Source organism: Myodes glareolus, chromosome 13 (genome assembly GCF_982192425.1).
Source record: "Myodes glareolus chromosome 13, mMyoGla1.1, whole genome shotgun sequence".
Taxonomy (NCBI): Eukaryota; Metazoa; Chordata; class Mammalia; order Rodentia; family Cricetidae; genus Myodes; species Myodes glareolus.
In genome coordinates, this window is record NC_142038.1 from 35,532,308 (window position 1) to 35,604,396 (window position 72,089).

Genomic DNA, 72,089 nt, shown 5'->3' on the forward strand with positions numbered 1-72,089 from the left:
TAGCAAATATTTTCAGTATTATTGATTGATAAGCTCTCTAAACTTCATGCCAATAGGAGAGTAACTGAAAACCTGTTCATTATCCTGTGTGGATACTGCTCAATTCGAGGACAATTATTTTTATTTACCTGTTTGAATCTATTATTATGTGTACTTCAGGTATGACAATAAAATGTTAAACCGTCAAGACATTCAACCCAGATCTGCTGACACTTCTAACATCTTCAGCTCCAATTAGTGTGGTTGAGATCTAACAATTAAGACTTTGGTATCATTATATTCTACTAATGAATATAATTAAGCTCATAAATCATGTTGTTGAAGATGAAACATGTACTGAGAAATCTCTTGTGGGAAAGCATTTTATTTAGTTCTTTAGATGAAGAACTTAACATGGATTTGATCTCAAATCCTTCCATAGAAAGCAGAGATACAGAATAGAATCTCTAGAACCTGAAAGTGAAATCCCAGGGTATTAGTTTGGCTTAAAATCTTACTAACAATGTGAATTCTGGGTCTAAGTTTATTAGAAAGATGAAATAACAGCTAGATGATAGAGTCATGAGAGATAGATGTTAACGTGTATAAGGGAATTTCATACATTTCCTAGTACAAAGCTATCAGAAATTATTACTACTCATTAAATTTTAAACACGAACATTGCCCCTATTTCTCATTGTAATTCACAGTGAATTATTTTCTCTGGTACTGCCATGTTAACTTTAAGATGACTACCTAAACTGGGGAAGGCCTGGTAAAGATCAGAAATCAGTCATTAGAGTGAGACCAGGGTGTCCAAATTGCTGGGCCACGTTAGATGAAGAATTGTTGTGTATCATACATTAAATACATCAACAGTGGCAAACTGTGATGAGCAGTTATTAGGTCAATGCATAATTTTCATACCTACTGCCAAAGGTTAACAAAAGTCTTCCCATTTAAAAAAAATCCCAGTTTTGTGGTGTTCCACTCAGAGTTTCCTTGAAAATTGTTTAGCATATCCCATAATCCAATCAGTAATAAATAACACTTTTAAATAATAAATCTTCATGAGTTTTTTTAATGTAAAGGAAAAGAAGAAAGGATAACAGCAGTGGGATACTTGAAGATGTATTTGAAGAGCTGATGGAATATCTGCTTTGATAGATGTAGTTAAGTTCTCAGTGAGTTCTCAAGGTTCTCGTCAGTTCTTTTGGTTCTAAATTTATTTTTTTTTTCTGTGATGAAATGTAGGTGTTGCCTAGAAGAAATGCCACAAATAGGGTTTGTTTATGAAGTGAGGGAGAGTTGTCTCTGTGAAGACAGGCCTGCAAAATGCAGTGAAGAGATACAATCAAGTTTTTCTTTAAGCTGAATGTCAGATTTCAATTCTATTCAGTCTTTTGGGGAAATTGGCAGGTAAGATGCTGGTGCTGACTAAAGGTGGAGTCACAGATACAGAAAAATATGATTTTCCCAGAAATGTTGAAATCTATTTTCAAATCGCTCTGTCAGCTCAGAAAGCAAAGTTACATATTTTGTGGGGTTTACAGGTCCAGGTTTAGTGCATGTGGTGAAATGCATAAAAGTGTGTTGAGTTGGCCATGGATTCAGTTTCATTTAGGAAGCTGTTATGATCTGAAATACTTTATTGATAAGCTGCTTTTTGCCTTGAAGACGCATGTTTAGCTTATTTAAACGAGCAGTTAGAAAACACAAGAAACAAAGAAATAAAAAACGAGCTGTTAGGTCCACTAAATAATGCTGTTTCTGCAAACAAGGTCTCATTGTCAAGTACTGGCACAAATACTGCTTTTGATACCATAAATGACTTTATGCCATATCACAAACTCCTCCTAATATTTGGCCTTGATTCAGGTAGCCTACTACCAAAGAACAAATGATGTCACTACAGCCAGCACCAACACTTTCAAGACATTCTTGGAGTTGGTGAGGATTCAGAACCTTTGCCCATATGAAGTTCATATTCTGATGGCCATTTGAATGAATTCATGCACTTTAATGCTTTTGTGCATATTTTTGATGAAATATTTCGTTAAACATAAACAAGAGTTTTGGAGTATAATCACATCATTTTCTATTGTTTTTCCAAGTCCCTCTTTTTAACTACCATAACAGGGCATCATGAGTAACTATAGCAGTAAGTTGACAGTGATTGAAGGACCCACTTTAACACTTTTTAAAAATGCTTTGTATGAATTTCTTGGTTTAGTTGTGTCTTGTAATGGCACGGAAGAAGCCATTTATTCAGCGATACCATATTTATCATCAACACCTCTTATGAAAATGGCAAGTTGAGTACTTTTCACACCAGTGCTATCTGTCATCACCACCAAAGTATAAACGCCAACAGCTCTCCTCTCCCGATCTCTTGGGATAAGCTTTTCCAGTGTCTTCCGTTTGCCTGGAAACAGTGTGTAGAGATAAACTATTTTAAAAATATTCCCACCCCCCTTTAAGAGCAGATCTTATCTGCCACACTCTTCACACATTACTTAATACGTTCATCACTGATGAAGGATTTTGAAATCTTTGCTATTCAAAAGTAACTGCATAATGAGCTCGTATAGCCGATTCCGTGTAAGTTGTAACTCTTTGGAAAGTATTTTGTCGTGAAGACAAAGTTTTTCACAGTTCTACTGTTTTGTCCTTACAACACAACCCTTGCCAACATAATCCTTGATATCCACTGAGTTTAACAGCTTTTTTTTGTTTGTACATATAGTGCCTCTTCAGCTCATACTATTTGAAATCTTAAACTCTCTATAAATTAAGCAGATTGTCTTATTATTTGCCTTAAGAAAAAGGTAGCTATCTGTCCACTTTTCTTTAAATAATCTTCCTTTGTCTATAATTTTGGCATCATGGTGCCTTGCTTTAGCAGGTAGCTGGTCCTGTATCGTGATCTGTCTTCGGTTTCATTATCTCTTCCCAATTTATCTGAAGATCTTAACAAAAGGCCTACTTTTGAGAGCAGTTTCTCGTACCATTAAGAAAGTATAAAAATGCTACAATATCAACAGCACTGAACAAAATATAGAAATGCATTTACATTTGATTAATGGCCACTAGTAGATCATCAATGAACGCGGAATGGAAAATGACAAAAATAGAATGTATTGTGAAGTTAAAAAGATTATGTGGGAGAAATGGTAAATGAATGCAATTTTCAAAAAGCAGGAAAAACTCTCCAAACAAAATTAAATGTAAGAAGGACATTTTAAAACATAACACAAAAGCCCTTTAAAGAAGAACCAAGATACCATGTATTGTATCATAAAAGGGAAAGGGAGCATATGGGGTACAAGGTACACAAATCAGAAGTGTTGTATTAGCTTCTTCCCAGATCTTTCAAAATTGTAGTCAACCACATGGTTGTAGGGTTGGTAGGTTGGTCTGAGGGTTAAGGGAACATGAGTCCTTGTCTTTCTAGGTTCTCAACCTTCATAATGCTGCAGCCCTGTGATACAGCTCCTTACGTTGTGGTGATTCTGAACCATAAAATTATTTTGTTGCTACTTCATAACCATAATTTTGCTACTGTTATGTATCACAATGTAAATATTTGGTATGCAGGATATCTAATATTGTGACCCCCATGGGGGTCGCGACCTACAGGTTGAGAACCACTGTATCTATGGCTTTAGCTTGCTGCTGAGTTCTCCACTGTCAAATATCCAGCAGAGCTGTCTTTATTCCCTTGTTTTCACTCCCGTGCCTCTCTGCGGTCAGTGATGCATAGGATTCCCCGCCTTGAGGAGACTCCTTAGTTCATATAGCTAGACAGGGTTATCTTGTAGTGCCACCTTGTCTCACAAACACATTGTGAGTGGGTGAAGTGAACATAGCTGTTGTAAAATATTACTTTAAGGTGTGCTACATTTGTTTATGCTCTGGAACATTTTTTTAATGATGTAAATATGTATTGTCTTTGTTTATGCTGCATTTGTTTAACTCTCTGAAGCTGTGATTATTTGCCAGTCTAAATCACCTGATGGTCTAATAAAGAGCTGAACAGCCAATAGTGAGGCAGAAGAAAGGATAGGCAGGACTGCTAGGCAGATAGAATAAGTAGGAGGAAAAATCTGAGGGAGGGAGCATCAAAGAGGAGGAGCAAGAGAACAAGGAGAGGAAGATGTCAGGGGCCAGCCACCCAGCCACCCAGCCACCCAGCCAGCTATGGAGTAAAAATGAAAGTGAGATTTACAGAAAAGGAAAGGAAAAAGTCAGAGGCAAAAGTTGGTTGGGATAATCTAGGAAAAGCTGGCAAGAAACAAGCTAAGATCAGCCATTCACAGTAAGAAAAAGTCTCCGCGAGTGATTTATTTGGGAGCTGGGTGGTGGGCCCCCAGAAAGAGTAAAGAGTAAGAAAACAATCAACTCCACACAGCAGTGAGCCCTCTACTGGAAACTAGGATGTAAAGTTTTCACAGTACAGTAAGTATCAAAACCTCTATCAGAGGGATTGGGCTGCGAAATGTCTGGTAACATACTGGAACTTCAGAGCTCTCAGATTCCATGGCAGTGAGTCTTCTGACTTCGGTGGCTTATCGACTATAACCCAGGTTCCGGGCAATTGCAGTTATCATTTGTCAACGGGGTCAGTTACTAGCTACTGAGGGCAGAGCTTCTGCCTCCTTTATTCTTCACTGCCCGAGCCAAGCTTATTGTTCCAGAACACAATGAGTCATCAATGTTTGGTCCTTTCTCTCCCACCGCCTTTGCAGCCGTCTCTAAGGGCTTGCCGTTGTGGCTGGCTGACTCCAGGACTTCTGACTTTTGTTGTTGTTCTCAGGCTGTCACAGAAATTCAGCCTTAAATAATAAGTTCCCTTTCCAGACCGTGTCTAGTCACCGTTCTTCAGCTCACAAAGGGTGACAAGATGGAACTCTTCTCTACCCCAGATCCACGGCGCCAGAGGAGTCACTCTTCCAACCAAGCCCACAAACTGCATCAAGGTTGTCAAGGACTGTGACTTTGTCCTACTGGTGGGACTTCCAGTCTCTTCTCCCTTACCTAGCTTGCCTCTTGGATAAATAAGGTTTTCACTAGCACTCTTTCTGCAAGCAGCCAGGTCACTGCAATCATGGGCTACTTACTTCTATTCAATGAGCAGCCTTTCTGTTTGTCGGTACCTTCAGCCATCCCACCATCTCTCTGTGTCCCTGATACAGCTCTCATCCTCCTCTCAGGAAAAATAATCTCTTTTCTGTTTATTTTATTTTGTTTTTTGTCATCCTGAGTTTTCCATTCATTACATTGCATAGAGAAAGTTTGCAATCCACCATTTTATTGTGGCGCAGGTGCAGTATTTTACATTTTGAAAGACCCAGGTTGTGTTTTTAAATATTAGAGAAAGGGTAAAGACTTGATATTGTAAAATAATTTCTTTTTGCTTACAATTTGTAGTAATATCTGTGAATAGGGTTAATTGAAGTATTTCGACATAGATCGTCAGGTCTCCATAAGTGATCTCATTTGTTAGTTTAGTTAGAAAATTAAGCCCTGGTAAGATAATCACCCTCAATTTGCCTTCTCATAGGGAACTGTATGCCCTGCTTTCCCTCTTCAGTGTTTGCTGGTTTGTGAGGATAGATCCTTCCAGGTCATGCCTGAGCTCTGATCTTGGATACCTCTCTCCCTGGAAACAGCTCTATTCCTTTTCTTCTCAAGTCTATCCTTACTGCTGTCTTATTTTCTAAGAACATTTGCAGTCATCTTCTTCTTGTGCTTTTGATTAGAGAGAGAAAAAAAATCTTTGAAAAAGAGTTCTATATTTTCCACCTTGTTTCCCTTAATCTGATTTGACATTCTGCCTCCGCCACTCTGAAAGGCATTACTCTGAAATAGTTATTGACTTTCCGATCACCAGCTCTGATGGCCTCTCAGTCCACAGGCACAGTAAACTCGACACAACTGGAGGAACTCTTTTCATGGCTCCAAGATCCGTGCTGCATTTTAAGATTACTGTTTGCTTTCATATTTTTATGTTCTGTTTCCTAATCTTCTCAAGGATTTAAAACTCAAATCTACCTTAATACTTACCCAGTTCTGTGTCTGGGCCTGTCTCCTGTTTTTCTCTCTCTTTTGGGTAGTAATAGCAATATTGCTAATTAATGATAACTCCCTGAGAAGCTTTCAGATCCCCTTCTCCAATAATATTATTTTCCACTAATTTTCTTTTTTTAAAAAAATGTTATGGGGATTTCATACTTGAGTTCTAATCCCGATTAATCTGATCCTAATTCCTAAACGTTCAGATTAGCACTTTTAACTAGTTTTTTTTTTTTGTTGTTGTTGTTTTAACTAGTTTCAGGACAGTTCACTCACTCGTTGTCATTATGGACCTACTTGCAGGCAGGTAGGTCTGTAGAGTGATGTTAACAAAACAAAGGGTCTGCCCAGTAGAACTTGACTCCTAGTAAGGGAAGAAATCCTAAGCAAATCACAAGTGTGTCAGGTGGTGATAAATGCCATTGAGAAAAGAAAATCAAAGGAGAGGGGCGGAGTGGTGGAAGAGATAGCAGCTAAATTAGAATGGATGACCATGAAGTCTCTATACATTGGCATTCAGAGACACGAAGGGAGTGAGAGTGTAAGTTACAGTTGCTTTCAAGGGTAAAGTGTTCATCCAGAGGGAACAGGTTTAGTGTACAGAGGGCAATGGGGACAAGTACATTTGGGGTACTAACAAAAAGGAATTCTCTTGCCTCCTAATCTCCTCCCCTTCCTTCTCCTCCTCTCCCCATTTCTTATCCATCTTGCTCGTTTTTATTAAAGAGAGACAAAATTGATGATCTTAGCATTCAGGGTTAGTGATAGCTCTTGAAAGTTAGCACACACACACATAGTGATAACTCTTGAAAGTCAGCACACACACACACACACACACACACACACACAATCTCTCAAATCTTAACACTTATTAGAAACATTTACAAATTACACAAAGTGTTTCTGGTCCAAGAACTTTCTATGTTCAAATCACACAGGGCTGTGAGGCATGGTATACAACATGACTTTGACTTTTTTCTAAGTTGTGGGAATCATTAAAGAGGTTCAAGAAGTAAAGGAGAAGTGTTAAGGATGGACTTAATAAAAAGAAACTGTCATTAACTGCTTTGTGGAGAAACAAGTCCATCCACACAAGTATGGATATAGTCAGACCAGTTAAGAGTGTGATGTAAAATATAATGATACAGGAAATGATGAGAACTGACAGAAAAATGAAAGCTTTAGGAAGTTGCATTGAAAAAATTCGCTGACGTTCTGAGCTATAATATGAAAAGAAAGAACAAAGTCATGTGTGGATGGATCATAGAAAGTAGTAGACTGGAATTGTACTTATAGCAAGAAAAGGATGGGGATATAAAAATTTTGGAGGCCAAGAGAATCAAGAATGTGGCTTTACAAGAGTCAATTATGAGATGTCTGATATATGTCTGACGAAAATTGTCCAGTATTTGGTATGCGATCCCAGAGTCCAAAGGGAAGAATTACTGCATTATATAAATATGTGATTTACAATCAAAATGCATTTGGTTTGTTGAGATCCAAATAAATGCAGATACATGTGAGAAATCTAGGTACAAGATTAGTACACCAGCATGGTCCAAGGTTTAAAAGTCAAGAGGGTAAGAGGGAGTTAGAAAGGGTGGCTGAGATTTGTAACAGTGAGTGATATCAGGCACTGCTAGTCTTGAAAAGGGGGCTGGAGAATAAATTAATAAACACAGAACCCACATGACTTTGACAAGGGAAATAACATTTGTGTGAAGTTGAATTTAAGAATGATCAGTTGAGAGCAGAATAAAAAGTGGAAATGGAGAGAAGTAGTAAATCTTGTAAGAAATGTCATCAAGGGGTGGATATAGGATGGCAGTTTTCTGTTTTCCAGAAGCATTACAAATCTAAGGGTAGTGTTATTTGTTAAGGAAAAATGAAGACATTTGTACATTCTCATGGGAATCAACTAATGAAGATGGGAAACCTCTGAGATAGAGGGTTACTCTAAGTATCCTGTATCTTTGGGTTCTGTGGAAAGCCTGGGGTTACTTGTTTCAACCATTGTAGCATAACTGAAAGTGTAACACATGCATGCAAATGTAATAGCATGATTAATTTACTGCAGGAGTGGCGTGAAAATCTCCTGCAATCACTTCTAATTTCTCAGTGAGTAAAAGGATTATCATTGGCAGTAGGGAAAGGGGATTGGGAGATTTGAGGAGCTGAAAGATTGTAAAACAATCATCCAAAAAGCTGTTGAATACTCATAACAGCAACAGAATAAGAAATGCCACCCTCTACGATGTCAGTACATGAGAATACTCATGCACACACCTGAAGCAAGTATCTTTGGACAATTCCCTTACTTCACCGACGTTTATTTCAATTTTGTTCACAGAAAGCAGGTAGTGACTCAGCAGCCAATCTCTTGACGCACTAATGGGTTACAGGGTGCTGTCTGAAAAACACTCATCCAGAAAAACTGAATAGGAAATTTGCTAAGGACGTATAATAGGATGTCTGTGCAGCAAAACAGACTACTTCAGAATAAAATGGAAAATGAGAGCAATCATCAGGAGCGAACCCGGAACTGTCACACATTCCCCACCTCTGCTTTGCTCTCTTGCTGAGAGCACTGTTTATTTTTAAGGTCCACAGTTGCCAGTAATGGACTTGCAATACTTCACTTTTCTTTCCATATCCTGTTTTTGTCACCTTTTTCATTGAATGGATCATGATCACAAAATTTAAGTGATTTCACCTCTGAATTCTTACTAGCATCTATTTGTTTCTATTCTGTTCCTATAATTTTAACCATAGTTCAAGCCCCCTTTTGCCTTTTTCCTACATCTTATAGCTTGCTTTTTATTATGACAGTAATGGATAACCACAAGAAAGTTGTCTTAAAATGCAAATTATCTTTAAATATGAGAACTAAAATGTCACTTTTAAAGAGATTTTTAACTTAACTTCTTGATATATATATATATATATACATATATATTTTCCAGTCCTTATGTTATTCAATATTTTTCTCTAATTCTTCCTATATATTTGGACTCATGTAATATAACCCTGCTGTATACTATAACTTGCTTTTAAAATAATGCACTACACATTTATGAACACATCAGAATGTCTTCAGCCAACTTGATGCTAATGGCAGCTGCCATGGTATCCCACCTATGGTGTTTCCCTGGAAACATTGTGTAGACTCTGTATAGCCACAGGCATGTACTCTTCTGTACTCTTCAGATTAGGGACTACAGGGAACCTAATTTTCCAAAGCCTCCAAGTTGCTGTTTTAAAAGTCCTCATTTCTTACACGTCGATCACCGAGTATACTCACTCGAAATTCCATCAATCCCTGAATATTCTAGAAAGGAACTTAGTTAGACCAATGCTTGTAATACTGAGTTTCTTCTAATGGCCTTTGGTTAAAGGTCTCTTGTAAAAATTTCCATGGAATTATGAATTTCCATGATACAACTCACAAACACTTTTCATTCTCTCCCTGAGAACCAGACTTGACAGAAGGCTAATATAAGACGATCTTATAGGTTTTAAGACTTCTCTCTAAGAGTCAGTACACAACTCTTTCTCCCATGTTTTTTTGAAGACCTTCCAGCTTTCCCAAGCTTCTTGTCCACTAATTTCTTGTTAGCCGTGTCTCAGATGACTCAAATTAACCACAGAGCTTCATGTGGTTTTCAGGTTAATCTGTTGATTTTTCAATGTGTTGAGCATTTCTCTATTGGAGCCCTGGGAGTCATTTCCTTTTCCCATGTCCATAGTGACTTAAGCTGTCCAACCCCTTGTCCCTTATATCTACACACTGCTATTTCCTGGTATTTTCCTAGCCTAGAGAAATAGTTCTCTAGTTGATTCCAATATCTGTTCACCAAATCTCTCCCCTTCCCTCCAACAATAAAAACCAACTAACCAGCTAACCAACCTGCCAACAACAAAGGAAAAAAAAAACAAAAACAAAAACAAAACCCAATCGAAAACAAACCAAAACCAAAACAAACAACCAAACCCTTTACTCAGTAGGCAGGGTCCATTGCTCCGGATTCTTTCCTGACTGTTTCTACTCCACTGTTCTTCCTTTCCGAATTCTAAACATCGTAAAAATGCATTTGATGAGAGCTTTTCCTTCTTGGTTATGTTGACAGGAAGGTTATTCAACCCTGTGTTTACAGTCTGGTATAGAGTTTAAAGCCAAACCAACCTGCTTTGTTATATTGTAATAAATCTTTTAAAGGCATAATAATAATAATAAGAATAACAACAACAACAAAATAAACCCAAATCACCCAACTTTAGATAGTATATGACTGGGAAACACTGAAACAGAAAAAAAAAACCAATTGCAATTAAAATTTTTTGTGTGTTTAATTAAAAGACTTCTCAGAACCCTTAAAATGTGAATCCACTGAGCTGCCCAACACCACCATTGATACTTGATGTAGCTAATACTGAATTTGACAAGAAAGCTTTTTTTAAAAAAACTAGGTCATGGTCATACAATGTCATTTTTGGAGCACACTGGGAAAATAGAATAGCCAAAAAGTTTGCATGTGTGATTTGCATAGTATTCTACATCTTCTCTGTCTTGCGATTATTTATATATTTTTTGACTGAACATTACATGTAAGATCTTGAAGACAGTACAGATTGTTGAAAATTATAGAATTTCAGTTGAAGTTCATGGTTAGGAACAACATTTGATAATATTTTAAAAGCATGATCTTGTTTCTAATTTCAGGGTTTTGTTTTCCATTCTTTTCATTCCATAGTATTCTGTGTGCTATCTTTTAGGCTGGGAAAATATTAGTATTTTGGTGTTGGCAGAAAGCTGAGTTAACACCGGACTAACATATTATCTCTACAAAACACTGGCAGAACAGTCCAAAAAGGAGAATGTAAAGACGGAGTTGAATTTTAAGGGCAAGAAAACCGGCATCTGCTCACTCCAGGTTTTGGGAGCCACTAGGGTACTGGAAAGGCAGTCTGCCTTAGTGCTTCCTCTCACTTCCAAGGGTGTGCTTGTCAAAAAGATACTCCGCTAGGCCAGCAGCTGGAGCCCCCATGGTGATTAAGTTGTGCACATGGTCACCTAATTCTTTAATAGACTTCACCTGCTCATTCAGGTAGTGCGTTTCCAGAAAGTCGCACAAATGAGGATCTCCTTTTTCGGATGCAAGGGTATGCAAGTCCAGCAGTGACTGGTTCACACTCTTCTCCAGGAGCAGAGCACATTCCATGGCCCGCAGTCCACTCTCCCAGTCATCTCGGTCTGGCTTCTTGATATCCTGGAGGGAGATTCGGCCTCCACGCTGGTTCTGAAGCCTCATTAGCTTCTCCGCGTGTTCCCTCTCCTCCAAGGACTGGTGAAGGAAATACTTGGAGAAGTTGTACAAGGCCACATCATCTCTGGAGAAATAGTAGGCCATGGACAGGTACACGTAGGATGCATAGAGCTCCATGTTGATTTGGCGGTTGATGGCGGTCTCGCAGTCTGGGTGAAAGTTTTGGCGCACCCTGGCAGGTCCAGTGGAGTTCTTGGAGGAGGCCAGCAGTCGTCGAGGGGAGGCGATTGGTAGGGGACTTGAAGGATACCTGTAGGCCAAACACTGTGGGACAGTACATCTGTGTAGCACACGGGGCAGGGACCTCAGTGCAGGGCCGATGTGCTTGGAGAAAAACCAGAAACAGGACAGCATGACTCCTCTTGTTGAAAGAAGCGGAATCCGAGGCGAGAAAACCGAGGCCAGGAAAATTCAGCCCAGGGTCGTCTGCTGCTGCGTGTCAGGTCTCAATAAGAATGCAGCCTTAGCGATGACCTCTGCGTCACACGACCCTTCTCTTCCACGGAGTTCTAAGAGATCTTGGTCACCAGTACCGTGTAACTGTCATTTGTCGGGTAAGCATGACTGTGGCACCGAGTCCTCGAAAGGAGGAACACAGAGAGTGGCATTCACAGGAAGGTGCCGAGTGACTAAGACAAGATTCTGGTCCGGATAGTATGGAGTTGATTAGTTTGCCTAAATTAAAATTCTGTTATTAAACATAGGCTCAGCAGCTCACCAAAGAAAGGACTGAGACGTCCTTGTCTCCTTTCACTAATCTTTTCCTGTCTAAGAACCTAAGGGCATGGGAAGGAAGGCTCAATAAATTTTTATATGCAAAGCGCTGCAAATCACTCCTGGTTATTTTAACAACACAGAGTAGGGGAATTACTCTGTTCCCGGAGTCCAGACAAAACTTAACTGTAATAGACTGCTTTTAAAGCTTATTGTGTTTTTAAATACAAAACTTATCTTTCTTGTAAAGAAGTCATATTTAAAAAAATAAAATATACCTGCTGGCTGTCAGCTTTTTTTTTTTTTTGTTAATGTAGAGATAGGTACATTTTTAAAAGAACCTGAAATTCTGAAAAAGATTTAGTGGTTTGTTGTTTCCTGTAGCCAGAGCTGGCCTTGAATTCTGCATCTTTCTGCCTCCCACCTCTCAAGAGCTGAGATTACAGTTCTGCGTCACCACTCTCCTGGAGGAAGAACATTTAATCTTAAGTAAATGTTTAAAAATTGTTTTAGGATGTTAAGAAAATAAACTAATAGGAAAAAGTTAAAGAGAAACACACACACACACACACACACACACACACACACACATATACACACACACACACACAAAACCCCAAACTCTAATTCTTTCCCTACGAGGGATAACTGTTGCTAAAATATGGATGATGGTTCTCACTGATTAAGATGATAGCAAAAAACAAAAAACAAGCAAAAACCTACTACTACCTCATAGAGGCGTAAATATTTGAGAAGATTTATTTCAGAATAGTTGTCACATACTAAATTTCAGATATTGGCCACAGTTTCAGTTTGACGTCTGTGGAACCACCCGTTAAACCCAGATAATCACAACACTTGTCACCCACTTCTGTGTCTTTTTGCATTTCCTAATTCTCGCTCTCGCAGCCCACTGATCGGCTTTGCCTCACTCCACAGGTTAGCTTGTGTTTTCTAGGCTCCTCTACACTGTAACTATCACTAGGCACAAAGGTTAGTTTCTTTCGCTCAGAATAATAAGGTCTGTCTACGTTGGAGTATACAAATATGCTAGTTTGTTCCTATTGCAGTGAAATGTTACAAAGATAAATTCCAGCTTGTCTTACCTGCTGATGAACAATTGGGTTGGATACAGTCTAGGCTATTATTACAAAGTCAAGCTGTGATTGACATGCCTGTAGCAGTGTTTGTGAGGTCATATGTCTTCTCTTGGGGAAATAAATCATACTAGAGTAGTCAGATAATATGCCATGTGTTTGACTGTTTACAAATCGCACAACTTTCCCCAAAGTTCTTATCTGAGGACACTCTCTTTTACATGTTGAGTCCAAGTTCCTACTGATGCTTACTAACATCTGGCATCATCATTCACTTAAAGTTGAAAACAAAAAAGATAGTCATTGTGATAGGTGTACATTAGCATTGTGTTTTTAATTTGTGTTCTCAAAATAAATGGCATTGTGTTACCCTGTGGTTCGTTGCCATTATCTTAGATGAGATATGTTTAAGTATTTATCACATTTACGTATTAAGGTATTTTGTTTGTTTGCTCCGGGAGACTTGAATTTCTATTCTCTGCATCTTTTGCTCCTAGCACTATTTCTATTCAAGTCTTTTTAATGTTACACATACGTTACCTCTTTATATCCCTTTCCTTTTCTTTTTTTCACAAAAAAATCACATGATATTTCTAGGTAAGTTTCTTTAATTGCTGATTTTTGATATTCCTAGTGTCCCCTACGTGATTAGAAAGTTAAATAATTATATGTAAGCACTTGTAAAACAGAACACTCGAGTGCTCTCTAACAGATCTTATGGAATACTCTTGTTTAGCTTTCCAAAATCCACCATTTTATATTATTCAGTAAGCAAATATTACCGTGATTAAAAGAAGAACTGAAGAGTCGCCTGTTTTGGTTACTAGGAACACTTCCCTGCATTAACGAACATTGCTATCATGAATGAATAGTGGAAAATTACTTTTTCTATGAGAATGCCAAGTTTGTAGTTTCATAGTGACCTCCCTCCTCTCAAATAAGCATCTTAATATGTATCATGAATAAAAGTGCGTGCTTAAAGTCAGGGAGCTCGTAGAACATGGATGGTATTTACCCAGCAATCCCTCGTGGGCGTCACATTTCTGGTCTCATTTTACTCTTATTTCCTCCAAACTTCTGCCACTTGTAAAATGTAATTTCCTAATGAGAGATTATGAAAATGACTGTTTAGAGTGATATTAATACCAACTTGCTGCTGCTAGTTAGTGCCGCAGGAAAATTTATGCCGTTCATTTAAGTGTTTAGCCCCAATATAGTAAAATACATGGTGGAAACAAGTGCTGTAAAGGATATGTGAGCAAAGCAATGCTCCAAATAGCGCGCATTCAGGCACAGCACACCAGCTGGTCAAAATGTCATGTTTTCCATGACAAAGTTTGTCATCTAAATAGTCAGACCTGGAAAATGTAAGAATGTGTATAACAGATGTTACGTTTATTTTATAAATATTTTGACTTCTAGTATTGTTAGTAAAATCAAGTTTGTTTTTTTAAACAATATACAGACTGAGACCTCCATACACTGCTGCTCTCCAGACTTCCTTAGATTTAATGACTTCTTCTCTCCCTTGAGCATGTTTTAAACTTCTGTGCTTTTCTGGGGTTCTTTCCTCAGCTTCACATTCCTCTTCTCTTATGCCAAGTTCCTTCTCAACATTCTGTTATTACATAATAAAATCTTTCTCATCTTTTGAAATTCCATCAATTCCACGTATTTTTTAAAAAACATTTTGTATAACAGCATTCAGATCTGAGTACCACTTTGTTGATGTCAAACAGTTCCTTATATTGAGAACTCATTGTGTTATAACTCTAGTCTATGTGAATGTGTGTGTGTGTGTGTGTGTGTATGTGTAAGAGTATTTTCATAAGCAGAATTTGCTTTATCCTTTTGAGATTTTCCAGGCTTACCACAGTGTTTGATACACAATAAGAACCCCTAAAAATAAATGTTTTTCCGTTGCCTAAATGAAATGGAACAAATTCACATATATCATTTTGGATTAGTTGAATATACTCACATAAACTGTTTTGGGGGGATGTCTTTAATATAATTTAAATTCTCTGAATTTTCATGGAAAGTCTCTGTAATTTGGTTAGGTCATATTCTAAAGTAACCCAATATTTGCCCTTTTCTTCTCTATACGTATATTGACAATAAGCTCTTATTATCTGTATACACATCCTTGGCCAACGGGAAATTAAAAACTTGAATGGACATAAATTGTTTTGGTTAACTCCCACTTTGATTTGTGCATAAGATTAAGTTTTCTGTTCATTTCTGTAAAGCATTTTGTTTTATATAGTAAAAGCTTTGAGAATTTCCTTAGCTTGGAGACAGTCCTAACATTTGTAGAGAGGGGCAGATTCAGAAACAATGAGGGAAAGAAAAGAACAGCACCCCTACCCATTTGTACTTGCATCTTCAATAACAATAGTTTCCTGTTTTTCTCATTTCCTTTAACCAAGACTTTTACCCAATAGATCAGTCACAGAAGAAGTTTAATTAATTATTCTGGGTTTTTTGAAATTACATATCAAAAGGCTTCCAAGACAAATTGAAGATGGAGATAAATCCATTGATGATTATTGTGGACCCCCAAACACAACCCTCATATCAAAGGGGACGAAAGATAGTTTGTTTTGGGGCCAAACATGAGTGGGCATGGCAAAGGAACACAGATGTAGGCTACCCCAGATTCCATGTTCCAACGTAGAAGCAGTTCTGTGAAGTGTTCATAGTAAAAGAACAATGTCAGTCAAAAATCAAGGTGCTTTTTAAACACATTGGTGGAAACATTAAGTAGGTGGTTACAGCAATGTAAAAAAAAACCCTCAGCTATTGGCCTCGGATTTGAGGATTCAATCTTTCTATTATTACGGGCAAATGTATGGATCTAGAAAACATCATATTCAGTGAGGTAACCCAGGCCCAGAAAGATAAATATGACATATACTCACTCATAAGTGACATTGAGACATAAAGCAAAGAAAAACCAGCCTACAATTCACAATCCCAGAGAACCTAGACCACAAAGGGAACCTTAAGAGAGACATACATGGACCTAATCTACATGGAAAGTAGAAAAAGACAAGATCTCCTGAGTAAAATGTGAGCATGGGGACTGTGGGAGAGGGTAGAAGGGGAGAAAAGAGGAAGGGAGGGGAGTGGAGAAAAATATATAGCTCAATAAAAACAATTTAAAAAAATAAAATTATGTGAGCTCCTTAAAAAGAGAAAACTAAAACTATGGTTTTGTTAAGTTAGTACAGTCTGAAAGATTTTGTCTGTTCTTTCAGGATATTAAGTCTGATACAGAGTTGGGCAAATAATGACTATTTAGATGGCTAAAAATAGTTCAAGACAAATTGTAATTAGGTTCCAGACCTGCAGTATTCAAACTCTTGACAACTGTTGAAGCTCTAATTAGTTCTAATCAGTCTTGCAGAAAGCTTCAGTTTGAAGTTGGGCTACTTTCCAGAGACTTTCCGTTCGCTATACCAAATGCCTTTGCTGCAATTGATGTCTTCGAGGGTTTTAACTAGAAAATAATAGAGAGCTTTGTTTGGGTAAAATGTGTTTATTGTATACACTGTGTGCATCACTAGTCTGTTAGTCTGAGTTTGATTATTAGGCAATCTCTAAGAATGATTGTATGCAGGTGTGGAGGTTTCGTTTTGTTTGTTTGCTTTCTGCTGGGATCCACTCCAAATGTGAAGGTTTTTTCCTGTGTGTGTGTGTGTGTGTGTGTGTGTGTGTGTGTTTGTGTGTGTTTGTGTGTGTTTGTGTGTGTTTGTATATGTGTGTGCATATGTGTTTGATGACTTGAAAATTGAGCCAGAACCAAACTCTAAACCACAAGGTGTGAACACTGAAGGAACCTTAGTACATTTGATTTATTGCTTCGTGTTATTAACCTAGCATTTGGGGTGCAAAGGGAGTACGCCCTTCATTATCTTTGAATTAATTATTGCAGCCACTTAACTACCAGATTCCTAAAATAGTTCCTTCAGGCTACTGGTTATCTCCAAAGCTCTCAGTTAAATCCTCAATAGCATTCTAACATGATGTTCTGTGAGATGTCCAAAAAGTCAGTGTCTTTTTATTTATTGTGACAGGGAGCATGGCACCCAGCAAATCTTTGAAGTCGAATCATGAACATGAACTACTGCATGACCTAGAGGACTGTGAACTGCCTTGGATTCTCCTTCACATTGGCTATTGGAAATAATATGTGAACCAAGATCAAATCCAAGTCCTTGAGCAAGAAACTTTGTTGTGTTTGTTTGCAGTAAAGATGCTGTGATGGCTAGCTTTGGTCATCCACTTGACACACCTGGGAAGAGAGAATCTCAATGAAAGAAAGAATTACCTACATCACATCATCCAGTGAACATATCTATGGGGACCCATATTGACCATTGATTGATGAGGGAGAGCCATGCCTACACTGTGGGAAGTGTTTTCCTTGGGGTTAGGAGTGGGTATACAAGAAAGCTGGCAGGGGAATAACATAGGGAGTGAGGCAGTAAGTAGAATTCCTCCAAGATTTTTGCTTCTTTACATTCTCGTCTCTACGTTCCTACTTGAGTTTCTGATCTGACTTTCCTCAATGATAAACTATGATAGGCAAATGCAGGCCAAAATAAGTCCTTTCCTCCTCCATGTTGGTTTGGTCAGTATTTCATCATAGCAACATAAATGTAATTAGGATATTATTTACTATGTCTAGAGCAATGGGTGTAATTAGACTATGCTTTAATCAGGGATTTGTCGAAAATCAGTTGGTAAAGTAAGTTGTGACGGAGTGAAGGAGTGAGGACAGTCGCCCCCTGCTTCTCTGGAGCCTGTGAAAATGACACAGTTCATTTTCTCTCAGTGCCTCCTTACTTAGCCGTGCCATTGGCAAAGTGTTGGTGGCATATGGACTTACTGAAAAGTGGAGTAAAACATTTCAGTATTTCTGTAGAGTGTTTTCGCTGTTCTGTTAATGGTGAAATATTTGTCATGTGTAAGTTACATAGCATGAATTATATGCAATTTCAGTCTTTTTGAATTGCGTAATCAAGAGATGAATGATAAAATTGTTGTTTATAATTTGAGATTTTAGCTCCTTTGTACTAACAGTGATATTAAATAACAAATAAAACCATAATAAGTTAAACAAGACCCAAGGAATAGAGACAATTATTTTTCCTTTAATGCTTTTGATAGTCATACTTCCTGCTTTCTAAAGCAGCCACAGATTTTCTTTTTTTATTCAGTCTTGTCCAGGGTAACTTGAGTTGATTTCACAGAGATGCCTTATAAGGAATCCTGAACTAAAGTAAAAGCACTGAATTTCCATATTCATGCAAATCAGAAAGTGACCCAGGGTGCAATAGAGAGACATTGACTGCCCTGCTCTGTACTTGAGTTCCAGGGTCTCCTCTTAGATGCAGCGTGGAAGAGGGTGTAGGTATTCTTACTTGAACAGTAAGATTTCCAGGGAGACCTTTTGAGAGATATTAGCATCTATGTCCTCTTCTCCTGAAATATTGTCATTACTGGAGGAATTAATAGAAAAGAGGTGACCCGAATTAGAAGAATTCTAAAAAGGTTTAACGAGATGATTTACAAATGTGTGTAACTGTTGTCAGAAGAGGTAGTTCAGCACCTTGGGACTGGTTTCAATAGAAAAACCAATTGAAGGGAAGTTTCAGGAAAGCAGATAGCACTTAGACTCAACCTCAAGAAACATCAAAAACCCTCTAATGCAGTGGTTCTCAACCTTCCTAATGCTGCAACTCTTTTAATACAGTGATTACAGTGATGGAGAAAAGTACAATGAGTAAACAATACAGTGAAAGGGTGAAAGAAAGCTGGCTATTTTCGAGCATTCATGAGACAAGGACAGAACCATGGTGGTCACAGAAAGGCAGTGCTATTCTTAAGCAACTAAGCAAGAGGGTCATATTCCATACTACAGGATGCCACCTAGGACAGTTCCCTCAGAGCTGCTATAGAATAGGGCTCAGTAGAATTACTGTATTCATGTTACTCTTTATGAGCTGCACAGAATATAGATAGTTTTGAATATGAATGGAACTAGAAAAATGTTAAATAACATGGCAGTGCTATCTTGGTTCGTGAGAATTATAGTAGAGAAATCCAGAGCCACAAAGGACCCTTGTTTCACTAATGGAGAAAGCTGTTAGAGAACGATGGTGGGCTCTATGTTTCGTTGATAGTGTAGCTGCCACGGGGTCCTATTATTTTAGTGTACTTACTCAGTACAGGGTGCATTGTTCTGTACATTTGAATATAGAAAACCAATAATGTGTTTATTGCATAGCTTTTCCTGGAGAGATATGAATAAATATTTATTCACCCTAGAGAGAGCACTGATAAAAGACAAGAGCTCCATGCAAGGCCAACTTGGTGATCGAATGGACTTACAGAAGCATGACTGAGGGATTACTAACAGGAGTGGAGGAGAGTCATAACAGTTGCGTCCTTGAAAGGGCTCACCTCATTACTTGAAAAAGTTCGTGATGATTTCATCATGGAGTTCCCGTCTAGTTAACCCCTCACCTCTTGCATTACTCTAGCATCTCTCAAAGTCACAGTGACCTAGGGGGCAGAAGAGAGAAATGGCTGGAATCTCAAGAGAGAGTGAGTTCTGTGACCTTTCCCTCTCCCTCTAGGAGTGAGTGGTAATAACTGTACTGCCATTACCATAGACCTTAGCTGTCACTATATTGTTCTTATTCCATTGGCATCACTATTCACAAAGTTCATCTCTGCTCCATAATGGCAGTGTTATGTTATGCCTGGAGGAAAAAGCTTTATTAAAACAAAGAATCTCTTGGCGACAAAGAGAGGGTATTATTTTTTGTATCAGTGTTAAACACACACACACACACACACACACACACACACTCTATTAATACAAAGTCATATATCTCCAAAGATACCCTGACCAAACCCTTAGATGACCAAGTACAACCTATTGTTATAGAAAAAAAAGTACTCAGTCAATTTTATTTGTTAATGATTTGACCTGAAATTAAGAAAAAATCAATAGCTGTGCCAGCACTAAAGTTTTTGCAAGTCTGATTGATCAGTGAGAGCTTTAATGTTGTGGACTGTGGAAGTTGTGTATCTGGAGCCATGTTATCTTGGGTTACTTTAGGCCCCTTCGCAGACATTTATTGCCCACCTCTGTACATGTGCTGACACACATACCTGTCCTTGTGGCCATGAGGTACATCTTCTTCTAATGTGCTAACAGACCACTGGTTTCCATCAATCCAGAGACTAAAAATGTCACCAGATAGCATTTGAGACCTTTAACAGATATTTCTCTACTTTGCTATTACCTACCTTCCTCATGTCCCTCCAACATATTTAAGAGGTGTATTGGTTTATGACTTCTTTTGAATATCTTGTTACCAAATTGAAGCATTATATTTGACTTAACCTGGATCCTTGTTTTTGATCCATGATACTCATATTTATCTGTATAATTAACTGTTATTCCCTAAGAGGTGAGAGCTATATTTTTCATCAGTGGCGTTATCTACAAAAACTGGTTCTAGAGAACTCAGTGGGATCACCCAGTTCTTAAAGTACTTGATGTGTAGACAGAGGTTTGGAGTTCAGATGGAGAGAACTTATACAAATAGACAAGTGTGGTGGTAGATGTTTGTAATCCTAGCAGGGCAGGCAGGGTAGCAGAGACAAGCAGATCTTTGGAGCTCAAAGGCTGTCTAATCATGCCAAGTTGATGAGCTCTAGGTTCAAAGTGAATCTTTGTTTCCAAATTTAAGATAGAGACCAATAAGGGCAGATAAACCACATCAATCTCTGGTCTACAAATGTAGTTATGCACATATACATGCACACCGGCACATACAAATATATATACAAATAACATATAGACAAGAATACCTCCCCCACCACATACACAGATAAGTTCTGTATTTAGAATAGTCATCCACTCAGTTAACTGGAGTGAATAATGCAGTTTAATGTCTATCATGTCTTAGACTATTATGTGAGTATTTTAGAAATCTACAATGGAAGGAGGAAGTGCAAATACTATTGAGACAGGGGTTGTCTCTCTGTAGGCAAGAAGAATGTGGGCCCATGATAGATTATAAACTACACAGAACCTGAGACCTAGAAAGGGAAGGGAATCATTCACACCCTACAAAACAAGTAATGAGTTTGAACAGAAAATAGACAATGGTGACCATGATGAGTGCCCACTCCTCTGACTATAAAAGTAATACACTATCACCTGTCTAATTGTAAGCAGAAAGTATGCACAGAATGTATAGGAATCAATGAGTCCGATCACAAGGCACTAAAGAAATGATCAATCTTGGTAAAGCTTTCTCCAGTGCCTGTCCAGGTGCCACCAGCAGAATCGTAAAACACCACTGGACAGGAAGGTGAGAATGTATTCTCTCTTGGAATCACTCCTGGGCTTACATACTCTGTCTCACCTTTCCTTAATAAAACTGCAAGATCTCTTCTCACTCTTTGTTCATGTTTCTATCTTTTTTCTTGGGGGAAGGCAGCAAACTCAGGAAAACACTGGCTCCAAATGGCACCTAGTTCCATGAATTAAGCTCATCCACATCACTGTTTACAGCAATCCTATCTGAAAGTTGTTACTGGGATCTCACCCGGCCTTTCTACTGCTCCTCAGTCTTGTGATCACTGTCACAAGAATTCAGAATGGATGATCATAGAACCTAGTGTTGAGATCTGTCTATGCCCTGGCATACGTTATTCAACATTGTGCCAATGATGTATACCTTCAAACTGTGACTTGCCCAGAAAGAATCCATTGGTAAGCAGCTTTTGATTGCATTTTACCTATGGAGCATGGACTCTGCACCTGAGTAGACACTGAATGACTTTGATACCACTCACATGGCACAGATTGATAAATTACTTATTTCTGAGGTCAGAAAGGGTGACACTTTATAAATTATCAAGGTGAGTTGGGATGGCCCAGACACATAGGGACTTTAAAATTGCATCAGAAAAAAAATCAGAGCCAAGAACTTACTAATGAAATATAAGACTGAGGACAGACTATAACTTCCTCATCTGGACCCCATGAAGAGCAGAAAAACTTCCTATCTGGTTGGATCCAAGAAACGACAGGCAAGTAATTTAAAACTCCCTAAGGACTGTGGCTCAGCTCAGTCCTGGCTACTGATAGAGCCTACTTGAATTGCAATTCGCTCCTACTCCTGTTCATCTATCTGGACCGAGTATTCATCTGCCCATCATTCATTTGTATAGGCCAACTTTTGTCTTTTCACTTTTGTAGCTGTACTCAATTCTTCAGCTCAACTCTGATCTTGTAGCCTACAACAGCAGCTGCTTCTCCCAAGAAGGGCACTGGTTGGCTGGTTAGCTTTGAATTTCTATTAGTTTCCCTTCATTTCTGACTTTTGCAACCTCTTGAACTTCTGCAACCTCTTAATCCTCTGTAGCCAGTCTATCTATCTATCTTTCTATCTTTCTTTCTATCTATCTATCTATCTATCTATCTATCTATCTATCTATCTATCTATCTATCTATCTATCTATCTATAGACGTGAATTTACCATGTGATGTGCACTTTGAAAGTAGATATTGGTAGAGAGCCAGAGCTAACAAGGAAAGTGAAGTATCGTCAAGTTGTTGCCAGTGAAACCACTGGACAATGTCGATTTATTGTTAATTACTTTTCTGACATTGTAGAGACACAACTTAGTTCATCTGTTTCTACTCTCATGTGATGTAGAAGGTAGGCAGGTAAAGTTTATTATGGGAAAGTGTGGAATATCTTCAAGGGTGAGAGTTGGTACTGGCCAGAGGGACCATTATAGGCAAAGCCACTGTCGAGGAATCCGAGTGAAACACAGCTGGGGAGAACACTGTGGTCAGGTCCATTTTAAAGCAGGTTTTAACTTTACCTAAAGCCTCTGGAACAAAGAGCTTTCCTGAGAGACATTTTCCTGCCGAGACCCATTTGCGTTGGCTTTTACAGGAGAATGATATTAAAGTCTCCTCCTAGATAGTAATCTTGTGACCTCATGAGCACTTCAGAAGTTCAGAATGTCATGTTTCTACTCAGGGTCAGAGATGCAACTCAGGTCCCATTCTTTTGACCATTATTCATGTAACAGAACACTTTTAAAAGAGGAAAGATGATAGGATAAAAATGAATTCACAAAAATAGCCAGGCTTTACCAGGAAGGAATAGTTTTTCTTTGAAGGATATCAACAAAAGCCCAGTACCTCCATCTTCTTCCATTTTGTCTAGTCTGTTGTCATTCTCACACATAATATCTCTGTTTTAAAGGAGAAGTAATTGTGATGTTTTCTTCCTCTTTTTACATGGCTTTCCAAGTCTAAAGAAAGGTAGTTGGTAGTTGTCATGTGTCTCTTCCTCTGTTCCACACCTTTTTTGTTTTTTGTCGGTCAGTAGGAGCAAATGTGTTGGGGCTTCTGGTGATTTGAATAGGAATGGCATCCGTAATCTCATATATTTAAATGTTTTAAATGAGTGGTCTTTAGGGAGTGATGCTACTTAGCTCCTTGAGAGGGATGAGGAGGTGTGGTCCTGTTGGAGGAGGACCAGCTCTAGGGATGGGCTTTGGGGTTTCAGAAACCCATGCCAGGCCCAGCGTCTGTCTCTTCCCGCTGCCTGAAGATCTGGAGGTAGAAGTCTCAACCTCTCCGGCACCGTGTAGGTCTGCAAGCTGCTATCGTCTCTGCCATGATAATAATGGACTAAACCTCTGCAACTGAAAGCAAGCCCCGATAAAATGCTTTCTTTTGTAAGAGTGGCTGTGGTCATGGGGTCTCTTCACAGCAATAGAGCAATGGACTAAGACAGAGCTGAAACTGACTTTCTTTTTTAAAGCATTACTTTATTTTTATGTATATGACTCTATGAGGATAGGCATTTGAATGTGGGTACCCACACAGGCCAAAGGCATCAGATTCCCTGGAGTCAGAGTTACAAATGGCTGTAAACTGTCGCATTTGCATTCTGGGAATCAAGTTCCAGGTCCTCTGGAGGAAGAGCAATTACTCTTACCTGCTCAACCACTTTTCCAGTCCTGAAACTGCTTTCAAGAAAAGATAAAACAAGCTTCTCCCTGAAGTCTGTCAGTGGAAGAACATGGCTAGAGACAATGAGCTATGTTAAGCATGGAGTACTCGACCCACAGTGCTATAATATGTCTGAGATCTTTTCATTTCAGAAAATGTGCAACTGCCCTCACTTCCTCTCTCTTTCTCACAGTGTCTCTTTTCCTCTTTCTCTTTATCCCCCATTCCTTAGCCCTACCTTTTTTATTCCTTCCTTCCTTTGAATTAATTGATTTGTTTTTGAGACATCTTTAATCTATTGTTCCAAGCTTGGACTTGAATAAAACTATCTTCTTCAATTTCAGCCTTCAGTTCATTTGGTAGAGATACTGGGCAACAGAACATCTAGAGTCATATAATAACTCAAATCATGCAGTTTCATTTCCTGGTTTTACAGACTGCTGATTATGAGGGAGGAACCCATTCTCACTGACCATCTAACCATCTACTATTTAACGAGCTACCTAGCAAAGCCCATTCTATCTGTCTCACCTTGAGGAATTAGTCATGTAAAAAAAGGCACCAGAGAAAGATTTCAGAAAGACGTATTGTTTTTACTTCTGTGCTGTATGTAAAAATTAAAAATGAAGCGAAGTGGGACTCTGATAGAATACAGAAGCATCATATAATCGACATATAGCCTCTTAAAAGAATAAAGTAATTTTCATCTTTTGTAGAGACAAGAGCCCTCTAAAGGAAAATACAAGGACAATAAGCTTTATCTCTTACTTTCTAACAACCAGGCCTTGACTTCTTGGAGCCCAACCGCACAACCCACAATGCCTCCTGTAAGCTGTGAGCGTCTAATTCCTGATGGCCCCCAAAGGCCAGTCTCAGGATGGAAAAAATTTGTTGTGCAGTGTATTGTCTGTTGGGGTAATAAGATGCCCACCTCCATCTACTTAGATATGGACACAGGAAATCTGAGATGTCATTGAGTTTGTCACGGACCTCACCTCCTATTTCCTGTGATCTAAGCTCTCAGGTTAGGATCCCGCAAATTTCTTCAGCTCTCAAAGTCTCCCAGAACCTCCAAGCTCTAGTCTTGTCAATCCTGGGTTTCAGGGAGATGTTATAACTCCATGGATGGGAGCTTTAGTTAGAGAAGGAGAGGATAGAGCTGCCTTAGAGTGGGGCTGGGTCACCAGGAACAAGATATCATAGAGATGCTAGTCTGGGGGCTTTAAAAATAACTTATGTCAAACAATGTATGCAGTATTAGGGGAAAGATTAGCAGGTTCATCCAGTTGGCCCTACCAGGAGGATCCCGGGTGCCTCTTCTTAGTGTCAGTCACATCTTCGCATATAAATGAAAGGTAATAATATATATATAATAATACACACACACACACATATATAAACTAAATATATACACACATATATAGACTAAAGAGGTAATAAGACAAAGAGAACTGTCTTCTGTTGTTCCTGGCACCAGCAAGAGCATTCTCTGAACATTTTACTTTGGGATCCTTTTTCTACCTATTTTTTTTCTATCCCCTGTTCTCATCAATACGACCTTACACAAATGATCCGGGTGACAAGGCCAGGCAATTTCTTTGAACTGATGTAAAAGTACCCAGGTCTTTTCACATCAGAAGGGTTCTTATGTCTCAGATTGTTTTCATTGTTTTCCTGTCCCTTTTAAAGAATGTATTCTTTAAAAAACGTCTTTATTTCATGTGTGTATGCTTGCCTGTATCTTTATGTATGTATCTGCGTCATGAGTGATTCACAGGGTCAGGATAAGCATCAGATCCACGGACAATAGAGTTCCAGAGGTTGTGAACTGCCATGTGTGAATGTTGGGAATTGAACCCAGGTCCTCTGAAAGAGTAGAAACTGCTGATCCATCATCTGTCCAACTCCTCTTTAATGGAGTATATTCTTTAATAGAATTTTCAAATCAATGCTTGTCTGGTAAGTATTTTGACTTCTGCATTTTGGGCTAATTAGCAGCACAAAAACAACAGGCCTTTTTGTATTAATAGGAAGAAATAGCCATAAATGTCCTCAATGGGAAAAAGAGTAGAATGTGTTCCCATTTCTAGAGAGAACAAAGGGGTCGATATCTAAAAGTGTAAAAGACATAGGGGAAATAGCTGGAAAAGGGTAGACAAACATCCCAAGAGACTGGCAGAGGCCATGGTAGTTTCTGATTCTCACAACTGAGTGGTTGTGAGAGGAGCACACATATTTACTTTGTATATGCTAACTTAGAACATAGCATGATCAAGAACTGTAAAAGAAGAAGCAGTGGGCTGCGTTCTGCCACCCGGCTCCCTGCTAGCTTTGCCAGAAATAATTACATGGAAACTGTACTTATTTAAATACTGCCTGGCCCATTGTCTCCAGCCCCTTATTGGCTAACTCTCACATGTTAATTAACCCATTTCTAGTAATGTGTGTAGCACCACGAGGTCGTGGCTTACTGGAAAGATTTTAACCCATGTCCATCTCGGGCAGGAGAAGCATGGCATCTGCCTGACATCCCTTCTTCCCAGCATTCTGTTCTGTCTACTCCGCCTATCTAAGCTGCTGTCCTGTCAAAGACCAAGGCAGTCTCTTTATTAACCAATGAAAGTAACACATAGACAGATGACCCTTCTACATCAAAGAATGATTTTACTAACCCCCTTTATCAGTATCTTTTAAGATTATAAAAAGTCACTCAAAGAGAATTTTCCCAGAGGCAGAAGGAAGGTAGTCTTCAAGCAGGATCTAGACACTTTAGTCCTCTGAGAGAAAGCAGAAGAGGTAGTGCAAGGGGAGAAATCCTTAAAGCTCGATGGATGAACTGAGATGGCGAGGTGCACTAGGAAATATTCCCAAATAATTAGGGAGAACAAATGAGCCAACTCAAAGAGGTGAGCACATGATGAGAGTTGTAATAATTAAAATCTAAGGCTAGTGTACGCTCACAGGTATTGTAATCATTTTGACGGAAAACTACATTTAAAAATGTTATTCATATTTCATCACCACACACTAGCGAAAATCTTTTCCATTAACTTTATTATTAACTTGCTCCCTTTAGACACGACTTGTAATACAGTGAAGAAAATATAGATTTTACTTACACCTACTGTTTTTCTGGGGCAAAAATAATACAAATTTTAGTTCAGGAATGTTTATAATAGCTCCTTGCTGCCTTTGAGCATGAATAAATTTTCTGTCAAAAGCTATGCAATGAATTTTAATAAATGAGAGTTGTGCGGTTCATTTAATTATAAGCCCAAAGCAAAACTGTGGATGTATCTTGGTGATATAGAAATTGGTGTTATCAAACTTTTCACTCACCGAATTGATGATATTCGCTCAAGCATACCTATTGGAAAGAGCACTAAAATAAATGAAATATGCAGACATTTTGAGATGTGCAGGGTGGTTTGAAACTGTTCCCATTAAATATCTTTATAACTACAAAGTTATAACTTCCTCTTTTACGCAGTTGATTTTAAAACATCCAACCTTCCCCCTTTTCCTTCTCCACAGTGGAATTTTACTGATTTGCCTTTGATAAATGGCAATAAGCACATGTTACTAACAGTCCAAGACTTCTATCCATAGACCCTTTCTTGTGTTTGTAACATAACACAGAAAATAGCCACCAGAATGAGTGTGTTATAAAGTATGTTATAGACATGTTCTGTTTCTATTGCTTTCTGTAACAGAAAAGTATTTACCCAAGATAAAACCAAACACAAAGATTGCTGTAAGATCATTAGTATATAATTCATAATTAATCAAGTTCTTGGCTCTGACATTTTTCAAGACTATTAACCCTGATTTCTGGATGTCACATTGAAATATCCTAGACTCCCACTTTCTAATGTGGCTATTTTGGTAAATGTTGTCTGTCTGAGTCCTTTTGTACTATTATGAAGATTATCATAGAATGAATGACAATGAGAAACATATCCATGCTGTAGTCTGAAGATTCAGTATCAAGTGACAACATCTGGCCCCAGCCTTCTTCCTGTGTCAGAAGGACAGAGTTAGAACAAGAGCTCTTGAGATGGTGGACCTCAGTTGTCAACTGGATGAGGTCTGGAAGCACCTGGGAGATACACTTTAGTAATAGCTGTCAGGGATTATATAGGACTGCACACAAAGGAGACAGTGGGCTGAATATAAGCTTTTCTTCATCACATGCTGCTTCCTGACTGTAGACTCAGAATGATCAGCTGACATTGGGCCCAACGTGAGTATTTCTTCACCACCTCCTGCTTCATGAGGCTTATCAGGCTTATCAGCTGCCTCAAGCAACTCTCACTTTGATTTCCTGTCTTCCTGTGAGAAAATCACCTTTCTTTTTTTTTCAGTCAGATAATTGTATTCAGCAACAAGAAAAGTAGCTAATATAGCCAGCAACAGGAGGAGAATTCATCTAATCATAGTGCTATTAATTCATTCATAAGAATCAGAACTCAGTGACTAAAAAGTTCTAAAAAGGCCCTCTGGCTAATGTGACCAAAATGACAATGACATTTCAGCAATAATTTAAGAGGAAGCAAATGTTAAAATCAATTTTACTATGCCCCTAGATCTTGGCTTCATGTCCCATTCCTTCTGTCTTAATAGATCACGGTGTCTTAATTCATTTTAGCATAAACTTAAAAGCCCAGAGCCTCATCTAAAGTATGGGTGAGACTCAACACAGGTTCATCCTAAGTCAAACTGCTTTCTGACTATAAGCCTGAAAATTCAGACAACTCATCCTTCACAAAACAGTGTGGTGGTGGTTGTAGTTTCATTTTTTGTTGCTTTGATACATAAAAAAACCTCTCATATAAGAAATGTAGGGGAGAAAGGGCACAATTACAGGTTATAGTACATTCTGAAACTTGAATCAGCTATTTACATTCACAAGCAAGAACAGAGAAAGAATGAATACATGCATGCTGGTCTTGGCTCATAGTCTCTATTTTTATACAGTCTAGGACCCAACTCCAAGGAATGATGCTGCCCACAATGGGCTGGCTTTTCCCATGTCAATTAATATAACCAAGACAATTTCTCAGAGACATGACTACAGGCCTACCCCAACAGTGATAATTCCTTATTAAGAATCTCTTCCCAGGTTTAGAGTGTATCAAAATGACAAAATTAACTAACACTAAAGGATAAGGCAGAGTATATGCATGTCTGCTTATGGGAACCTTTAGTTAAGCACATGGAAAGAATTGAATTAGCCAGATGTCACATTGACACAGACAATTTGAACTGAATATCAAGTAGAAAAACATGAATGATTAAGCAAAATGGTCACATAAAGTTGTATTTTTTAAAACAGTCTTAATACATGGGTGTGAAATCACATTGTTCTGGTCACCTGACTTTCACACTCTTGTGCTATCTCTTGCCTGCAGGGTGAACTGTACTGGACTCACAGACAGAAGTTGGGAAACATTACGGAAAGTCACATAGAAGAATAGAGTTAAAAGATCTCTGGCTTCCATTTTAAGTTTAGCTCCTTCTTGAATTATCTACTGTGAAAAGAAAACCAGTGGCTGTGTTGTGAGGCTATCTCTGGAGAGGAACAGGTGAGTGAGCTTGGGTTCAGGTCTTCAAAGGCTTGCAATGTGCCACCTTAACCCCCTTGACAGTAACTCTTCCCTCAACCAGTCTAATGAGAAGATAGCTCCAGAGGGCAGTTTGGCCGCATTTCTAACACAGCCTGAACCAGAATCACCAAGACAGGCAAACATCTTCAATCCACACAAGCTTGGGTAAAATGTTATTTTCCCTGCCAATTTAATTACATAGTAATATATTTCTAATATATTTATATCAATATATTTTTGTGATTAAAATTTTCAAATGCTTTCTTACTAAAGATAGCATGAACTAGAGCAACTGTTATGTAGCATTTGGATTTATATTGCATACTGTTATCATCTTGGAAAGAAATGATGTAATACGTTTGAAAAGGGTAGAAGAGTCATTTTATAATGATCAAATTCTAAATTTTAAAAGTATTTACATTCAAAATAAGAAAGCTTAACAATTTTGAAGTAAAAATACTAAAAGATGAAGTATATCTGTTTATTTTAGAAGAATGTTCTATATTTTTTGGTTGCTATTGTTATCTCCCTAATTAAAGTTAATTTTGCATAGCTATTTAGAGGATAAAATTACATGTGCCTTAGTGTATCAATGTGCCGTTGGTATAGAAATATATATAAGAATAAATAAGAATTGTTTGGTCCTTATAACTTGCTTTAGTAGATCTGTACCTATTATTTCTAAAGGAATATATCAGATAAGGATATATTTCTAAGTATATTTTACTTAGGTTCCATTTACAAATAAATGAACATTTTACACTGGTTCCCTCTGGTCCCAAACAAAGCGGAGGAGATAAAGCACTCCTCACGCTTGTGTCTGTCAGGATGCACAGTCATGAGAAGTGGTTATGAGCTCCATGGGGGAACTTCCAGCATATTTTGCAGTAAAATTCCTATTGTATTCTTATTCACATCAGGGCACTACTGAAGGCGGAAATGATCGGAAGCTTAACAGAAAAAGAATCTCACACTAGCTCAGAACTAAGAAAACAGATAGGTGTTTATTAAGGGGTAGACTAACAAGGTCAGGATGTTCTGCTTGAACGATAGACAAAGATCAGACCCAAAGGCCACCGTGATTTGTTGTAGTTCATGCAAGTTTAGTAGCTAGTACTTGAACAACTGCCAGAGAGTCTCGGGAAACTGTCTCAAGCATTACTGCTGCATGTGACTCTCATATATAGTGGCGTTTGTTACCAGTAATACATCAACAGCTGTGTCATTGCTTTTTCTTCCTTTTCTTTCTTTTTTCTTTTCACAGCATGCTCTGTGCATTCAGAATATTTTCTTACCAACAGTTCAGGGCTATTATGATTTTTAGTTTGCAGTAAAGCATTGAAATGTCAGGCTTAAGGAGCAAAGGGAAGCATCGTGTAGAATGAGTCTTTCACTCCTTTGGCTTCCTAATCAGACTAATCAAGCTTGCAGTGACATCAGAGGCTGCTTCACTTGTTCTTGAGATTCATGAAAGTCTCTGAAACACATTTTTAACCTTCCTCTTTCCTAGCACTCTGAATGACCTGGGAAAAGTTACAGGGAATGACCTTGATAAAAACAACTAAATAAATGACTGTATACCTTTATGTAACACGAAATTATATGTAATAGTTACAATGACCCAACTTCATCTTTCAAAGCTATGAGCTGTTTTCTTCATAGTCACCCAAGTGGGTGGTATACATTTGTACTGAAACAGAACAGTAAGAACAGTGAGGTGCCAAAGACATGGAATAAGAGACATGGTAGGCAGAACTTTGGCACTGTTTCAAAATAGTACATAGAATCTGTCATATTTTGTCATTTTACTAAGACATAATTGGCCTGTGTTTTTGGGGTCCTAGAGTTGAAAGATGAGTCACCTGACTTCTAAGCAGGTTTCCAATGCTTTAATACTGTCAGTTAAAGGTTCATTGACCTCAGATGGCAGCGTGGTGCTTCTGTACTCCTGTAGTATTTTATAGCATTAGGTAGGAAGCACAGAGTTCTTCCGATTAATTCTTCCAATATAGGGAAGGCTACAACCAAGAGTCCAGGTTGCCAGAAATCCCCTGATACCAACAGAACCATCTTCTGTGATTGAGCATCTCGTGTCTATAAAATTCAAGTGAGAGATTAGGTATTTGTTCTTCCTTGAGTACTCTCTTCAGGTAGCTGCACAGAAACTTGGTCAAGAGAAGCCAATTTTCTTGACTATACCTATCTAGAGAGTAAGATTTCATAGCTCTCTGGATGCCTTACTTTAATGTTTCTTACCAGAGATAAGAAAGTAATAAGAGGAGTTAACAATTAAATCTTTAAGTAGAAAGAAATTAAAACAATCTACATACTTATTTTTATATCAGGATCTACCTAGATAATATTTTTTCTATCATTAATATAATCATTGAAGATCACGGTGAGCAGCTCAGATGCCTATGTCTTATTACTCTCAGGGCATTGGGTCTTCTTTTGATTAAAAAGTATATATGCTTAGTTATAATCAGTAACACAAAATAAGTAAATGTCATCTGACATTTGCTTGTATTGTACTGCACAGGGCATAGTAAAATCTAATTCATGTTTAATTGACCCTGCAAAGAGAGAAGCATTGGATGTAGAAGTCTGACTGCATATTACTTTCTGTAGATAGTGGAAGTAGTTTTCTTAAAAATTTTGTAAATATATATTTTAGGGTAGCTCTTGGTGCTTTCCCAGGACATAGCACCAGTAACTTTTTATAGAAACCTCACAATAACAGTTAGAGAGGTGGTGTTTTCTGCATATATTTCAGAAAGAAAACAAGCAGAAGACCATCATGACAACCTAGTCATTGCGCTGGATTGCGATGATCCAGGAAAACACCAACATCATCTGGAGATGTCTACAATCTGCTCTGTTCCTCACTTTTTGAGAGTTATGGAAAAGAAAGCATTAAAGAACTAACAAAAGCTTTTGTAGTATGATAGGGCATCTCTTGGGTATATTCCCAAGAGTGGAATTGCTGGGTCCTGAGGGAGGTTGACTCCCAGTTTCTTGAGAAACCGCCACACTGATTTCTACAGTGGCTGCACAAGTTTGCATTCCCACCAACAATGGATGAGTGTTCCCCTCACCCCACATCCTCTCCAGCATACACTATCATTGGTGTTTTTGAGTTTGGCTATTCTGACAGGTGTAAGATGATATCTCAAAGTTGTTTTGAAAAAGCATTTGTTCAACTATGTTCATAGCAGCACTATTTGTAATAGTCAGAACCTGGAAACAACCTAGGTGCCCCTCAATAGAAGAATGGTTAATAAAGGTATGGAACATATACACATTAGAGTTCTACTCAGTGGTAAAAAACAATGACATCTTGAATTTTGCGTGCAAATGGATGGAAATAGAAAACGCTTTACTGAGTGAGGTAAGCCAGACCCAAAAAAGAGGAATATGATATGTATTCCCACATATGTGGATTCTAACCATAATTAAAGGTCTTTGAGCCTATTATTCGTGATCCTAGAGAAGCTAAATAAGAAGGTGAACCTGATGAAAATCATGTAGCTATCTGCCTGGAGATTGGAAAAGAACTAGCAAAAGAAGAGAAAAGTTTAAGGACAACATTCAGCGATGATAAAACGTTTAAAAATATAAAAAACGGACCATTGTGATTGGGGAAAACAGTGCTCTCAGACAATGGTAATGATAAAGTCATGAATTTGCTCCTTAAAGAAGAGACTGCTTAAAATTATATAAAATGAGTGGTAAAGCTTGGAAATAAAGTTTTCAATAATTTTATCTGTGGACTAATAACTTATTTTCTGTGAATATTGATCATATCATTCAGTACTTACTTCCTCTGTTTCTTGTCTTCTAAACCTTGATAATAGTTTCTACTTTTCTTAAAGATTTATTTTTAGCTTTAATTAAATGTATGCATTTGTATATGTGTATGTCACTGTGGTAGGCAGAAGCAGGGATCCACTTGAAGCCAACTTCTTAGAAAACACCAGATGTACTTAACATTTTGCAAGGGAGTTGACCTCCTAATCTTTGTCCGGTACTTTGGCATGCACGTTTCATGGAGCTTGTGAACCCCAGGGAGCAGAGAACAGTTTCCAAATTTTTCTGCTATTTTCTGTTAATGGTCCATTGAGAAGTATACCATGCCTGTCTCCTCTTAATTGCAACTTGATTAAGTTAAATAAGCATACCACAGGCCATGAGAGTAACATAAATCAAATTGTCATAAGTGATTCATAATCATAAATCAGTTTGACAAAAGTTGAATTTTTAAAACATCTCAGTGTCTGAGACTGTGAATCTTTGAAATAGTTTAAATAGAAATATTTGGATACTGGGCATTATTTGGAGAAAATTTTTCAGCTTGAGTGTCATGAAAAATTCACCTGTATCTTTAGGAAAGCTAAGTACCGTTCACCACTCTAGTTGATGGCTTGGACTTGGGAAAGCAGGACCTAAAAATGAGGTGGACTAAAGTCATGCAATAGCCAGCTTTATTCAGAGCATCAGACAATTTATAGTCTGAGAGTTAAGAAGACTCACCTGAATCAAAATATGTCTTTCCTTGCTCTCATCTCTGTTCTTCCTCCATCTTGACTATTCCTTTCCCTCAGGTTCTCTTCCCACTCCCTTCTCTTCCCCTTCCGCCCTCTCTTCTCCCCAAACCTCCATGCTCCCCATTTTGTTAGGTGATTATTGTCTATTTCTCCTTTCCATGTGGATATATGTATTTTTTTTGTAGGGTTGTCCTTGTTACTTTGTTTCTCTAGGATCATGAACTATAGGTTCAGTATCTTTTGCTTTACAGCTAGTGTTCACTTATGAGTGAGTACATACCATGTTCATCTTTCTGGGTATAGATTATCTCAGGATTTTTTTCTAGTTCCATCCATTTGCATGCAAATTTCAAGATGGTCATTTTTTTTTCTCCATAGTGTAAATGTGCCACATTTTCTTTAACCACTCTTTGGTTGAGGGGCATCTATGTTGTCATTTTGGGGCTAGCAAGAAACCTGACACTAGATAAATTCCCAGGAATTTACAAGGATGATCCTAGCTAAGACCCTAAGCAATAGAGGAAAGGATGCACAAATTGGCCTTGCTTTGTAGTCAGATTGATGACTATCTTAAATGTCACCATAGAACCTTTATCCAGTAACCCATGGAAACAAAGGTAGAGACCTACAGTGGAGCACTGGGATAAGTTCCCAAAGTCTAACTGTAGAGTGTTAGGAGTGAGAATATGAGCAAAGAGGTCAAGATCATGATGATGTCCACTGACAGCTTACCTGAGCTAATGGGAGCTCCCTAACTCCAGCCAGACAGGGAAGGACCATTGTAGGACCAAGCTAGACCCTCTGAGTGTGAGTGACAGTTGCATGGCTGGGGCAAACTATGGGGCCACTGACATTGGCACCAGGATTTATCTCTACTGCTTGTACTGGCTTTTTGGGAATCCATTCTCTTTAGATGGATACCTTGCTCAGCCTAGATATAGTAGGGAGTGTCTTGGCCCTTCCTTAAAGCAATGTGCCTTTTCCTATCTGAGGAGTGGATAGGGGTTGGGTGGGAGGGTAGTTGGAGAGGATTGGAGGAAGAAAGGGAATGGGAAAAGTAAATGTATGTAAAATGAAAAATGATAGTTTGTTTTCTTTTCTTTTTAAATAAAGAAAAAAAAGAAGTGCCACTTCAGTGAAGTTCTCCTGAGTTCAAGCTGTACATAATCACAAAGACAAGTCAAATTTATTTTTCCATAGAGGCACATGTTGCAATAGCAGCAACTGAGGCAAGCTCACTCCTCTCTGCTACACCTGGGAGGAGCACAGACACACATTCCAAGAATAAGTCTGTGTTTTTGAAGAAACTGAGGTCACAAGACTTTTGTTTTCTTGTAGTTTTTTCATATTCACTCAGAATTTTCACAGGACTCCATTCTTGGACTGTGATCTGACAAAATACCATGAAAATAAACTCCTCTATAGATTTTCTTTTTCCTTTTTAAAAATTGCTGCTGACGACTGTTGAAATAATATATTTTCACATTTCTCTCATAATGCATTTAGTATACTAGACAGATATCACTAACGAAAAATTCTATTCAATTAATTTTAAATATTTGTAGTGATCTAATGGGTTCTTATTTGTCATTGTCCTCGTGTTTTTCTTTTTAAATCGCATTTTACCCAGACATATATTATTTTTCTAGGCTGTGATGGTTGTTCTTGATTTTCAACTTGACTACATTTGGAATTAGCTAAAACCAAGTGGCTGGATAAACCTGTAAGGGATCTTTTGTTTTCTTAATTATATTATTTGAAGTTGGAAAATCCCATTTTCAGTCTAGATCTTTGGAACTGGAAAGATCCACTTTTAACTTGGACCACACCTTCTGAAGGGCATGGATGAAGGAAGATCTCTTTCTTTGCTGGTTTGCCCTCACTCTTGCTGGCAAGTTTGTTCCTTCACTAAGTCAACTACTTCAGGATTCTAGTGTGCATTAAAGACCATCTGATACCTCTAGCCACATGGATGGAACAACTACTGGATTCTGGGTATTTTCCTTAATATATAGCCATTGTTGGATGAGTTGGACCACAATCTGTAAGTCACTATAACAAATAATAAATTCTCTTCTCTCTCTGTATGTACACATACACACACACACACACACACACACACTCACACTGTCAGTTCTGTTCTTCTAGAGAATCCTGATTAAGACACTTCTCATATGTAAGATTTTAATGTCTCAAATCTTCCTACACATTTTGAATAAGTCACTTTAGCAACAGAGCTTTCTGGCAGTAGAAGCATGTTTCTATATTAGGAGATATCATTTCACACTGTCAGGGAAATATACTTCCGAGAATGCTGTCCTTTGATAAATGATTAAATGCTGTTTTAAAGCTGATGGTTTAAAAAAAACCTTTATGCTCTTTATGCCATTTCCTAGAAGTTCATATTAGGTCTAGGCTCAATAGTCTTTATTCCTCTGATATGTGATAACGTCCTTGCATGATGCTAATATACATGCATTCAGTAATTTAGCATCATTCATATTAGTCAGCTGGAGAAATCTATTCCTACTCGCTTGTTATATGGTATATAATTTGATATACTCAGAGAACACAGTAATAGCAATCTTTGCAAAATGATCTTCATTTCTTCAAAAGAGCCAATACTAGAAAGGTACAGGAAATGAGTGTTCTTGGGGTAAACATATTTTTTTAATACATTTCTCAAAGCCCTCTTACTCTGAAGGTGTTTTGACTTCCAATGCAAATCCATTTTCAAGACTTGCCTATGCCCAAGCAGGATGCAGATGGTATTGCCTTTCTTCCCGTGGTCTGAACTGTATTATCACCTGACCACTGTTGCATGCTGTTCTCATCATTCTTTTCTCAGAAGGCTTTGCGACCTTGAGATGTCTCACTTATACTTTCTGTCTCTTCAGATTACACCCAGAATTAAGGTTCAGCTCAGACTTTTGGAGATACATTCCTGTAGTTGAATAGCAAAGTAGGCCCCCAAGGTAAACACGTTGAACTGACAAAAGACCATCTCACAGAAGACTTGACTGTCAACTTGTACAGTCTCTGCCCTGATAGCCTTTACCTCCCAACTCCTCCTAACTTAGTAACATCCACTCTTCTGCCCTCTTTGTTGCTTGGATTATAAGTAAAGCATCATGTCATAGAGAAAGTAGGTTCAGAAAGTCAACTGAATCTGACTTTCACTTTGTGAATGCCGTTTACCAGCTATATAATATCGGGAAAAATTAGTTAACTTCTTGGGCTTCATTAATTAGGTAAATGAGTATCTATGTTTCAGGAAGTTGAGAAGGCTTAAGAAAATAAATTGATATCATAGTATCTTGATGGGTAAGTTTAGAGAATATTTAAGCATGTAGAGTTGTCCACTATCCCATTCTTTATAGTTGAAATATTTTCAAGCAAAATATGATTCATTAATGATTCAGGAGATTATTTTAGTGAGTTTTTCTACAATTAAGAACAAAGAAGAGTAAAATAGGAGAGAAAGTATCAAATGTTTTCACATCAGGTTCATATACGAAGTAAAGGAATGCCTGGGTGAATCTATAAAGAGTAGATGAAATCCTGAGTGAATGTGTACTATTGACAAGGACTTTAGTGCTTCAGAGTCATGGGAATTGGTAAAGCCTTCCCTTTGTCAGGGTCATAGAATTGGAAAGGGCTTTGTCTTGTCTGTGAGCAAATGTTGGAAGGATACACAGAAAATACAGACCCCAGCTCCTGACCCCTCAGTGTCTACATCTTGAAACTGCTCCACAATAGAGACAAAGCTAGTGTCTCCTCCCTAGGCCAAATGCACCAAGTTTCTCTGCTGTTGTATAGATGGTTCATCTTCATCAGTGTGCATGGCCCACTGGCTCCCTGCTTTTCTGTATCTGGGTCTATCCTTTGTCCTTTCATATCCTTGTTACCCAGTCATGTTTCCAAGACTAATCCACACTGCACTGCATGCAAAAGTTTTATCAAATGATTGCTTTAAGTTATTAAAGTAAAAATATTTCCTTTAAAGTTTTATGCATGTTGTTTGTGTGTGCGAGTTAATGTGTGTACATGTGTTGTGTGAGCATGTGTATGGGTGAGCATGCATGTGTGGAGACCTGAGGTTGATGAGAGGTGTGATTATTGATTGCTCTCTCCTTGGAGCTCACTGATTTGGTAAGCCTGACCGGCCATTGCATGCCAGAGACCCTCAAGTCTCCGCCTCCCCAGCCTTAGGATTACAGGCATGCCAGCACCATGGCTTCCTTTCCATAGTGCTGGACATTTGTTACCTGAGCCTCATCCTAGAAAGAAACACATTCTGCATTTAAGAACATTCCAACTCTTGGTGCACTAAAGGTGGAAAGAAATGATCTGTACGCCAGGCTTTTCAGCCCAAGGAGCAGGAATGTGCTCCTCTGGAGATGTACAGGATTATGTTCTCTTGTATTTTCATGTCCACTTCCTTGTCTTTGTTCTCCCTTGTGAGCTATTAAACAAAATCTATGCCTTGAAAACATAGGCTGATAGACTGTATAGTTTCTTGCATGCAATTGTCCCTATGAAAGCTCAGGGTAAGAGGCATACGGGGTTCTTGAAGCTTCTCATTGTTATCATGGACCCCCAGGCTCCCTGATGAAAATTCGTATTTTGTACTCCAAGTATTGTTTTATGAACTGAGCTTCTCATTCATAGTAGGGATCAAACTGAGATTCTTTATGTAACAAGTTCCTTATAGACTGAGCTGTTTCCCTTTATCTACGGTTAAATACTTTATATCTTCTTTGAACTCATGACAACAGAAAGCCCCGTTTCTATCCTGCAACGTGAAAACTTCACTAGCGGTCATGGGATTTTGTGGGATACTTAAAAAGAAGAGAAACCAAACCCTTGTTTTCCTTTGCCAGAGGGAAATAAGCCCATAAAAAGAACTCAGAGGGGAGTAAATATGATCAAAGTATACTGTGCGCATATATGGAATTGTCAAAATTAAACTGCATTCTTTGTGCAATTAATACACTATAATTAAAGACTAACTCAAGAACCATCTGCCTTTGAGTTTTAATGCAGTAGTGCCTGGTGATCGGCTCTAGAAATGAAGAATTTAGAAATTAGGGACTGAGAGAATTTCAGCTAGATTCCTGGGAGAAAAGAGAAATGTGATGGAATGAACACAATTCAGAACCACTTTTACCTGTCAGGAGAGGTGACAATATATCCAATTTACAATATGAACTGCTGAGGCTTAAGGCCTTTATTGTCATCTCTGCTGCCTGCAAGAGAAAAAGCCTATGAATAGAGGACTTCCTTCCTCTTACTGTGAAACTCCAGGTAGTAAAATATATCATAATCAATAGAGGCGCCAGCAGGTCTACCATATGGATCTAATTTAGGAAAATTGTTCACCAGGTAGGGAAAGACATTGCTTATTGGCTAGACAGTAAACGAGTGACTTCCACTTGGCCACCATAAACCCATCAGTGTTCTAGGAACAGGGGTATAGGAGGAGACAGAAAAAAAGGAAGCAAGAAAGGTAATGGTTTTATTCATAAAATCTAGTAAAATAATGAATTCCAAGCAAACTTAAATAATATCAACACCACCTTATAACACAATCTCATTTATTAAACTCTACAGCTCTAATTGTCTATCTTAAAAGTGACAATGATCTGATTATATTTACACACATCTTATATGTGCTTTCTCCTCCCAAGCACAGATTAATTCTAGTTTTTTAAGGTGTTCACTTTTTTTTCCATACATAGTTATTTTCAAAAATTTCAGAGCTTTAAATGCTGCTGGGGTTTAAAATTCTCAGGATTGATTGATTAATATTGTGTATTATTGTATGTTCCTGTTGGGTGACGATGATTGGAAGAACACACGAACAAGCATCTTCTTATCCCAGATTCTGAACCAGTAGCATTAACAATACCACCAGGAGATGGTTTGAGTTACCTTACAGGAACATGGATACGAACAGGAACGTGGATGAGTAGTTATGTAGAGGAGAACAGGCAACTCAAAATCAGCCACATCACTGAAAGCCCACACCAGAGTGGGTAAAGACCGTGAAAACTGGGACTCTGGAACTTTCTGTATCATTTGTTGACAGTTATGTTCCAGGAAGCAAGGCAAACTGGCCAGATCCAGGGGCAGGTGAAGCCTTCAAAGACCATCCTCTAGTGATTGTCTAAGGCCAGGACCCTTCCTGTTAAATGCTCCACAGCATTCAAGATAATGCTGCGAACTGGGAACGAACTATTCCAACAGGAGCCTGGGGTGGGGAGCATTTCACAAACCATGATGGTACAGGGTGAACTTAACAGTATCTGCGGCTGTAACTTTTAAATATTCTTTTCTTCTCCACAATCCCCATCACTATAGTAATTTTAAAAACACTCTGGATAGACGATAAATTGGGAAGTTCTTTACATACAGGCTGCATTCATAGGGTTTCCATATAAATTTTCCCTTAAATCACATGTTTCTTTCATGTAAAACGTGAGGTAGAGACACAATTTTGTAAATTCTTATGTAATTGAAACAAGAAACAGCTAAATTTCACCCCCCCCTTTTTTTTTGTTTTTACTTTGGTGACCACACTGCACTGTATGGTATGTATCAAGATTGATTCCCTTGACAGATAGATGATATATTTGTCATGTAAAATATTTTGAATATATGTATACATTGCAGACTGGCTAAATTTTAGAAATTGACATGGGTTCATAAATGTCTCTTTTCTTATTTTCAGAAAGTCAACTAGTTCCTAAACTAAGAAAAATATGTTTATTATAAGGTTCACGATAAAAGATATTTAAATAATCCTGCCATCTGATCAGAAACAATTTCCCCAGTAAATCCATTCTTTTCTGTTGCTTTCAGAAAGCAAGAGTGAGCTTATGCCTTTGCTTTTGAACTGACTGTTGTAATAAATTTCTCAAGTAACTCAAGAACAGCCTATTTCTTTTGGGGCAAAAGAAGTTTCGTTCTGAGAGAAATCTGTAAGCAAAGTCACCAAAGACCACACAAGTTTTGCTAGCCAGAGCTTTCTGCCTTTGGCATTCAGGGCCATTGACCGATCTGCAGTACTGATAAAAACACAGATTTTTCTATCTCCTCCCATCTGAAAATTAGCATCTCTAATAAATGCCCAAGTAACACTCAAGCTCCCTTCAGAAGACCACAGTTTAAGTCCTATCATTATCACCATCTGCTGAGTACAATTCTTAAGTGACTTTAACGTGTCATAAGACAACACGGGGAATTTGATTTTTTTAAATGATTGTGTTCTCTGGAAATGGTTTGATATGAACTTCTCTCCCTCTCCCCATAACAATTTCCTTGTATTGAGAAGAATTAAAAAATAAAAATGAAAACTGTTGGCTGCATAATCATTAGTTTGTATTTTCAGAATTATAGTTGTTAGCACATGTCTCCTAAAATATCATTTAACATATTTGTTTATTCCAGGAAGAGGCTAAATGCCCACGACATGTCAATTTTCAGAGCTAGCAGACAGCATCAGTGCAGCATTTCCACTGCAGCATTTGCACTTGCATTTCCATGATTCTGCATCTGATACAGCTCTTTGTTTTAACAGCCATTTCAAGGAGATCATGAGGGTCATGATTCGAACATTCCTTTGCATTTATTTTTGTTAGAATTCATCCATAATGTGAAATACTATGACATCATTGTACTTACTGCTTTTCTGTGACTGTGATAAGACACCAGGACCACAACAGTTTAAAGATGGAAGGATAGTCTGAATTGTGCTTCCAAGAAGACAAAATCTCTCGTAGTGTGGAAGGCCATGACATGGTGGCTGGAGGTGAAAGCTGGCTGATTATATTTCTCATTCGCACATATGAAGCAGAAGGGTGGTCAAGAAATTATGTGAGACCAAAATCCCTTAAAGCCTTCTCCTAGTGACAGACTTCCTATAGCAAGGTTCTACTTCCTAAAGTTTCCATAGGTTTCCCAAACAGTGCCACCAACACAAGATCAAATGCCATTCCAGCCACCACCAATTAAATATTCAAGGACATAGTAACTTCAGTAAATTTTATTCTGATTCTAAAAACTCATGAACAGATGGACAGCCTTTGCAAGAGTTGTTAATTTTTATTTGTAGAGGTGACTGGGTTCTGTCTTTTTCATGAGCAGTTTATGTAGAAGAATTAATGTTTCATAGCCACTTATGGTCTATATATAGACACACTGCATCCATATAACAAGCTCTAAGTGCTTATCAATTTAAATATGTTAACATGGAAATGTTTTCCATATTAAATTCCTTTACAAATGTATGAGGTAGGTGCTGTTGACATATTTCTTTAATAGTTTAGGAAACAGGACCATGGGGATTTGTTTAATAGATTAGGAAACAGGACCAGAAGGATTCTGTTTTTTCCAAATCGTACAGTTGGTAAAGTATAGTGGCAGGATTGGTATCAGTTGCAGACTCTAGGCCACCCTCTGTTCTGCTATGAGGTTCTGACCTCTGTATGCTGTCTCTACTACTGTTTTGCATTATAATATTTTGTCTTGTAATTTACACTATCCAGGGACTGGAGAGAGGGCTCCTTGATTAAGAACATATGCAGCTCTTGCAGAAGATCTAATTTTTAGATTCTAGCATCCACATCTTCAAGCTCAAGAACATCTGATGACCTCTTTGGTCCTCCATGGGCATCTACATGCAAGTGCACACACACACACACACACACACACACACACACACACACACTTAAAACAGTATTGCTTAGATTAGAAAAGACAATTATATTTTAAATATTTCAAATGTAAATTTCCAGGTGTATAATAGCATACATAAAATACTTTCTTTTCCTTCTTTGAGTATTACTTCTTGTTGTTTATTTGGAAGTATATTAGTTCTCTGTGTTAGTTTCTTTTGATGCCCCCAGAGCTAGCGTAAAACCTTATGGTGTTTTAAAACCTTTTTGGAGGGTCCTCCCCTGCTTTTACTGGGCAGGGAATTTTGGAGCCCCCAGCTGATCTTAGATGACTTTATTTACGTGTATGATATTTAATTAACTCTTGGGTAAGTGCGAATATGACAGGGCAGTATGTCTCTCAGTAGGCGACATTGGAGTTATACTTTTGGAAGAAGTGGCTAATATTTTAGGAGCACAAATTATGTAAGTACCAATGTGAAAGAGCTTTTAACCTTGCTGTTAGTGTCATGCTTTCTGGTATCCATTTATACTTTGTGTTTATGGCCATCCCAGATAGAAGACCAAAGAAATGAACTCTGCTTCTTACAGGAGCACTGACAATTATGAGCACTTTAGTAACATAATTTACTATAACCTGTCCTCTGATCATAATTACTTCATTTTCAGGCTGTTTCAAAATTATAAACATCTTCTCTCAAGATCCCTCCCCTTTTAAGTCTCATTTAATTCTGGCCTCAGGCCATATCTCCAGAATGTCATGATTTAAATGAGACCTGGATACTAGTCTTTGAGTTCCTCTTGCTCTCATGTACTAAACAATCATATGAATATAAGTATAAAATACAAATACAAGCATATGTGGGTTAATGTTGTAAAAAATAAGTTTATTTCCCAGCAGGTCACCTTTTCCTAGGCATGTGCTCGGCAATTTAAACAGGCAATCAGGGTGTGACTCTGACAGTATTTGTTCTTATCTCCTTTCAGACCACTTTCTTGAGTTATTGAGGCTGAAGGTCTAAATTCTGCACACTTCTTATGATTTATGTTCAACATTCTATCTGAAGTCAACCAGAGAGACTCACTGCTGAGATCAGAAGTAAGTTATGTTATATGTAGCTGAGAGCAAATTCAGGAGTAGGCTTTTGTTTTCTCTAGGATGGCTGTAATATGATTTCGATTCATCTAAGTCTCAAATATTTTTTTTTAAATTTAGGATTCATTTTAAACATCTGGCTATATTCAGGACGTGTCATTGACAGAAGAAACCTTAGCCTTTGACCAACAGAGATGTCCATTAACTCTATTCCAGATGAGTGAGAGACAGTCAAATTGTCGGTCTTGAGGGAGGGAGGGAGGATAGGAGAGAGGGGAGAGAGAGAGAGAAAAGAGAGAGAGAGAGAGAGAGAGAGAGAGAGAGAGAGAGAGAGAGAGATTGAGAGAGAGAGATTGAGAGAGAGCATTACAAGACAAATAGACAAGTTGTCCTGGGCAGATAGAGCTATCCCTAAGTAGATAAGTTCCACAGTCTCTCTTTTTTCCAGTCTTCTATGAAAATGCACACTGGCTCAACTAAAGAAAATCTGTTTGCAGCAGTAATGTTCTAATGGAACTGAAATGATAATCATTATGAGCTAGAGACTTGAGAGGAAATGATCAAATACATCTGGAAAGGCGAATGGGAGACATATAGTTCTGGTCATGAGTAGCTGCCAAATGCTTGATCCTCTGTGTCATGGCTGGCAAGCATGACTCCATTAGAAGTCTGCAGCCTTTCCGTCCTGTTCAGACTGAAACTTTTTGAGTTTTTAAGCTTCTAAGTTTGATCATTTTGCTGAGATAGAAATTCCTTAGTGGCCTAGGGTTAGTCCATTCTCTTCAGCTAGAGAATGTTAGGCACAAAGGTTTCTGTGGTAGATATGTAGAAGTTTCAAATGTGGGCAAATAAACTCTCAAGGAAATGTGTGTGGACCAAAGGATAATATCACCACAAGGTGTTTGAGAAAACTGTGTAGTGGTTAACTTAAAAAAATCATTAGGGTTGTTTTCCAATAGGTGGCCACCATAAATAGCAGAAGTCTATGCCTCTGTGTTGGATTTAGACTTCTAGGTTTGACAGTCAACTAATTTTGAGTCTCTAACTTGTTTTGAATCTGTCAACAGTGATGTTCTTTGCAGAAAAAAACTCCTTGAATCAAATTTCAACTTATAATCTCCTAGAAGGATGTTGTGTGAACCTGAAGTTTACAAGTCTTATTTTAGAAATGCCAAAGGCAAGTGAGACTATTAAAGACATCAGAAGGTTTGTGATTATCAATTATTTCTGCTAGTTTTCATTGTTACAGTGATTTTTTGGTTGCTTATTTCTTGTTTTGATTTTTCTTGTATTTTGAGGGAGCATGCTTTACTCTCTACCTCAAGCTAACCCAAACTCTAGGCAATCTCTCTGTGATGAGATTACAGGTAAGAGTCACCACACCCGAGCTGCTATAGGTGGCATTAAGGCACTCTCCAAAAGGTACATAGTTCACCAAATAGTTGGGTACTTGGCAGAATTTGTCTGAGGAGAATACCTTAACCTAGAGACAGAATTCCTTATCAACACAGATAAAGAACTTGCTATCAAAATCTGAGATACTTATATGCTTGCTAAATCGCAGACTGGAGCATTTTCTTCTGAGTTTATAACAACTTGAGAAGTGTGTGACTTGAATCAGAAAGCATAATTTACTTTTATTTGAGTTCTCGAGCTACAAGTCATACATTTCCTGGAGCCTATCTGAGGCACATCAGTGGAAGCTGGCACAATCCACATTATATTGGGAAGCTATGTTGAATCTGAGTCGCTGAATTTATACTAAATCATCTTTTGCATTTTAAAATTGTGAGCAGTAGAAAGCAAACAGATGCATGCTTTCTGAACATTCTTTTTGTCATTTATAAATCTTGTGATTTAGCAACATGTTTCAACAACAAAGATAAAGAATGTCGATTTTAAGTAACCCAGAAGCAAGTGATAGGGTATATGATACTTACGACTGTTTTCCTCTTGCATCATCTGGATTCAAGTAGTGATCAGAAACAATTTTATTCGTCTACCTTTTCTTTGTGTTTTTAGTCTTTTGTTGATAATAAAAATAAAGGCAAAAATAAATACAAAAAAGCACAGAAATGGGAAGCAAAACTATCATATTTTTTAAGACTAGAAATAAAAATAAGAGCTTTGAGATATAATTTTGACAGCTAGATGGAATTAGAGACTCTTGTTTACTAACTGAAGACATTTAATTCTTTTTAATTGTAAAGATAAAGCTTTATTTCAGCAATTTGGCTGCTGCATAGAAAATAACTGCTATCTTTATTTCCTTCTTTAACTGATTTTTTCTCATAAGTGCCTGAATTATCTATCTTGTTATAATATGCTATCTACAATAGCACAAATCTTACATTAACCCAGTCCTTTTGGAAAACAAAGCATCTCTCACTAGCAAATGACTGTTGTTTTGTGAAGTTTTTAAAATATTTCTTTAATTGATTCATTGTGAATTTTACACCATGCACCTCAATCCCATTCATTTCCCAGTCCTTCCATCCTCCACCCTTCCAACCTCCCCCATAGAAAGAAAATTAAAAGAGAAAATGCAGATGAAAACAAACAAAGAAGCAAAAGCCACATCTTGCCGGTATTTCTGGGCAGCGACCTGCTCCTCTATGAGTCCCAGTCTCTTCTCACACACGTCACAGCTGTGGCTGTACTTACACCACTCTGCTCCTCCGTCTTCTCCACCTCTCCATCACAGAGTCGTTTATAGTAGTGGCATAGGGTGTCGGGGTGATTATCACAAGTAGGCTATTGTGGGCCGCGATGTAATTATAGCAATTGATAACTCAGAGGTCATCCCACCAAAGGAAGTATTCCCTCATGGGGTATTCCATCAGCAAACCTTGCAGACTCTGAAAACTGTTGCTTTCATCTGTAATTTTGTTGTGTAATAATAGCTATGATATCTTCCCCTTAATGTGAGTATTCATGTGATATGTACATGTAATCTTATAGCTGCATCTCAATCTTATGGGCACAGATATCTGTGGATGGTCAGAAAGATGACTTCTCATTTATCTGTATTAATTTGAAATATAGAAAAAAATACTAGGATATACTTCGTAACTAGATCTAACTTGTCCCATGAAGATTGTAGACATTTAAAAACTTGCTTTTACTCCTTTTACTCAGACTAACTGTACACAAATAGCTCATTTTTACCTCAGAGCAAATTCAAACTACACTAAAGGTTTTTTATTTTTATTTATTTTTTTGTAAACAGATCATAAGGTAATGACATTCCATTTGAATTTTAATAAATAGAACTTGCCTTAGGATGAGAAAAGTAAAATAGTCACACTAGTCATCCTTACAGATCAGGCAGCAATGACACTTACCTTTAATCCCAGTAGTCACAATGACACTTAATCACAATAGCCACAATGATACACTTGTTTAAGCCCAGTAGTCACATAGAAACTAGCTTGCTATAGAAACCTGGTGGAAGTGGTATACACCCTTAATTCCAGAAATAGAGAGGAGTATAAGACAGGAGGAGACAGCTCTATGTTCAGTTTCATTCTGAGGTTTCCTGGAGGCAGGATCAGCATCAGACTGAGGTACAGGTAAAAGCCAGTGGCTGGCTCTTTTGTTTTTCTCTCGAGTCCCAACATCACCATGGCCTCGGCTGGTTGTTGAGTCTCCTCTATTCCTCATGCTGTCTCCAGCTCCACCTCTCTCCAGAGTGCTCCAACCTCTCCACTTAGTTTCTCTCCATCTCTTCACCGCGTTCGCAGTCTTTCCCATCTCTCCATCACATATTCCTTCATCTTAGTGGTACCTGCCATGGGTACCTAGGATAGGTTCTTGGATGTCTTCTGATCTTGTGCCAGGTTGGGCACTTTGTGAAGTCAGTTTTTAGAAATTAAGTCAGGTTTACTTTTTCAAAAGGAAGGCAAGTGTAAAGAGAAAGCAAACATGAAGTCAGAACTTACCTTTTAATGAAACTCTTAATCATGATCCACACATATTTGAGAAATTGCAAATCCAAATGAACAGTGACCAGATCATACAAAAAATTATGATCCTAGCCCATTATTTATGGTTAGCAATTTAAGAAATCCAAGCTACCCCTAAGGCATTCAGTCCAAGTTATCCATTACTTAACTAATTACCAACTGCTGTCTTGGTACTTAAATTCCACCTCCAACTGAGGATCATTTGGAAAAAAAGCAAGCAGTCACAGGGGGTGCTTTACTTTAGTTGGCTGCCCACAGATTTGCCATGTCATTAACCCCCAGCCATCTAGCCTTTCCATTGCTCTTCCTGTCTTTAAGGCCCTGCTTTAAGTACAAACTATAATGACTGCTTATTTTCTGCAGGAATCTGCTAAATAGAGGTCTTGCTACTGTGTGGGTGGGCTTTATTTATTCCCATGTGTTTATCAGCATCTTCCTTTTTTGGCTCTCTGAGATAAGTTTATATTTATTCTCATCATTAGAGACAGCCTTTATAACCTTCATTTCTCAAGTCGCTGAGGATCTCCAAAGGGAAAGATACCTTCCATACCTCCGGCAGTCTAAGGTCCACAGTAGCTGCTCAGAAATTGTACTCCATTTAGTTGTTAAACAGATGGACTCTAGTCTTACCACTCTGTCATCAGTAGAACAAAATATCAAAATATATAAAATCTTTTCTGAAAATAAAATTTATTATTACTTCTTCAGGTCAATCATCTCTTCTGTGTCTTTCCACTATGCCCAAAGATAATTGGATAGCTTCTGGTAAAAAAAAGGACAGCACCCTTTTGGATTCAGAGACTAATAGCATTTACTAATAGCATTTTTTTGTTTTATAAAATTTAATAATTATTTGAGTCATTGTTTTCTTTCTTGATACTTGATTTTCACCACCCTTATTGGAAGTTTGTTCTTGCTAGGCAATTAAAGTTCTGAAATTATAAACTTATTTAAGATGGCCATTGAACTATAGTCTGCTTTCTCCTACTGTGAAAGACGGTCTTCTGTTCAGTCTTTGTTCAAACAGTAAGCTTCTGGTCCACTGAGAGGCTCTGTCTCAGACAATAAGGTACACACTTAAAGAGAAAGATATCTAATGTCCTTCTCTAACCTTCACAGGTGCATCCAAAGGTTGTGGTCACACACACACACACACACACACACACACTCCGCAGAGACAATTTCATGATAGTGAACCTATATTGTTTATATCTTGCATATTTTATTTTATTTGTTTATTTGGGTCAAGATACAGGTCTACGTATCTTGAATGTCAATTACTTGAATGTCAATTAAGTACTCTTTTAAACAAGTCTTAAAGAAAAAAAATTACACATGGAAAATTACATTGAAAATATAATTTAAAATATCTATTTAACTTATTTAATTCTGTTTATTTATGGATTTATATGCAGGTTCAATTTTAATAGCTTCAGGATTTCATAACTAAATTATTTATTAACTATTTTACCTATGATTTACTATAATAATGATCTTTAGTAAGATTCAATATTTTCTGTTTAATTTTTATCTTTGTAATTGAATGAAATGTTTTCCGTGAATACTACAATTGGGAACACTAACTAAGAGAGTAAATGGTTTCCATGGTAGTTTTTAAGGACGATTTACAGTTCTTTTTTTTTTTTTAAAGTAAATTTTATTAAATTATAAAAGTTTCCATTTCCGCCCCTCTTCCCAACACCCTCCCACTCCCCCCACTCCCTCTCCTCCTCCCTCTTCGTCCCTTAGGGCAGTCAGGGTTTCCTGCCCTGTGGGAAGTTCAAGTTCCTCCCCCCTCCCTCCAGGTCCAGGAGGTGAGTGTCCAAACTGACTTGATCCCCAAAATCCAGTATATGTATAGGAAACAGGTCCCAGTGTCATAGTCAATGGCTTTTCAGAAAGACTTCAGGCCAGCCACATTCAGAGAATCCGGTCAAATTCCGAGAATCTGGTTAGATCACTTCCTCGTTCAGTCCCAGTCCAACTGGCCTTGGTAAACTCTCATTAGATCCGTTCCATTGTATCAGTGGGTGATAGCATCCCTCGCAGTACTGATTTCGTTTTTCATGTTCTTCCTCCTTCTGTTCCTCATTTGGACCTCGGGGGGCTCAGTCCGGTGCTCCAATGTGGGTCTCCGACTGTATCGCCGTCCTTCGCCAGATGAAGGATCTATGGTGACAAGCAAAATATACATCAGTATGGTTATGGGCCACGGCCGATTCAGGCACCCTCTCCTCTGTCCAGAGAACAGTCTGGGGGATCTCTCCTTGGACCTGGGATCCCATATATAGTCAATTCTCCTGTAAACCCTAAAATGACTCCCTTAGTTGAAATATATTCTTCCCTGATCCCATATTCATCCTCCCTCCCTCCCCCCCCATCCCAGGCCATCGAGCTTTCCCCATTCCTCCCCTACTCCCTTCTCTCTAACCCTCTCCCCTTCCATCAACCCTCCCACCCCCCCATGCACCCGAGGTTACCTGGGACTCTTGTCTATTTCCTACCTCCTGGTGGATAGGTAAATAATCTTCATCAGGTTCATCTTCTTATTTAGCTTCTCTAGGATCACGAATAATAGGCTCAAAGACCTTTAATTATGGTTAGAATCCACTAATGAGTGAATACATACCGTGTTCCTCTTTTTGGGTCTGGCTCACCTCACTCAGTAAAGCGTTTTCTATTTCCATCCATTTGCATGCAAAATTCAAGATGTCATTGTTTTTTACCGCTGAGTAAAACTCTAATGTGTATATGTTCCACACCTTTTTTAACCATTCTTCTATTGAGGGGCACCTAGGCTGTTTCCAGGTTCTGGCTATTACAAATAGTGCTGCTATGAACATAGTAGAACAAATGCTTTTGTAGTATGTTAGGGAATCTTTAGGGTATATTCCCAAGAGTGGAATTGCTGGGTCCTGAGGGAGGTTGACTCCCAGTTTCCTGAGAAACGGCCACAATGATTTCCACAGTGGCTGCACGAGTTTGCATTCCCACCAACAATGGATGAGTGTTCCCCTCACCCCACATCCTCTCCAGCATAGGCTATCATTGGTGTTTTTGACTTTAGCTATTCTGACAGGTGTAAGATGGTATCTCAAAGTGGTTTTGATTTGCATTTCCCTGATCGCTAAGGAGGTTGAGCATGACCTTAAGTGTCTTCTGGCCATTCGAAGTTCATCTGTTGTGAATTCTCTGTTCAGTTCAGTACCCCATTTTTTAATTGGGTTAATTAGAGTTTTAGTGTCTAGTTTCTTGAGTTCTTTGTATATTTTGGAGATCAGACCTTTGTCTGATGAGGGGTTGGTGAAGATCTTCTCCCAGTCAGAAGGCAGCCTTTTTGTCCTACTGACAGTGTCCTTTGCTTTACAGAAGCTTCTCAGTTTCAGTAGATCCCATTTATTCATTGTTTCTCTTATTGTCTGTGCTGCTGGGGTCCTACTTAGGAAGAGGCCTCCTGTGCCTATATCTTGTAGACTACTTCCCACTTTCTCTTCTATCAGGTTCAAAGTGGACGGATTAATGTTGATGTCTTTAATCCATTTGGACTTGATTTTTGTGCATGGTGATAGATATGGATCTACTTTCATTTTTTTACAGGTTGACATCCAGTTATGCCAGCACCATTTGTTAAAGATGCTTTCCTTCTTCCATTGTATACCTTTAGCTCCCTTGTCAAAAATTAGGTGCTCATAGGTTTGTGGGTTAATATCCGGGTCTTCTATTCGATTCCAAAGGTCGATTTCTCTGTTATTATGCCAATACCAAGCTGTTTTCAATACTGTAGCTCTATAATAGAGTTTGAAGTCAGGGATTGTAATGCCTCCTGAAGTTCCTTTATTGTATAAGATTGTTTTGGCTATCCTGGGTTTTTTGTTTTGCCATATAAACTTGATTATTGTTCTCTCAAGGTCTGTGAAGAAGTTTGATGGGATTTTGATGGGGATTGCATTGAATCTATAGATTGCTTTTGGTAGAATTGCCATTTTTACTATGTTGATTCTCCCAATCCAAGAGCAGGGGAGGTCTTTCCATTTTCTGGTATCCTCCTCAATTTCTTTCTTCAAAGACTTAAAGTTTTTGTCAAATAGGTCTTTCACTTCCTTGGTTAGAGTAACCCCAAGATATTTTATGCTATTTGTGGCTATCATGAAAGGTGATGTTTCTCTGATTTCCCTCTCTGCTTCTTTATCCTTTGTGTATAGGAAGGCCACTGATTTTTTGGAGTTGATCTTGTATCCTGCCACGTTACTAAAGGTGTTTATCAGCTGTAGGAGTTCTTTGGTAGAGTTTTTGGGGTCACTTATGTAAACTATCATATCGTCAGCAAATAACGAAAGTTTGACTTCATCCTTTCCAATACGAATCCCCTTGATCTCCTTATGTTGTCTTATTGCTATTGCTAGAACTTCAAGCACTATATTGAAGAGGTATGGAGAGAGTGGACAGCCTTGTCGCGTTCCTGATTTTAGTGGAAAGGCTTTGAGTTTCTCTCCATTCAGTTTGATGTTAGCTGTCAGCTTGCTGTATATTGCTTTTATTATTTTTAGGTATGATCCTTGTATCCCCAGTCTCTCCAACACCTTTATCATAAATGGGTGTTGAATTTTGTCAAATGCTTTTTCAGCATCTAGTGAGATGATCATATGGTTTTTTTTCTTTCAGTTTATTTATATGATGGATTACATTGATAGATTTGTGAATGTTGAACCAGCCCTGCATCTCTGGAATGAAGCCGACTTGATCATAATGGATAATTTTTCTAATGTGCTCTTGGACACGGTTTGCCAGTATTTTATTGAGAATTTTCGCATCGATGTTCATGAGTGAGATTGGCCTGTAATTCTCTTTCTTGGTTGTGTCTTTGTGTGGTTTTGGTATTAGGGTAACTGTAGCTTCATAAAAGGAGTTAGGCAATGACTCTTCTGTTTCTATATTGTGGAATACGTTAAGGAGTATAGGTATTAGCTCTTCCTGGAGGTTCTGGTAGAATTCTGCATTGAAACCATCTGGTCCTGGGCTTTTTTTGGTAGGGAGATTTTTGATAACAGCTTCTAATTCTTCGCGACTAACAGGTCTATTTAGATTGTTCACCTGTTCTTGGTTCAACTTTGGTATATGGTACTTATCTAAAAAAATGTCCATTTCTTTTACATTTTCCAACTTTGTGGCATATAAACTTTCGTAGTAAGATCTAATGATTCTCTGAATTTCCTCTGTGTCTGTGGTTATGTCCCCCTTTTCATTTCTGATCCTATTAATTTGCACGTTCTCTCTCTGCCGTTTGATTAGTTTGGATAGGGGTTTGTCAATCTTGTTGATTTTCTCCAAGAACCAGCTTTTTGATTCATTGATTCTTTGGATTGTTTTCTCTGTTTCTATTTTGTTGATTTCAGCCCTCAGTTTGATTATTTCCAGTCTTCTACTCCTCCTGGGTGAATCAGCTTCTTTTTTTTCTAGAGCTTTCAAGTGTGCTGTTAGGTCTCCAATGTGTGCTTTCTCCGTTTTCTTTATTTGGGCACCTATTGCTATGAACTTTCCTCTTAGCACTGCTTTCATAGTGTCCCATAGGTTTGAGTATGTTGTGTCTTTGTTTTCATTAAATTCAAGGAAGTCTTTAATTTCTTTCTTAATTTCGTCCTTGACCCAGGGGTGATTTACTAGTTGACTGTTCAACTTCCATGAGTTTGTTGACTTCCTGGGGTTAGCATTGTTGTTGAATTCTAATTTTAATCCATGGTGATCTGACAAGACACAGGTGGTTACTAATATTTTTTTGTATCTGTGGAAGTTTGCTTTGTTACCGAGTATGTGGTCAATCTTCGAGAAGGTTCCATGAACTGCAGAGAAGAAGGTATATTCTTTCCTATTTGGGTTGAGTGTTCTATAGATGTCTGTTAAGTCCATTTGATTCAATACCTCCAATAAATCTCTTAATTCTCTGTTTGGTTTCTGTCTGATTGACCTGTCCATTGGTGAGAGAGGAGTGTTGAAGTCTCCTACTATTAGCGTATGTGGTTTGATGACTGCCTTGAGTTCTAGAAGAGTTTCTTTTACATAAGTGGGTGCCTTTATATTAGGGGCATAGATATTCAGGATTGAGACTTCTTCCTGATGAGCTGTTCCTGTTATGAGTATGAAATGTCCATCTCCATCTCTTCTGATTGATTTTAGTTTGAAGTCGATTTTGTTAGATATTAGAATGGCCACACCTGCTTGTTTCTTAGGTCCATTTGCTTGGAAAACCTTTTCCCAACCCTTTACTCTGAGTAGGTGTCTGTCTTTGTGGTTGAGGTGTGTTTCTTGTAAACAGCAGAATGTTGGATCCTGTTTTCGTATCCAATCTCTAAGTCTGTGCCTCTTTATAGGTGAATTGAGTCCATTGATATTAAGAGATATTAATGACCAGTGGTTGTTGACTCGAGTCATTTTTTTTTGGGGGGTAGTAGAGTGTATGTGTTTTCCTTCTTTGAGTTGTGCTAGTGAAGGGTCGCTTGATGTCTGAGTTATTGTAGTCAGTGTTGGCAATGTTGGATTCCTTGGGATGTAATTTTCCTTCTAATATTCTCTGTAAGGCTGGATTAGTAGTTACGTATTGTTTAAATTTGTTTTTATCCTGGAATATTTTGTTTTTTCCGTTGATAGTGAATGAAAGCTTGGCTGGGTATATTAATCTGGGCTTACATCCATGGTCCCTTAGTTTCTGCAGTACCTCTATCCAGGACCTTCTGGCTTTCATGGTTTCTATAGAGAAGTCTGGTGTAAGTCTGATAGGTTTACCTTTATAGGTTACTTGACCTTTTTCCTTTGGAGCTCTTAATATCCTTTCTTTGATCTGAATGCTTTGTGTTTTGATTATTATATGGCAAGGGGATGTTTTTTTCTGATCCAGTCTATTCGGTGTTCTGTATGCTTCTTGCACCTTCATAGGAATATCACTCTTTAGGATGGGAAAGTTTTCTCTATAATTTTGTTGAATATATTTTCTGGACCTTTGGTCTGCAATTCTTCTCCTTCTTCTACTCCTATTATTCTTAGATTTGGTTTTTTTATTATGTCCCATATTTCCTGAATGTTTTGTGATGAGAATTTGTTGGATTTGCTGTTTTCTTTGGTCAGGGCATTTATTTTCTCTATGGTGTCTTCATAATCTGAGATTCGTTCTTCTATCTCTTGTATTCTATTGGTTATGCTTGTTCCTGAAGTCTCTGTTTGTTTACCTAGATTTTCCATATCCAGCCGGTCCTCGGTTTGTGTTTTCTTCACTGCCTCCATTTCAGTTTTCAATTCTTGAACTGATTCCATTACCTGTTTGATTGTTTTTTCTTGGTTTCCCAGGGTATCATTTACGAATTTACTTATTTCTTCAAACTTTTTGTTATATTTGTCTTCCATTTCTTTACTCATTTCTTCCATCTTTTTGTTATATTTCTCTTCTATTTCTTTAAGTGAGTTATTCATACCCTGTTTAAGAGACTCTATTGCTTTTATAATGACACTGTTTTCCACTTCTTCCGGTATAGGGTGTTCAAGTCCTTCTGTCATAAGATCGCTGAGATCTGGTGTTTTCGTGTTTTCAGATTGTTGGAGGAATTCTTGCCTTGGCGCCTGCCCATCTCTTCCTTCAGATGCTCTCCAATGGCTCTTCCCTCCGCTGGGTCTTTTGCTACTGGATTAGTGCCCCTTGCTATCCAGGAATCACTTTGCCTGCAGCCTTAGCTTGCTGCAGGCAGGCTATTAGAACAAAGGGGTTTCCGTCCCTTTGCACTCACCGCCTGTATGTCCCGCGGTGCCCACCCCGGCTGAGATTGAGGAATTTAAGCCCCGAAAAAGGGGAGAGGGGAGGGTATGGGTTCCAGGCAGAAAGCTGGGTTGGCGTTGCAGGAGAGAGGGATTAGCTGGGGGAAGCTGCCCCTTTGGAGTATCCAGGGAGATAAGGGTGGCGGGAATATTGTGTGTTCCCTAACCGGCCTTGTGTGGCGGTCAGGAACAATACACTTACCCCTCCACAGGACCAGAGCCCTTCGCTGGTCAGAGGTGCCCCTGCCTGCAGTCTTGGCTTGCTGCAGGCCGGCTATCTGAACAAAGGGCCTCCAGTCCCTTTGCACTCACCGCCTAACCTGGCCCGCGGTGCCCACCCCGGCTGAGATGGAGGAATTTAAGCCCCGAAAAAAGGAGAGGGGAGGGTATGGGTTCCAGGCAGAAAGCTGGGATGGCGTTGCAGGAGAGAGGGATTAGCTGGGGGAAGCGGCCCCTTTGGAGTAGCCAGGGAGATAAGGATGGCGGGAATATTGTGTGTTCCCTAACCGGCCTTGTGTGGCGGTCAGGAACAATACACTTACCCCTCCACAGGATCAGAACCCCTCCCGATTTACAGTTCTATACACAAATAAGATCGTTATTTCAAATTTTGTTTCCTTTCTTGTTTTGAGATAAGGTTTCATGTAGCCCAGGCTGTTCTGACACTTCCCATGGTAGCTGAGGATAACCTTGACTTTTGATCTTCCCTTTTTTATCTCCTTGAAATTATAGGTATGCTTCACTACACCTAGTTTATTTGGTGCTGGGAATGAACTCAACGTGTCATGTGAGCTAGATAAGCATCCTATCCTTAAATCATATTTCCAGCCCATTTTCGCCAATTATCAGTTTTCAGTGATGTATTTTAAACTGAAAATCTCATAAATAACTTATTTACTATTTCTGCAATGTATATTGTAACTTGTTTGTAACAAGAGTTGAAACTTAGCAAAAAGGACTAACAGATTATTTCTCATTGACAATGGCATCATGTGCGTGGACTTAGTAATCCCATAAGATTTTCACTTTAAAGATAAACTGTGGTGTGTCATTTACTAAAATGGACTCTGTCTCCTCAACTGAAAAAAAGTTTATAACTAAGGTGGATTTCTGGTGGATTTTCTTTTCCGGATAATCAAATGCTTTAGACTTATTCTGATAACATGGTCCATTATAACTGTTAAACTCTGTTATTCAAAGTAGCTGTAGACAATATGTTTTGTGGGTATATTTCAAAAACATTTTATTTACAATAAAATTTTATTTTATTAAAATAAACTGATTAAATTTGATAGTCAAGCTGCAATTTAGCAACTCCTGGGCTGGTGCGTCTGTGAGGAATTAGTGATGCAATGTACTTGAGGCACTAAACATAGCACTGCTGTATTGTAAGAACTCAGTTAACACGTGGTTTCTAAGATAATCATTACTATCATTATAGATATTGCAAAAGCCAAAGGTATCAAGCATTGGCCAAAATATTCAGCTTGACCTACCATCATTTAGTTTTATGCTACTATTTGTTAATTTCATATTAAAATTAGGTTACATTTTGTTTTCCTTTGAACTAAGATGACAGAGCTATGAAAAGTATATGTGAAGGAACGACAGGGTTATCTTGTTTCATTGTTATCCCAAACATTCTATTGGCAATGTTTAGATTTTAGATATTTAAGCCTCAGTAAGATTCAGGCATCAGGAGACTCAATTTTCCCATTTCTATTTTTTTCTTTCTTTTATGACAGACCAACTTTTTAATGCCCTTATATAATTCCAGAATCTACAGCTTCCTTTCTTCTTTTAATTACAACATTTTTGGTGTGTGTATGTGTGTATGAGTGTGTGTATGTGTGTGTGTGTGTGTGTGTGTGTGTGTGTGTGGTGTTACTTGTTAAGTAACAATTTTCTCTAAATTTCCTCAGTATTCAGAAAGTTTCAAAAAAGACTCATCAAAACTCAAGAAGTGCTTCTTAGGTCTCAGGAAGTAAGCAACATGAAAGTCTCAGGCAGACTTTAGTTTCAGGAAACTAACTAAATACATGGTGTCAATCATGCTTGAGTAGGCTTTTAGGGATGTGACTGCATTTGGTCTCTTCCAGTAAGTATCCCCTCATCCATATTCTTGTACGTAACCCCAGTAACTAATTGATTCTTGATATTGGGCTTTAATGTCTCATTACTTTGGTCTGTAGTATTCAGAGAAAGCACACCCACCCATCCCCCCACCCCCAACCTCCACACACTCACACAAATAGGAAAGACAGGATTGACTAAATATGTTCAAATTTGTGAAAGAGTAAATGTCTGTAACACGAAGGGGCCGGCTTGTTGGGATTTCTGTCCCATCCGGTAACCCACAGAAAATCACACAGAGAACTCTGTAAATTATAAAGCTGATTGGCCCATTAGGTCAGGTTTTCTGTTAACTCTTGTAGCTTACATTAGCCCATTTTTCTGATCTATGTTAGCCATGTGGCTCAGTACCTTTTTCAGTGGGACACATCACATCCTGCTGCTTTGGTGATCTGGGCAAGAGTGGGAGGAATCAACTTCTTTCTTCCCAGAATTCTCCTGTTCTCATTGCATCATTTCTATTTCCTGTCTGGTTTTTTTCAGTGTTTATTTAAAACATGATTGACAGAAAACAGACAATTCACCCGTACCAAAGGTCCGTTTGGGATCACAGGATTACAGCTTTCAAATTAATAGACAGGCTTATAGAAAACATTTCACTTTAGAGTACAGATTCTCAATGACACTAGACAAAAATGGTGATGCATAGGATGACTTCTCCACTGGGAAAATCAGTAGTTCTTGATTGCTTTGAGCCAAACGGCTGATGAAGAAATCTACTTGAACTTCTGCCTATATTGTTTTGTATCTGCTTAAGATTTCACACAGATGGACTCTTTTTTTTATAGGAAGGAGCCATGTCTATGGTTAAAGATCATTAGTGCATAAGACAAAACATTCTAATCAATAGGAACTGCTGAATAATGAGACAGACAGATTGATTAATCTGTCACAGAGAGAATTCTAGAAGACTTTAGCGATTACGAGATCACTATATCTGATTTTGGAAAAAGAAAAATGTATCAATTGTTTAGATTCTTTTCCATCAACCTCCCTACTTTATTGCATTGTCATCAAAGATTATATTCAAATATATCATAAAATTTAATTGCTAATAAGGATCATGAATGTTCTTGGATAAATACTTACTTTAGAAAAAGCCACTTGCACAAAACTTAATCATTACTGAGTGAGAACCTGCCCAAGATCCATTTGAAATCCTTATGGGTGTGAAAGGTACTATATATCATTTTATTAATTTATTGCTTGTATAATGTATTTTTCTTGTGCTTTTGCCCCTCTCACCATAGTGAGGCAACACCTAGTGATGAATGGGTTATTTGCATATTTTATGATTTATCTAATTTTAAATATAAAGTTAATATAGGATTTTCTTTGTGGGCTTTATTCTATATGAATATTGTGTTTGACTTATTGAAAACGTAGGGAATTAAGATTGATTTAAGGATGATTTGTGTGTGTGTGTGTGGTACGAGACAGTCAATTCAAATTCAGAACCCATAGGTCATGAAGAAACACAACTTTCCAAGATATAAAGTGAAGTCAATAATTTTGTTGGGTCTAAAATTGAACATATTTGCATTGCCAAGTCATTTTACAATTCAACCAACAGAGTTCATAAAGTTTCTCCTAACAGCAGAACAATCACTAGTGTTGTACTCCATTTTCTAAAGCACTGAAGAATTTGGTTCAACATGAGATCCTTCTAGGAAAACTGTTATTATCATCAGTGTGTTTAGTACGAACTCAGCTTCGTGATGCTGACCCCCAACTTTAACCAGCATCTCTGGCACTAGGTACCAGAAACTATTTCAACAATTTCTTTTTTTTTTGTCATTTTTAACAATTTCTAAAAAAAAAAAAAGTTGTGCCATGCTAAGATATGAGAATCACTGTTGTAGGTAGTGAGTGAACGAAATATGTGGTGGAGTCAGTCAAATATAATCCTAATCCTGATTTCTTTATTTACTTGTTCTGTAAGCTATTAAATTTGTACTTCAGTTGCCATCTATACACAGGAATTATGATAATACAAACACTTAGGGTCACTAGAGTGCTGATGACTATGTGTAATAAGTAGTAGAATGAGAGTTGGGCATGTTGGTGCACAACTTTAATTACAGGACTCAGGCATTTTGAGGCAGTGGATCTTTCAAATCTAGCCTGGTACACATAGGGGATTTGAGATTTGCCTTGCCTACATGAGGAGTTCCATGACAGCCACGATCTACATAGTTAGACCTTGTTTCAAAAAATTAGCAGAATGTACCCAGAATATGAAGTTATAGTAGATATTTTTACTATTGTGGTACCGATATGCATTCTTATTTGAATATTTTCAAAGTATCCCTGTAACTGCTTTATCTTTATTATTTCATTTAATTTTTATAGTAATTTTATTTGGCATGTATTATTTGTTAATTTTGTAGAGAAAAAAATTAGGCACATAGGTCAACTTTTAGCTAAACATATCACTGAAGAAAAGTTAATTAAAAATATTAACTTTGTAGGTGCAATTCTTAATTAAAAGTATTATAACCAACAGTGGTGGCTGGACTACTATTTTTAAGTCTTAAAATTGGACATTGCAGCATTAATTCTGACTTCTTTATTTACTTGTTCTATAAGCTACTAAATTTGTGCTTCTATACACGGGAATTGAGTATAGTTACAGACATTAAATGGAGGTTCACAAATCAATGTTTTTTCCTTTCTCACCTCACTATATCATCTACTCAGTGCTTCACTCCATGGTTTAGTAATAGGCAATTTGATTTCTTTATGGGCTTTCATCATCTTTAAACCATTTTTTTTTCAATGATACTTTGCCGATCAGAAGCCTAGTTGAAATACGGTGAGTTTTAGAAATATTTTTTAACATTTGTACCTTTGTTACTGGAGTTGTTGGGTCAAGACTTGTATCCTGGTAGCTCCAACAAGGTTAGCTCAGTCACTCATCCTTTACAGGCCAACTAAAGAGACAAGGAATAGTGAAAAAAACAGACAAATGCTTGTTCCATATGTTCACACTCGGACAAGAAACAAATAAAAGGTTCTCTGATGTCCCACATCCATTTCCAGGATATTGTCATGACCTTTAGGTTTCAGGAAAAGACAAGAGATATGCACATGTATGGTGCAAGGTCAAGGTGTGGTCCTGCACATTACAAATTCATCATTGTTTCAGTCTTGTTTCTCTGGAATGGTTGTCTGAAGAATTGTCAGAACATTGTGAAATCTCTTGCTGGGAGAGAAGCTCCTTTTTTGGCCGGGACCAGGGTTTTACATTTTCCTCCTCCCAGCCTGAGAGTTTTGGGGTGTGTGTGTATGTGTGTGTGTGTGTGTGTGTGTGTGTGTGTGTGTGTGTGAGAGAGAGAGAGAGAGAGAGAGAGAGAGTGCTTGTGTGTGTGCTATGTGAGGGGGGAAGGTTCTAGTTCTAAGGAGAACATCCGATGGTCAAATGAAGAGTCGCAGATGTATTTTTAGAGTATCTTCATTTCTCTCAGGATGATTACAAATGGAATAGAACTGCTTTAGTACTTGCCTTTTTTGTGGCATCTGAGTTGAATCCAGGTTAATTATATATTATAGAGAAAAGTATATTTTCAATATACACATTTTAGAGACAAGTATATTTTCAACATAAAAGTCACTACATTACCCAGTATTTTCCTGAGAAAGTTACTCTGAAATCATGTTTTTTATATTTCATTTTTTAATAGAGAAAAAGCTGATGAGATCAGGGAGAATAAATAGGTACAATATTCTGTCTGGGCTGGGTCGTGCACTTTTCAAATGAAATGCTTACACCGAATGTTTGTGAATTGAATAATCAGTGCCCTCTGCCCTGATGGGCTGGATTGATGTTCTGGGTGTTTCTAATCACTACTCCTGTCTTCACAGAGAGTGGGAATTCGTGTCCTAGGATTCACTCTTTCAACTGTCCACTATTTCCCCCACCTCCATTTCAATTACTACTAAGACCATGGAAGAGAAACACTGCCTCACTTTTTTTTTGCAGTAAAATTGAGAATACATAATTTAATTTCATTTTGTTCTGAACACGTAGCAAGTTAAAGATATCTCCAACATCAGTTATCTTTTAAGGTTAAATAAGAACTAAAGAAATTATGAATAGATTTTCTTAAAATGTTCTTTCAAATGGAGAGGCAAGTACATGAAAGAAAATCTTTAGAGGAAACATTGACACACAGTGTCTCAATTGGGAAGTTTATTAATTTATTTTTTTTAGTAGGAACAGAAAAGTACTCACTGTTATAGAATTAACATCGTTTATTATTTCTTGCTGTATATGATTTTGTTTCCTTTGTATAGTCTGTGAATGATCTATTTCTGTATGCAATTTTAATTTCCAAAGGGATAAACAGTACTTGTTCTTCACCCAGTCCTCACTTGTAATTATAAATTAAACATACTTTTTACTGCTGGATTTTATTAGATGTGCTTTGTGTACTTTCCTTTTTAACATTCAACTTCTCTGAGAATGATTATGACCATGTTTCATGAGAATCTCTTCCATTGTGCTAATGATTAGTTACATTTTCAGTTTTTCTAATCATACTTTCATCACTGAATTTTAAAGGATTTTGTTTGGGAGCTGTCTACTGCTTGCAGTTCACTGCTGCAGAGGCCAAGAATCTCAAAGCAAACCAGGTATTTGACCTCCAGGATGATCAATACCAGGTAGTGATGGGGGTTGGGAAGTTGGGAGTCAGGATTTCCACCTGTGTGCTTCTCAGTGCTAGGTTACTTCCCTTTCTCCAAACATACTTTGGAGACACCTTTGAGACAGAACATGGATCATTCTAATGAGTAAGGATTTAGAAGCCTTATGAAGGGGAAAGAATTTGTCTAAACCATAGACTCCAATATAAGGGAAGTTATCAGAAGTCCCTGGTACACAAAGGCAAGGAACAGGACAATATAGTTCCTCAAAAGAGCCTAAGTGAATTTAAATTACTGAACTTAAAGATAATTAAATGGATAAAACAACAACAAAAGATTCAGAAGTTTTCTAGTAAAAACAATTGTGATCTGAAAGAGAAAACAGTGCCGATGAATCAATCTACAAAGAAGGAGGGAATGTCAGTAGCATGTAGGGAAAAAGTCATTAAAATGGATAAGAAAATTAATAATAGGAATGGAAAAGCCAGCAGCACATGAGCAACTGAGCTTGAAACAAACAAATAACACAGCACAAAAGAAATATTGAGAATGAAAAGTTAGTAAATCACATTAAAAATGAAATAATAGCAAAAAGTATCTGGGATGGATTCAACTAAGCAGAGGAAAGAGTGACAAGAATGGAAGACAAGATCAAGGATATAATGCATGCTAATATCAACAAAGGAAAGAATAAATAAGAAGGACCACAATGTCTCAGAACTCTTAAACATAATTAAGAGGACAAACATTTCAACTACCTTCTGAATAGATTTAACACCAACTTTATGAGATGAAACCTATACCTGGTACATTCATTTGGTCAGGAATCCATGAATAGACAGGTCTTAGGCCCTAAGGGGAGAACCCACTATTATTATGCTAAATAGACTCAATATAAAACTGACTCCTGATGAGTTACTATTGCATTAGCACAATGTATTTCTCAACTCCTCATCTGAAAAATTCTTGATGCCATAGGTGGTGATTAACAAAGAGACCCACAGTGAGACAAGGTACAGTTAAGATACTGAAGAAACCTCAGTGCTGAAGGGAATCGACATCATCTATCTCTGCTCCTGCAAGGCTCAGTGATCTTTGCAAACATGGAGCTGAAGAATTTAAGGAAACATGATCTTCGGGCAAAGGAGAAGAGCTGTGTCTTTGAGCTCACAGTGGTTGTGATGCAAGCACAAAACCTGTGTAAGCCTAAGCCAGACAGAACCCAAGCATGGAGCAGGGAATTAGACCACAGTCCTAGTCCTAGCCATGGAACTGTTGGTGGTGGTTGGCTGCTGTGAGAAGGAAAGCTTCTCTTCTTCCTTTTAAGAGCGTTGAACATTTCCTTCAGTGTCTTTCAGCCACTTTAGATTCCTCTGTTGAGAGTTCTCTGTTTAGGTCTGTACTCCATTTTTTTCATTGGATTATTTGTTCTTTTGATGACGAATTTCTTGAATTCTTTGTATATTTTGGAGATCAGACCTCTGTCTGATGTGGGGTTAGTGAAGATATTTTTTCATTCTGTAGGCTGTCATTTGTCTTGTTCACTGTGTTCTTTGCTTTTCAGAAGCTTTTCAGTTTCAGGAAGTCCCATTTATTAATTGTTCAACATCCTTAGTCATCAGAGAAATGCATATCAGAACAACTCTGAGATTCCATCTTACACCTATAAGAATGGCAAAGATCAAAAACACTGATGACAACTTATGCTGGAGAGGTTGTGGGGTAAAGGGAACACTTCAGAATTGCTGGTGGGAATGCAAGCAGGTACAGCCCCTTTGGATGTCAGTGTGGTGATTTCTCAGAAAATTAGGAAACAACCTTCCTCAAGTAATACCACTTTTGGGTAACAGCATTGTTTGTCATAGCCAGAACCTGGAAACAACCTAAATGCTCTTGACCGAAGAATGGATAAGGAAAATGTGGTACATTTACACAATGAAGTACTACACAGCAACAACAACAAAATAATGACATCTTGAATTTTGCAGGAAGATGAATGGAGCTAGTAAACAGCATTTTGAGTGAGGTAACCCAGACACAGAAAGACAATTATCACATGTACTCACTCATAAGTGGTTTTTAATCATAAAGCAAAAAGAAAAAAAGCCAAAAAAACAGCCTACAAATCACAATCCCAGAGAATTTAGACAACACTAAGAGAGATATACATAGATCTAATCTACATAGGAAGTAGAAAAAGACAAGATCTCGTGAGTAAATTGGGAAGCATGGAGATCTTGGGGAGCATTGAAAGGGAAGGGGAGAGGCAGGGAGGAGAGCAGAGAAAAATGTAGAGCTTACTAAAAATCAATTAAAAAAAGAGTGTAGTGAACAGTAAATTGACCACTATCCAGTGGAGGCCACACTTCCAGAAATGTTTGGGCATTCAGTTTATTCTTGATTTTTATTTAAAGAAAAGAACACAAATTTGTGTGTTTAAGGTGTGGGGCTGGATCTGGAGGGGAAGGGAGTAAATATAACCAGTACATTGTACAAGACTCAAAGACCTGATAAATTATAAAAGTAAAGAGAACAAATCTAAGAATCCAAAGGATAGAAGAAAAAGCTGAGAGAAAAATGAAAATCAGAGAGGACCTATGAATGAAATTATCACAGAAAAATTTGTTCATGTAGAAACAGACATAGAACTAAACAGAATAGGAACTTACATGCCCAAGAATAGAATACCAGATTAAAACTTCTCTGTGATAAACTACAGCTAAGGTTTAAACAACAAAAATGCAGGTAAAAATGTCAAATTATTTGTAAAGAAAAACAGCAAAAATAATATCTGATTTCATATCAGCCAATAAGACCAAAGCACAGAATTATATATTTCAAGACCTGGAAGTAAATAAATGTGAATCAGGATACTAAGAGAAACAATCTTATCTTTTAAAATTGGTAGTGAAAAGAGGACACTAAAAATGATAAAACTAAGGCAGTCATGGCCACTGAACCAGAGCTATGGAAGATCCTAAAAGGGACACTACATGAGGAGGAAGAAGTTATAATCACAAGAGCACAGAAAAGAACACATTCCAGCATGGGAATCAGAGGATACAGGAGAGCTGAGGACGAATCCACTATGGTTAATACGTAAGCAAACCCTTAACACTATGTGGGGAGAAAAAATGCAGACAATCTTACAAATATGAAAAGTGTACAACAAAACTACAGATATTAATTAACACTTCTTAATAATAATCCTACCTGTTGTGAGATTCAACTCACCCATAAGGAGTTGCATAATATCTGAGTGGCTAGAAAAACAAGAATTAATTTTTGTCCCCAAGAAACTATATTGGCAAAGTCATATAGAGACTGAGAGTCATAATGGAAAGGAGTTTACCAGCAAATAGAAGCCAATATCAAACTCTTACAGCTCTTCTGAGATCTGATAATCCTGAGTTTAAACCAATATTAGCTACAAGATATTAAAGAAGACAATTGCACACTAATGAGGTGAAAATATTTGAAACTATATGTGTGTGTTTGTGTGTGTGTGTGTGTGTGTGTGTGTGTGTGTGTGTAGAGTTGTATGTATATAATGTGGCTCACAATTTTGCAGTGCTAATGCTAACAGACATAAAATGTTCAGTAAATCCTGACTTAAAGAGCATTTGAAGAATGACTGTTAGGGATTGTATAGATTCTTGAGAGGTTAAGAGTACTGGCTGCTTTTGCAGAAGACCTGAATTTGAGGCCAGCACCCACATGGTAGTTCACAACTGTTTGTACCTCCAGTACCAGGAAATTTAATGTCCACTTCTGGCATCTTTGGGGACCAGGCATGCCCGTGGTGTGCAGACACACAGTATAGACAAAATATTGCTAATGTTTATTAATTAATATTAAAAAAATCTATGAGAAATCAATATTCTGAATTCATCTAATATTAAATTTGACTCTCAGTTTAATTTTGCAATTAAACAATACACCTCAAACATTTATTTTTAAAGTTATATAGATGTTCTATATAGAAGTAATACGCATAGGGCTTCTATTATGTCATTAAATGCAAGCGGGTAATTTTAAGTGGCATATGTTTAGAAAACAGAATATTTCATTATTTAATGCATTGACCCATGTATTTGGCAGGGATAATCTCGTTTCTCTGTGGAATACTTTATCAATTTGCATATGACCTTAGACTATTTCACAAGGTATGTTTGAGGGTATTTGACATAAGACAAAAAGGAAGGAATTATGAAAGATTGTATGGAGTCATTCTAAATTTATCTCCTTCTGAAAGTGACTCATAATCACCTTCATTTAATTTGTAACTTGCTGTGGTTACTCTGTAGGGTAGATATTTCTGCTCCATCAGCTCTGAGTTTTATCCACGTACATGTGATCAAAGTTAGGTACAAAAGTCAAAGCAGAAATCTTTAATAGTCATTGTGGCTATTTCAATGACCTTTAGTTTGTTATTTCTACACACTGTTGTGAAAATTACATATCCCTCATTAGTGCTTCTTCTGGGTCCTGAACCCTTGTATGAAAGGACACAGGGGACAGAGAGCAAGTGGTGCCACCATGAAATATCGTGGGAAATAAGCATGCGGTGTGGTAAGCTATTGAAATGCATAAGTGACTACCACAGAACAACCAACTACCACAAATTGTTTATATTTTTATCTCTGGGAAATTGTGAATGAAATGAATTTATTTTAGTAATAAAGACAAGGAAATGGTTAGGTATTTCAGAGTAAAATTTCTTGCTTCATTTTATTTTAGAACTGTTCTATTTTCAACATTATCACAACTCGAGGGCAGCCTGGATGTGAGAGGGAAAAGGCAGACTTGGAAAAAACTTACAACAGAAAGCCGCTGGGAACAGGTGAGGCAGAGCGGCAGTTATTTAGTCCACAATGACCTGAAAGGTGTTGAGCTTAGAGCTGTTGGGAATAGAACATATGAATGGGATGTTAGGAAACCATCATGCACACACTGTACAAACCAGGACTATTGATGGAATACCTGAATGTGCCCCAGCTCTCCCACGATAGTGCTTTATGGAGAACTATACTAGAAAGTGTCCACCATTGGGACCAAAAATAATGCCATTGAAAAACAAAATACTTATTTTTATTTCACAAAATAGTAAAGTTATAAATACTAGAATGTATCTCTAAATATGCCCAAATTGAAAACAGACTTTCCAAATTGCTGCATTTTAAATTTGGATTTTACCATTTTTGTTACTTCATAAATTTTGGATATAACAAAAAAATTCTTTAAATCTCCACCTAAAACTTTAAATCCTTATTTGTTTTTAATTAAAGAGATAATACTTCTAGTAAGAGTGACTTTGTACTGCTTATGCAATATATCAATTTGGCCATCTATTACCTATCCATTGGTAATTCTTTCAACAAACATTGAGTGATTTCTTTTCTTCCCATTTTACACATAGGGTATTGAAATTGGAGTAGAAAATAATTTGGAGAAATAGAGTGCTAACACACATCTGTGTTCCCAGCACTCAAGTCTGGAGCAGAAGATCTCAACTTTGAGACTAACACCATAAAGTCAACACAAACATAAGTACAGGAGAGACAAGAGCTGTCTTGTTTCCCTACGGGAAAATCATGCAATATTAATGCTTTGACCATAGCTGTAACAGAATCTGGAAGACGTAAATTTGGAATGATGACAGTATCTAACAGAACCAAGGAGTGTGTATGTGTGTGTGGGGGGTATTTCTTGATAAATAAAATTGGAGTGTTTTGAAGAATAAAAATTTCTAAGGAACAACTTTAGTAAAAAAAGATTTTATGCATAGAGAAAAACATGAAGGGAAGCCTGTGTGACTCTTGGCATTGAGAGGGAGTGCATGGTTCCCCTATGCAAAGCCGAGCTCCTCATTTTCTGTCACCTGGATGTTAGCTCTGTGCTCAGTGAATTACTGTCAGCAACGCATCGCATCTGCTCTGCGACCCACTAAGCCCTGTGTCTGAGGAAAGTGACTTCTTAATGATCTGATGTCATGGTAAGTGGTGCAGTTTACAAGAATTCCAGAGAGCAAATATGGAGAGATAATAACTGTAATAAAGAAACAGAAATGTTCATATGTTTGACTTAAACATTCTATTACCAACGTTTAACTCTGCAGAAATAATTCCACAACAGAATAAAGTCATGCCAAATGCTCATTGTAGAATATAAAATAGCAACAAGCAAAAAAGCCAAAGAAAAGCCTTCATTACAATGAAAGAAAGAATGATAGGGTAAATTACGGTACATCAAATTAAGGGGGAAATATTCATGTATTAAAGTGAGTAGCTGTGAAAGCCATATAGAAACCCACTGAGATATGCTCTAGATGTTACATTAAGGAACATTATAGACTTGTTTGAAATGGAGACAGCAGCCCTGCAATATATTTTATATTATGAAAAGGAATAAACGTAATTTGCAATAAGTAAAAGAAGTTGTTGTTACATTGTGGGTTAGAAAGTTACTTTTTTTCAGAATATTGTTTAACAGTATAAAAAATTCAAAGGAAAATGTAATCATGTGGTTAAGAAACCCATGTCCTCTTGCTCTGTCTTCTCAGGTTTAATAATTCAAAACTTGTCAGTAATATTATCTACACCTAGAAATTCTGGGATATTAATTGATAGTATAATTCTTCTGATCCAAATAGAGAAAACAACACATAGTAAGATCAGGTAATTAGCTCTCCTTCTGTATGTGTTAAATCCAGTCAGCTGAAAATGATTCCTTTGGGTCCTAAACTTATTTGGCGTGAATAGACTTCTACTAAAATATAAATGATCCTGGAAAAGCCAGTTCCTTGAGGCACTATTGACCAGCATCTTTGCTGAGCAACAACCAAACCCATAATTTTATGGCTAAAGGCCTAGAGATAGGTGGAAATGCAAATCAAAGGCAAGCAGATGGGCAGAAGGAAGGCACTGTGTTGAATCTGGAATGCCAACGAGCTGTTTCCCAGGGTGAGTACCATGCTTGGAATGTTTAAAACCACATAGAAATGGCTCGAATCAATCTGTTATCTAGTGATCATCTAGTTTATTTTAAACAAGCACCCCTGAGAGGTAAGGCAAGATACCCCGTTTAATACAGACTCTACATAGGGAATTAGAATAAAAAAAATGCCCATTTAGTGGAAAATTTAATGGAAAAAAATCTAGTTACAACCAAAGCATCGATTTTCGTAGTATAATCTTATTGTTCCTGGGAGGGGAACCCTGATAGACATGTTTTCTCAGGCAGCTTTTGTTCTCACACAGTGATGAATAAATTCAGTGCTAAATTTGCGTAAAGGAGAATTTCTCAGTCACTACTGTGCTGTAAGCTACCCCTCTGTGAGGCCAGTACATCTCCCCAGTTTTGAATTTGCATCTAAAATGTTAAGCCAACTTGCTTACTAACCAAGCTTAGGTATTTCCCCCTTAATCAGCTTATTATAAGAAATTGTCATTTGACACAGGAATTGGTTGAGGAAGAGTTCTGGTATACCCATAATGACATGATATTCTGGGCTGCATGTTTACATGGTTTATATTGTATGCTTCTTTGTGATAGAGCCCAGATCTGGCATTATCCTCTCAGGAGAAACTTGTTGGCTCTTTGACAATCCAACGTATGATTGTTGACTGGACAGTAACCTATCCATATGACTTTATGATCACTTAGTATCCATGAACAACTTTTTTGTCTTGTCCCTATATCAGTTATAGTTTTATAGTTATTTTTTTTCTTAAAAAATTCTTTTTTTTTTAACACTTCTCCATTTCTTGTGAGAGTGCAAGCTCATGCAGCCACTTTGGAAATCAGTTTGACAGTTTCTCAGTAAGTTGGGAATCAAGCTGGGTGGTGGTGGTGGTGCATACCTTTAATCCCAGCACTCAGGAGGCAGAGGCAGGTGGATCTCTGTAAATTCGAGGACAACCTGGTCTACGAGAGCTAGTTCCAGGACAGGCTCCAAAAATCCTGTCTCATAAACCCAAAATAAATAAATAAATAAATAATAAAAGAAAAATAGGAATCAATCTACCTCAATACCTAGCAATACCACTCTCTTGGGCATATACCCAAGGAATACACACCCACACCACAAGGACATTTACTCAACTGTGTTCATAGCAGCATTATTTATATGAGCCAGCACCTGGAAACAACTTAGATGCTCCTCAACGAAAGAATGGGTAAAGAGAATTTAGTACATTTACACAATGGAATACTACTCAACGGTAAAAAAAAAAAAAACAAACACAAAATGCCATCCTGAAATTTGCAGGTATATGGGTGGAACTAGAAAAAAAATCCATCCTGAGTGAGGTAGCACAGACCCTCAAAGATAAACACATTATGAACTCACTCATAAGTGGACATTTGATGTAAATCAAAGGATAACAAGTCTATAGTCAACAACCCCAAGGAAGCTAGGTGAAAAGAACCCTAAGAGAGACATACATGGATTCCCCCCGTGAAGGGGAAATAGACAAGATCTCCTGAGAAAATTGGAAGTTGGGGGAGGGGGAAAGAAGGGAGGATGCAAGGGTAGGGAGAGGGGAGAAGGGGAGGGGGAAAAGAAAACATAAAGTAACAGAATGGAAAAGATGGGGCAAGGACAGAGAGGGAGAGCAAAGAAAGAGATATCTTGATCAAGGGAGCCATTATGGGACTATCGAGAAACTTGGCACTATGGAAATTCCCAGGAATCCACAAGGATGACCCCAGCTAAGATGCTAAGCAATAGTAGGGAGGGTATCTGAATTGAAATTTCCTTTTAATCAGATAGATGATTACCTTAATCATCATCATCAAATCTTCATCTTCATCCAGCAACTGATGGAAGCAGATACAGAGATCCACAGCTTCCAGAATCCAGTGTAAGAGAGGAAGGAGTGATACTATGAGCAATGGGGTCAAAACCATGATGAGGATACCAACAGAAACACCTGACCTGAGCTAGTGGAAGCCCATTGACTCCAGACTAACAGTAGGGAACCTGTACAGGATCAAACTAGGCCCTCTGAATGTGGGTGATAGTTGTGTAGCTGGAGAAGTCTGTGGGGCCATTGGAGGTGGGACCAGAATTTATCCCTAGTACTTGAACTGGCTTTTTGAAACCCATTCTTTATGGAGGGACACCTTTCTCAGCCTAGATATAGGCTAGAGGGCCTAGGTCCTGCATCAAAGTTATATGCCAGACTTTGTTGACTCCCCATGGGAAACCTTACCCTCTATGAGGAATAGATGGAGGGTGGGGTGGGAGATAAGGTGAGGGGGAGTGGAAGGAAAGAAGAGAGAAGAAACTGGGATTGGTATGTAAAGTGAGAAAAGACTGTCTTAAAATAAAAACCTCAAAAATATTTCCCCTTTTATTAAAAA

At 37.9% G+C, this 72,089-nt stretch overlaps 1 protein-coding gene across 1 annotated transcript; it reads right to left on the minus strand.

Annotated features, from left to right (window-relative positions):
- Positions 1 to 10,382: 10,382 nt before the first annotated feature.
- Positions 10,383 to 12,546, minus strand: Ftmt (ferritin mitochondrial). The gene has a single exon (XM_048419613.3). The coding sequence runs from the start codon at positions 11,730 to 11,732 to the stop codon at positions 11,025 to 11,027; it is 708 nt and encodes a 235-aa protein (XP_048275570.1). The 5' UTR covers positions 11,733 to 12,546; the 3' UTR covers positions 10,383 to 11,024.
- Positions 12,547 to 72,089: the final 59,543 nt, after the last annotated feature.

Coding starts and splice junctions, on each gene's coding strand:
- Ftmt (XM_048419613.3), bottom strand. CDS start 11,732: ATGCTGTCCTGTTTCTGGTTTTTCTCCAAGCACATCGGCCCTGCACTG.